A 60,298-nucleotide genomic window follows, 5' to 3' on the forward strand; every position below is an offset into this window, starting at 1 on the left:
ACTATCACCACCTCTCGTCACCTGTCGTCTGTGGCAACTGCTTAAACACACAGAGCGAAGCGGCCGACTGGCAGCACATGTGTTACACCATCAGATTGCGAGTACAATTCACGTGGTTGCCAGGCAGGCAGACTGACACAGATCCCTCAGGGGGAATATCAGCTGAAGCAGACACACGGAACAGAGACCAGTGGTTCGGCTCTCAAACTATGTTCTGATTGTGGGAACATTTATTTGAATTGATGGATATACTCTACATCTCCTTAACTCATCAGAAAGACAGGTCCAATTGTGACAAAACCCTCTAGAAAAAGGCTGCAGAGCATCCAGACTTAAATTGTTTTATCAACAACTTTGCAGTGTACAGTTTCAATGTGTCATTGAAGTGCATCAATGACTTCTTAACATTTAACAACTGAAGACTCAAAGGCTTATTATGACGTTAGAGACTCTTGACTCTTTCTTTAGCAGTCATTTTTCTTTTAAATGTTCTGGAATCTAAATATCATAATCTCATTAATATCATTATTGATAACTATGGAAGCCCAATGGGGACGTTTATCAAAATTATAATATCAACTTGAAAATGTAATTCAACAATAGAGTTATTATTTTCCACATATGAATGTGTTATTTCAGTAAACATTTTAATTTAATACTCCATTTTGCATTTTAATTTGCTCATACTCATATGGGCGTTCTATGACCATATTAAGATTAAACTGAAAAAGCTGTTTGACATTTAATTAAAAAGAATATTCAAATGTTAATTTGAATTTTACAATGAGAATGCAATTCAAACAGTGTAACCAGATTTTCCATTTATGCATGCAATAGTCAAATCAAAATTAAAATGCAATTTTTTAATAATTTGACAATGAAAACAACATTTGACATTTCATTTTTAAGACTTATGCTTGATTCATACTGCTGCAGTTGTGTGCACATGCACATGTGCTGGCCCCTCACGTGCACGGCAGGCATACATAGTACCACGGTGGATTGCACGTAATTTCTTTTTGATTTGTAGCCGTGGTTTTGAAATCCTTTGCCAGGCAGTCTTTGATTTATTTGATAGACGTGATTCAATAGTTTCATATAAGTTATGTCCAAAACAATTCCGTGGCTGGAATAGAAATGATGGAAGAGTTGGAGGATGAGGAGGAGCTCCTGTGCCTAGAATTAATAAAGGTGGTTTTTCGGAGGCGCGTCTCTGCAGCGGCATTAACCTGCTGTACAGTGGACAATATTCAACTATTAATTCAAATATGAAAATGGAAATGCAATATAAACAATGTAGCCTAATTTTCCATTTATGCAAACTTTATTGAAGTTACAAGTAACCAGTTGAACTTCACATCGACCCGCCAACACTGTTCTTCTTGATCGGTAAGTTGCTTTCTACCTCAGTTAACGTCCATATGTTTCACCTGGAGTTCAGACGTTAGCTGAGGATATTACAGTAGGGCCATTGTTGGCATTTTGTGTGTATCTGTAGACTCACGCTGAGGCATTACAAGCTAGCATGCTAACAACTTAACTTAGCTTGCAAATGAACTTACTTTAACGTTAGAGCTAAAGGTAGCCAAGTTTACTGCTGCTTGCTCACCAATTTACAACGCTAGCGAGAAACTTAATTTCTGTGCAAAAATGTCTGTCCCCTACCAAATAAAATGTCCTGCTCAACATAATATTCAGCCCTTTGCCCAAAGGGGCCCCGTTTCATGGCTATATGCCACTCAGGGGCCGCTAACTTACATTTTGACTATTGTAAAATAGCAAAAAAACGTATGTGATACAGATTTGCGATATTAATGCATATGTATTGCTCACCACATTAAAACATGAACAAGTTACATCAGGGAAACCCACATCCAGTAAAAAGAAAATATTGGTATTCTACTATTTATACATTAATTATGCGATACTATAATACCACAGCTTGGATGTTTGTTCATTGGATTGAGGCTAGGGCGTGGCACTGCCTCCTCACTTAGTCATGAATTGCTAATTTGCAGTGCTTACTTATACATTTAGTTTGTTAATCACTTCAGTATCATTCATAAAGGAAAAAGAGTGCGATGAAGCTTGGGATATGTCTCAATCAAGGCATTTAGCATCATATGTTGGTTGAAATCAGATGTAATGCAACAATGGTGATACGTATCATGCAAACAAAATTGTATGAGCTTATTGTAACGGCATCAGCACTTGTTTCAGTGTTGTAAATGACCAGGAGCATCAGTTTCTCACAGAAAATATAAATGTATTGTGAGGTTTTCTTCTATGCACTGAGAGAACATCCATGCATCAAGCCTGTCGTTGATGGAACAGTCCATGTCATCCCCAGGTGCCACAGAGCCACCAGCAGCAGTTGAGACTCCAAACATTGTACCGCTGAGCTTCCCAACACCACTCAGGGTGGAATGTGAAGAAATGTGCCTTCATCCTGTATGAAGAGTCTCTGCGGCTGCTGACGCTGCGAAGCAACTCCTCCCTCCTGAAGGTGTGCAGAGATCCCTTGTGTACCGATCTCACCACTCATGGGTAAGCACCTTATTATTTTATTCATAGTTTTAGCTGAGAAACCAGAGTGACTTTCCCTCCTCCACCGTGTAGTGAACAAGTATAACGGGTCGATCAGACGATGGGACGATGGCACCACAAGCTGCTCGAGCAGCTCCACCTGGAGGTTCAATGGGTCAGGAGGCTCTCGCTGACGTCCTCATCATCAGGCGGTGGTTGAAGACTGTAGCCGTGAGATGTACCATAAGTACCATACGAGATATCAACTGACTTACACCGACAAATAATAAATAACTTAACTGCACATTGAAAATAGCAGGAAAATATATTTTAGGATCCATCAATACACAGAGGTGGACCACGGTAAAGGTGAGCCTTATTATCTTAAGACAAATACTGAAATGAGGTAGGCTCTCAAATAGTAAGCATCAATTAATGAAAATGGTCAGTTCAAGTGCTGGAGGCTTGAGGCCTAATATTTTGAATATTTCCCCACAGGGAACTGAACTGAAAGTAAAACTGATCTAAACTGTTTATGTCAACAGAATGTTGAGGATTTGTAGAGGGCATAGATGTGTTTCACTTTTCTTCGCAGCACCTGTGGACCCTGCTGGAGTCTGTTCTAAAGGAGTTTTTTGGTGAAGCTGCACGATTTGGTCTGATTTTTTGCGTGGAATCCGACCCAGTGGCACCGATGACGAGCTTTAAGAATAACTATATAAAAATAACCAATCTGCTCGCTTGAGGCACATGAAATGATACGGCCAGACAGAAGCATTTCTACAATATATACGTATACGGTATATACATACATACATACACTTATTTATCGCATTACAGATAATATGAATATGAATTGTTTCTTTCGGTTCTTTGGTACCAGGAATTAGAAAAAGTTACCTTTAGCTTTTAAAAAATGATGTATAACTATCTCAAATTTAAAAAGGTTGAATAAAAGAAAACATTATGTGGATTTTTGATGTGGTGTGATAATAAATGGATTAATTGTGTTGTTTTGTTGGTGGTAGGATGTAACCTGCAGCCTTACATTATGAACCACAATGGAAATAAGACTCAGATTTGATGGCGTCATGCTTGACATTGTTGTAGTTGTGTGTGATTGACGGTAATGCTCTACTTCTCATAATCAAATAAACCCAGCAAACTAAATCAAAACTGTGGCGTTCATGTGAATGTGGGCGGTCTAAAAAATAAAAATGTTTGGGAATCCTGGTTTAAGGCGCCAACAGCTGACGGATATGAAGGCGTTAATTCCAGCCAGGAGCGGCTGCCACGTGGAATCCCTTCTGTCTTTTAATCTAACTTCAGCGATTGAGGAGGAAGAAGTGTAATCTATGTGGATTGGTTCTTTCATCTGTGTCAGATTTACTTAACTGGCTGGCTCTAGATTTTTCCAATCGCTTTAACAGCAGAGGGTGTCAGCCTCATTCTCACCTCAAGCTTCCACTGCAGGCCTCCTAGAGATCCTGCCAACATTTAACGGCTAGTCGGAGCTATGTGGGGCCCCAGGATGTTGAGCGGTAAGAAGCTGGAGCAGGAGCAGGTGAAGAGAGTCCTGAGGGAAAGCCCTGTGCTCCTGCTTCCCTCTCCGAGACGTAACCGAAGGATCAGCTTGGCATTCGGAGAAGTGCTACTTCCCGGCAGCAGGCCAGACACTTGGGCAGCTGGCACTGTGTGCGTGTCTCAATCCAACTCTTCTCTCACACGGCATTTAGCACACAATACGACAGTATGTTAGCAGTCTGTTGTCGTCTCCTAATTGGCGGTATCCGAATAGTGTGAACATACAACTTATGAGGAGTCTTCTTACCTGCGGCTGACCGAACAGCGGTGAAAGAAAATCTATAAGTACAAAAACACATTGCAGGATTTTTGTTGAGGGTCAAATACGTCCTTTTGAGGGAGTGTTACGAGTCCTTTAGTCACTGTATATCAGTATAATTTGAAGCACATTTGTCCTTTTGGTGAAACCGCTGACGAATGCTACCCTCTGCTGCCATCGAGCATTAATCACGGTCCCCAATTCCTCTCAATTGTGCATATTACTTTGTTGCCTCTATAATGACATTAGTTTTGACTTTTCTCAAATTACATCGCTACACAAAAATAGAAGAATCTGCATGAACTTTTCAGATTTTGTACGGAAAAGGGAGAAGAGGAGAAGTTGCTATTTGTTAAAATTGTTATCAGAACAAAAGTCAACACTAGAATAGTATGTTTTGGCCTTTTGATCCACAATCCCACAGTGGAGGTCTCCGTATGACACTGAGGCAGCACAAATGTTATAATGTCACGATTAAAGAAAAGGTAAATTGATCTTTTGATGACGTCAGTGTGAGACTAGATGATGAAGATTGTTTGGGCCCTTAATGTCCGATAAGTCTTGAAAGTTATGTCTAGTTTTCTCATGTTCAGGATTAATGACTGTGTTTGTTTTTTTAACCCAGCAAAGAACACAAATGTGTTGTTGAATAAATTAAACTGCTTGTCGTCCCGCATTTGTTCTTTTTCTAGTAGCCATGATGTTTGTTAGATTTCAATAATCTTGTTATTAACACCTGCGAGATGAAGATGCGGCTGAACCATTTATACGCCCGTTGAACCTGATGTTTGAACTTAATCTCACAGATGGTTTGAAATTCCTCCAGTGACCTTTGACCTAGGGGGCCTTTGGGGCCTTTGGGGCCTTTGGGGCTGATGCCAATTACTGTTGTTCATCTTTCCATGAGCTTTGATGAAGAACATTGTTCAACAGTAACTTCTGAAGTTTTACAAGCACATGTCAACTTGTTCTCACTTCATTAACAAGCCGCTCAAACTTGTTATGAATCTGGATGTAATAACTGGATTTGAAGTTGCATTAGTAAGATTTGTCTGCCTCGTTCACACTGTTTGTTGTTACTTATGAAAGAAAAGCATATTTTATCATAAATATTAAATTATATAACAACAAAATTCTTGTGCATTATGTCTTTGAAATTTGGACGAAGGGATGTTATCACAGTTGTCTTTGATGAAGCGACTTTGACATGTGATTATTTGAATATCTATTTTAAAATAAGTGAATGCTACCACACACACAACAACACACATGCACTCTACCTGATGACATTTCGGATCATTACACTAATCCTCTGTGTCTATTGGCGCAGTGCTACTTCTTCACCAGCAGAGAGAGCCATGTTCCTGTATGTGAGCGTTGGCCTCAGTGTTGAATCTGTTCACATGTGGTCAGTTCAGTCTGAGAGGAAGCACAAAAGGAACCTTGTGAGTGCACGGCACCTTGCAAGCAGCTGCTTTTATGGCTTTGGCAGAAACAAAAGAAAGAAATAAAACTTTCTGTGTATTAGCGTATTGTAAGACTGTGTTGGGCTCATGCGAGCCCTGATGCAGTTGCCTTGTATTTACTGATGCAATAAAGGTAATTCCACCTAACAGTCATTGACATGGTATTTCTCTGTGTTTCTCAATGACAGGAAGGGGCTATCTCATAGGAAGTGGAAGTAGGAGCGTCCCTCTCTCTCACACACACCCCCACGGTCGTCCACTCGCCTTCCCATCCTGTAGCTGTAAGCGGGTGTGAGCCAGGAACACCCCCTCTCTGCAGGGCTAGCTGCCTGCTAGTATTTTGGTAATCGTCATCCTCCCTGACCTGCTGGCCCGATCTTGGCGCCAGGAGTCTCCACGCCTCCCCTCCACCTCGCAGAGCCGACTACCCCCGACCCCACGGATAATTCAGACCAGCTGTTGCAAGGTGCCTTGCCTGCTCCCACCCACTATACTCACACTTGGCTCTCCTACAGTTTTGAGTTTGTCTCAGGGAAGGAAAGAAAAAAAAAAGCGCCTGGCTCTGGGCTTTTTTGGAGGCCTCTCAGTCTTTGCATGGGGTCTCACTGGTGCATGAAATAAATCCAAATCAATCACAGGCCTGCAACAAATCAGCACTGTATCTGGATTATTAGATGTTGCAATATGGAAACACACTTTCAGTGAGTAGTTGTGCTGTGGCAGGGAGTCAAACGCTGATATTTGCTTTCCCTGGTCCTCCACGAGTGTCACTGACCTGAATTTCCCTCATTCCTCTAACCGCTCCGTCTTAATGAAGTGGAATTTGTGTCACTGTGAAAGGAGAGTCACGGACAGAATTGAGTTGTGTTTCGATATGCCTCAACAGAGCCGTCTCCTCATTGGAGTCACATGAAGAGCATGTGCGTCCTCGATGATCAAGTGATACTGTGTGGGGATTGAGAGTTACTGCCAAGGAATGTTTTGACGAGAAAGAAAAAGGACTTGATTTGCCACAGATCATTTTCCTCCTGTGTTGAATTTGTGTAGCAGGAAAATCACATATGTGTGCTTCATCTTTTGTATACTTAAGTGTTTTTGGCATTTGAGGGCTCTGTGTAGAGTAAGGTGCCTCTCTGTCTATGGCCTAACCACAGCGGGACTTTGGACTGAGATGGAGGGGAACCCCAAGCTTTGATCCCCCTCACTCCACAACCTCAGCACTGCTGAGTAACGGCCCACGAGTGAACTGAATACATGTGTGTGTTTGTGTGTGTGTGTGACAGAGGTTTGGATTGTTTTTTTCACGGTGGTGGCGGTGGTGGTAGTGGTGCGGTTGCCTCGTAGAACAGCAGTGGATGGTCGTCAGAGACAGAGGCCTGGGAGAGGGGGGTGGGGGAGTGGTACAAAGAGCTGTGGAGGAAAATAGTTCATGCTGCACTGGGATTTCCTGCCTTTGCCCAGACCAGCCCCCCCCCCCCCCCCCCCCCTCTCTCTCCTTTCTGCCCGCTATGTTCTCGACGCCCCTTCAGCACTGTGGAAACTGCTCAGACAATATTTCAGCAGAAGATGGGTGAAGCAATTGATTTAATGAAAAGGACTGCTGTGATCATGGGGTTTGATGAGAGATTCAGGGTTGATCCAGACTTTTGCAATCAGATTTCCATAATTCCTTTCCCTCCGTTAATCTGCCACACTATACTGGCGTTGTGAATAGTTTTGACTGTGCACAATGTCTCATTCATGTCTCTCACATTGACCTGCAATTTGTCTGAACTGTGTTATCTGATCTCTTATCATACACAGCTGGAATACACATTGCTTCGCCCTGACGTCTGTCCCGTGAATGGAAGCATGAGACGGCCCCACCGCTGCTGTTTGTGTTAAATGTAGAAAGGACAGGTGCGTCACCATTTGGCTGCCTTCAGACATATCGCACGGGTGTCAAAGAGGAGGTGGATGGGGACGAAGTGTCCGGGTTTAATGTTTAAAGCAGTCCCCTTCTCTTCCAGGGCTTTGATCTTAGGTGTCAGTGGCGGGGCTAGGGGGCATGTGTCACTCATTAGCAGTGTGGTGAGAGTGTGCTGGCTCGCAGCTTTCTTCCACGTGTAGAGCAGAGTGGAGAGGATGCTGTGAAAATGGCTGCTCATGGGGTGTTCCCACTAATAAACCCTGAGGGTGGCGTCAGGGCTTTGGGGGTGGGGAGCTGAAAAAAAAAAACACCCTGGAAAGCAGTGCAGTTCACTTTAATAACCGCCTATGTGTTGAGCATTGCTTTACTCTGCACACACTTATGCTAAACTGATAGCACAGGAAGTCGAATAGACGATTTCATTGAATGGCCCCGCTGCCAGCGCTCACTGTCTTGGGAGAGGAGGGAAATGGAAACCAGATGTCTGAGATCCACCGTGAATATGTCAAAGCTCTCAGACTATGTCAGTTCCTCCATGTCCGATTGGTGGACTGAAACTTTTCTGCACCGTCATCAGTAATGTCTATAATTCTCCCTCCCCGTGGACATCTCATACGCTCTTGGCTGCAGCTACGACCTGGAGACTCCGGGAAAGAAGCTTCACTGTTCCACATTATATTTTTTTTTCTCTGTTCCTTAGGTTTCAGGCCTCACCGCATTCCTCAGATTTCAGGGTAACTTCCCATATCCCAAGGCTCAGTCGGGTGGCAAATCTCTCAGCACTCCTTTGTGGATAGATTGCTTTCTCTTGCTTGAGAAAATAACAAGCTATAGAGTAATGACTTAACAAGCAACAGGATAATGGCTTCAACATGTGCTGGACTGTGCGCATGTGTCTGTGTGCGTGCATAGATTTGGGATTGCGCGAGTGCTTCCTCGCTCGCCTGTGTGTGTGTGTGTGTGTGTGTGTGTGTCTATTGTTTGGGAACCAACTGTGCAGGATCAAGTGGTTCTCTGTGTGCTCGGAGTTGTTTGAAAGCTGGACCGCTGATGAATAGTCAGCTCTCCCCCAGGTCTGGAGCCGCGGAGGCTTTAGGGAATCGGCAGCCCCCAGTGCGTCACAATGACAGGGACGGTCTGTGGGGTGTCGGTGGGAGTGTCGGGTGTTTCCCATCATAACCAGCTGCTTAGGCCTCCCACACAGAAGAGCACTCCTCACTGTATATGCCTCTGTGTTCACCTACGTCTGTGTGTATGAATCTGGGGATGTTGGAGACAGTGTGACAGCTGCTGTACTGTATATGCTGTGTGAGTGTGTGTGTACACGAAGCAGATTGTTGGTGTTTACTATCTGTAGTAGTGTTTTGAGGACATGCATCTGTTCCTGGTGCACACTATCTCCAGTCTTAACCTTCTTTGATCTCCATTGGAACAAATGGGGAGCAGCCGACACCTCCATCTCTCATACTGGTGTGGCTTTAAGAATCTGTGAACTTGTGAGGCTGTTCATGGGAAATGACACCGTCATGACTCAATTAGCAATCCTCTTCCTGTCAGCGATATACACGTGTGTGACACATTTAGTCACGGCGTGATCCTGCTTGCCTGACTAGGTGCTTCTCCTCTTCACACAGAGCTTTTCAACAAATCAGAAACCTTGAAACCAAAGGAACAAGTGGGGAGAAAATATATTACCCAACCCTTTTCCTGATGCTGTTTACACACTGTTACACCATGACATGTCCCGGCAGGTGGCCACAAATCCACATTACATCTTTCATAATACTCTTGTCAGGGCCTCAGGCTACAGCTCAACGTCCTTTTGCACCTTGTCTGGGAAAATATGCTCAGGTGCGTTCCAATGTCGCAAACAGGTGATATTTCCTCCACTGTCAGGTGGAGAGGAGTCTTAAGTATGGGCTTAACAGGTGGGGGTGACTTTCTCTGTTTTGACACATGCTAGCAGCATGGATGCCAATGTAGGCCTGTTGTTCGGTCGGCCCACCACTCAAACATCTCAACAGCTATTTGAAAGATTGCCAAAAATGTTGTACAGACATTCAGTGTGTCCAGATGATGAATCCTACCGACTCTGGTGACCCCTTGGGTTTTTCTAAAGTAAGATGGTGAACATGGTAAACATTATATCTGCTGAACATCGGCATGTTAGCTTTGTCATTGTGAGCAAATTAGCATTCTTAGCATTTAGCTCAAAGCACCACCGTGTGCCTACTGCAAGGACAGCGTCACAGAGCCGCTAGCATGGCTGTGCACTGGTGAAGAAGAGTCACACGTTTGGTTGCTTTTGTTGTTTTATTTTACAGCAGACGGGCTGCTCCTCTGCTCACTGAGATGCCACACAAGAATTTGGGAGTAACAACAGTTAAGAAAGCTGGGTCAGGATAGTCTCTGAGAATATCTTGTTTCCTGTCCTAGGGTAGAAGTAGGATTTATTTTCTCCCTCCTTCCCCTCTCCAATCGCACCAGCCCTGCAGTGTGAGGCAATGCCCAGAAGGACACACAGAGGAAAAGCAGAGAGCTCAGGCGCCATCCATCCTTCTACCCCCCCCCCCCCCCCCCCCTCCTCTCGCTCGCTATGCTTCTCACTGGCATCGAGTCCGCAGCAACACATGTCTCTGATCAAGTCCAGCCTGCGTCATCAGTTAGTAAACTCCAGGCTCCAGGAAAACCAACAGAGAGCACATTCATAGCCGGCGACCCTGTGACTGAGTGTGTGATTCATTACTCTTTAATATGCACCCTCTACCCCATCCCCTAACCCACCCAGCCACTTCTCCACTCCAGCCTTGGGGCAACTCCACAGCCTGATCAAATCCATCATTAGGCCCACTTGTGGTGTTACCGCTGTTGGCCTTCTTATTTACCAGATGCAGCGGTTGTGTCTGGGGTCTGTTTGCAGCTCAACAGAGAGGAATTAGCTTTGCATTCTCACATTAACATCAGTACTCTGAACTTTACTGTGCTAAGAGTGCGACGACGCTGCAGAAAAAACTCCCACCAAACTAAACTTCTTGACACATCGAAACGCTGGAGAGTAATGAAGTGCTGTCGAGCAAGGTGACAGACATGGAGAGGTGCTAATCTTGGTGGAGGAGGCCAAGTAACACACGAGGTGAGAGGCGCTGTGGGAGTACAGCGTAGGATCGAATGATAGCTTCAATGCTATCAAAAAGGAACACTCTTTCTATTCTTATGCACGAAGCATGAGGATGGCTCTGCTTCCATGCCAACAGACGGCTGCCTTGTCCCGCCGATCCCACTGTTAAGGTTATAGTTTACACATAGCTATTCCCAAGTAGCATGGCGATGCGGTCACACTGCATTTGGATGTGCTGCTGCTGATAATCAGCTTATTATCAAGTGACTGAAACGTGTCAGTAGAATGACTCAGGTGATAGTCACAAGAGTGGAAAGCAGTCTACGCGTATTTGGTGTGTAGTCTGTGGTTCATCTGGACCAAGTCATTGACAAGCACAAGACTGAACCATAGTCTAGATTTAAAGTGGGTGTCTGAAGGATTTTTCCTGGGAGAATTCTTTCCAGGTCTCATGTGTCATGAGTGCAGGATGAGTCCTGTTTATGGGATGCTGACAGCTCCTTCCTGTCTCCCAGGCCATGAGCCCTAACTGCTGCTGCACCGAAGGCCACTCTATAGTTCCTGGCCACCCAACTCCACCCCGAAAACTTGGAGAAAAAGAGCAAGGCATGGGTGGGACAGCTGATGGGGGGAAGGGACATGGCGCTGGTCGTGGCAAAGTGCAGCAGTGGTGGCGGCAGCGGCAGCAGCAGCAGAAACAGCTCTGCAGCTCCTCCACCCTGGCTGCTTTTTTGGGTAAAGTAGGCCAATGTAAACTCCCACTTCCTGTTGGCCTTGTCTCAGAGGGGGAGAGATGATCCTTCTGTGAAGAGGGAAAGGGCTGCGGCTCTGTAGGGACAGTTTCCACTCACTACACACACACATACACAAATAGAAATACAGTCGAGGAGGCAGTCAAGAGAGTGAGTGGGAGCGAGCAAGCGAGCGAGAGAGAGAGCGAGGAATACACAAACACAGTGGGGTTCAGGAATGTTAAACACATGCTTTATGGCATAAATAGCAGCCACTTTTGGTAAATTACAGTGAGTGCTCTGGCACTGTAAAGCACACAGCAGGAAAACGCTCTCAGATTTCAGATCCAGGCCCTCCACTCTCCCCAAGGAACAAGAAGGGGAGCGTGTTGTGTTTTCCTTTCTCTATAAAAAGGCAGAAATAAGTACAGTAACTTGTGATGCAGCAAAGATTTGAATGTTTTTACTGGCCAAATGGTGACCATGTAAGACTAGAAAGAAGAAGAAGAAGAAGAAGAAGAAGAAGGCATGATGTGCTGAAATGATCTGTAGAATATAAAAAAATAAGGCAAATTAAAAAGCTGTTCACCTCATTATTCATCATTCAACTCATCCTTGTAGCCTAGAAACACGAGGTGACGAGAGACACTACACCGATGAAAATCATCCGAAAAAGTCCAAACAACAAGCAAACTTGAGAATAAAGTTTAAATAAGCGACTTGCTTAGATTGTCTTTGCTAGCAAAGCTAACACCCTCACCTCAGGACATACTAGCTGACATCATCGAAATAGTCCAAAGCTAACCTCCAACAGCTGAGATTTTAATAGCCCTTTTATCCAAGAGCATCCTGGGTAGAAGACGTGAGAGCATCATAGCCAAAGGAACCACAAACAAGGACCCTTGCATTATTTCCATATTGGACCCGGTTGGTGTTCGGCCGCAGATGTTTGGGAATCTGGATAAGCAGTTTAGTTTTAAAGTGAGTGCGTGAGGTGAGTCACTGCTACATGCTGCAATGGTCGTCCTGGCTAGTCAGTGTGAGCATATTTCCCTGACTCAGTAGGAAATAAGGAACTGTGCCGTGGAATAGCTTGCCTCACTCTGTGCTGGCCCACGCACACCAACTAACTGACTAACTAGTGGCCTGACTTATTGACTGAAAGCAGAGGAGCCATGGGAAACCTACAGCTCTCGCCTGTGCAGACTCTGACTCACTGTCTAGGCGGAGGACGAGGAGAACGGTATACTCTCCCTTAGGAGGAAAATAATATACACACACACTGGATATGGCTCACTAGAATTCCACCTTTAGGCCATTTCAAGAGCCGCAGTGAGCACGTATGAACTCATTTTACATCTTGGGATTGATTGAAAACAGAAGTTGACTTTCACTCAAGTTCTCTTTTCCACGCACACCGTCACATATCGAGCCGTGTTTGCACAGTGACAAGTAGATGGCAGGTGCAAACTGGAAGCAGGTGCAGTCAGTTGTTCCCTTCCATCACACAGTGTGCTCACCTGCACATCTGCAATTCAGCCTCACAACAATGGTCAGTTCACTCTCCACACCTAATGTCGCGACGTCGATCAGAAGTCTCCCAGTTAATGATCAAACAGACCTTTTATAACCAACGAATCGACTGCGCCCTTTTCCACATTGTATCAAAGAAGAGATTAAACTGTACAAGTGTGGATTTCCTATGCTAATGCATATGACAGAGCAGGTTTTAATAAACATAAATTACTTTATTGAATGAAAATGTATCAGTTACAACATACAAGAAATAGGAGTGAACAAGCATAGTACAAAATTGAAATAACACATCATCTGCACATTGCACTATAAACACTGCCATAAAATGTTTAGGAAAAGTAAAAATGTATCTTTGTACTGTCCATTGACAGGGTTCTGATCTCATATGAGTTGACCATGTCTCCATGGTGTAAACCTTAAAAATCTTTGGTCCCAGCCTTTTGCATTTCAAACGGTTTGGTGCTATTTTCTACTAATACTGCAATCAATGTTTATTTAAAATCCACAAATACTGAGGTAAAAAAGGCACATTTTTGGTTTAAAAAGTAATACAATTTCAAGGCACAAATTCATAAAGTTACAAAATATGGCTTTGGCTGGTATTATTAACACTGCATGTGGTAACCTTGAGTGCATGGCTCGCATTGAAATCCACGTTGCACGGTGCTGCAAAGTGAAGCTTCTTTGGAAAATAACAGACAGCATGGCTTTTCCTATCTCTGAAAATCATCAGATTAAAGAGATGGTTTGGATGTAGACAAAATAGAGGCTTAAAATGATCCTCACTGGCGAAAAAAGGGCTAGCTGATGCCATTCTTTCGCGATGACACGCTTCCTCTTTTCTCTTAAGCAAACCAAGGGCAGTGGAAGTCACCTGCTATCAGCCAGCAAGGTCATGGCTGTAGCACCTGTTAGCACCTCGTCTATCTACACCACAGTACCAGGGACAGCTGTGTGTGCATTTGCTTTTGTGTGTGTGTGTGTGTGTGTGTTTTGAGGCACGCTGAGAGATTTATTCCACCCACGCACCCCTACCTCTCAGCAGCTGTGTCTATGCTATGATCCTGAGCTGGCCGGCACCAGGACGGAGACAGGAAAGAACACCTCTTACCCCAATGAGTTCACTACATAGTTGGTCTTTGGAATGGGCACAATAGCAACAACGGGCAAAGATATCAAGAGAGTGTCGGCATTTCTCAGTTCAGATTTGGTCCGGCCTCGAGACCAATTGATTGGAAGAAAAAAAATTCTGCTCCTCGGATGGTTTTTTTTTCACAGAGCAAAGAAGCTATACGGCTTGTAAAGTCAGATCCATAATGTGGCTCGATTCCCTCCGGGTCTCTTAAAAAAGGCCACTTCATGGTCTTTGTGGCCCAACAGGTCGTCAACAGGCCAGCTGGGCTTGTGCAGACCCCCCCCTCCTCTCCGCGGCCACTAGCCCTCCACTGCCCTTAGCTCGGACTGGGTACCCTCTGTCTCTCTCTCTCTCTGCTGGGTTTCACACCGCGGAGGAGCAGCACCCGGAGGAGCTGTGTTTCTGCAGCAGCGACATGCGGCTGAAGGTGCGAGAGCAGACGCCACACTGGTACTTCTTCACCTCGGCGTGGGTCTGCAGATGAGCTCGCAGGTTGGAGCGGTCAGCGAAGGCCCGGTTGCAGTGGGGGCAGGAGAACGGGCGCTCACCTGGACAGAGAAAGAAGGGAGGAAAACACACGTCATATAACTTGACTGGCACGACAGTTAGCATCTCTGAGTTCACAAGAGCCTCCCATTAACACCTCACACACACACATTCTGAAGATAATGAAGAATCACATGGTGGGCTGGAGGGGTCAGAGCCTGACTGCATTAGCATGATTCAATCAGAGCCAAATGAGATTAGCACGCTAACAAGTTGCTGCAGGTACAAAGTGCTCTGTGATAGCAGGACCCTTTAGGCATTCTTTAAACCTTTTGTCACCCCCGTGTCCCCAATCTGCTTGTCTTCCCCAGCAGCCGTGATAAGATAATTAGCTGACGAGTCATTGTTGCTGGGGCATTAAACACAATGAGGGATCAATGAGTGCAGGGTCTACAGAGGGCTTCCCTATGGGATAGCCTGTCTGCTGATCAAGTGTTGAGCTCATCAAACTGATTGTCATGGATATCCTGCACCCTCATATCAACAGCCCAACTGATGAAGACAATGTCAGCTGCTCAAATGTAGATTTACAGCTTTACGCCAACACCTAGGCTGATTTCTTTGCTTGTTCAAATTGTTGTTAAATGTTTATGCTTAGTTTCTCTGTTCTACTTTGTTGTCTTTAATGTCCTTTTTAAAAAAATATTTCTCTTGTTTATTGTATATATTTCATGTGTGTGTATGCACGATGAGAGTAATGTGTAACCAGAGTCAAATTCCATGTATGCGCACGCATACATGGCCAGTAAAGCTGATTCTGATTCTGAATTAGCAATAAAGTGCAATCAAGCAGACGGGGGGGTGTCTTGTAATGTTGCAGACGTGGGTCTTACCTGTGTGTGTGCGGATGTGGCCGCGCAGCAGCCACGGCCTGGAGAAAGCCTTTCCGCATGTGGTGCACACGCAGGGCAGGGTGTGTGAGCGGATGTGCATCTTCAGAGCCCCGAGGCTGGTGTACTCTTTGGGGCAGTGTTTGCAGAGGAAGGCTGGCCTGGCTGCCGTGACGGGGGCCTTCCTCTTCTCCTCCTCCTCCTCAGGAGGACTGATGTGAGGGATGACGCCGGTGCATTTCATCCGCTGGCGAGGGGCATACGTGTGTACAGGTTCGGGGCTGGGGGGGTCTGAGGTGCGTCCTTCATCCTCCTCTCCACAGCTGCTGGCGCTGCTGCTGAGGCTGGAAGGGGAGCTGAGGTCCAGGGGGCCCGGGGTGGCGGAGGGCTCTGTTTTGGAGGTGGGCAGGTAGAGGGCGGGCAGGATGCTCAGGTCCCACACCAGACCTGTTGTGAAGCAGGTGTTGACCCCTGAGGAGAGCTCAGCAAGTGGATACCTCTCCAGTGACATGTCTGAGGGAGAAGGGTGAGGATGGTTCAAGCTTACAGACAGTACACAAGTAAACAAGTTCAATGCTATTTAATGGAAATATAGAACAATAGAACAGACAAATTCACCATTTGAAATGTGTCTTATCAACTTTCATCAACTACACCTATACTCTCTGTACAGGTTGAAGGAATTCATTCGTGTTTTTCTCAGCATTTACTGAGCATAAAGCTGGAGCCATAGGGAGGTTTCATGGGCCGTTTCCTCCCACGTATTCACAAGGGCTTGTAACATGAATGGAGCTCTGTCTGGTTGCAGAAAGGGGGGAAAGTGCATCTAACGGGCCCCGACTTGTAGCCGAACCAAGCACACAAAGCTAAACAGTGATTTTATCCAAACATGTCGGTACATTTAACTAAACTAAACTGGCAACCACACCAGAGACACAATGTGCTATAGTTACTGGTGTTAACACTTGAGCTTTCATAATTAACACAAAATAAAGAATAAAGAAAAAAAGATTCACAACTCACCATTCTGACATTCCAGTTCACTGTAGTTTGGCTTTTGTTTCGCGAAGTACTGTTTGACCAAGAAAGATCGAGGCATTGTCCTTGTGAGAGTTAAATAACTGTGCGTAAAAGTATCCTGTGGTCACGACGCACAGTTTCTACAAGAATAATAAAAGAATGAAAAAAGTAAATCAAATCTTGGTCCCCGGATCCACAGGAAACAGAAAAAAATATATATCTTCCTATAGTCCACAAGTTAGAGAGGACTTGAGCAGACAAGTGTGTGTGTGCAGCTTTCATGCAGAATGACTAAATACTTGCCTCTGTTCTGAAATACTCTGACACGGGCGGTAGGGGTGTGCTCGCCCCGAGGGCCCTCCCCAACCTCCCATATCACTGCTCAAGTGCGCAGGATGAAGCCTACATGCTCGCGCACTCTACAACAACAAAAACACGAGCCTCTTTGCGTCCACTCGCGGGAATCCATTGGTGTTGACCAGCAGACCAGAAACGGCGAAGGACCGGGAGCAAATTGTTGTAATTACGTTGTGTAAGTGACCGCTTGTGCAGACATTTAGAGACCCGATGAACAGCGATCGGACAGCTCTATTGCACTACAGCACCTAGTATGAAAACTGCTGCAAGGACTTCCTTCTGTTTGTAATGTGTGCTTACAAACATCAAACTGTCCACTGCAACCAAGACAGGTCGATAGTCCAGCACAGTGCATAGATAAACAGAGACACTTTAAAGCCTAAAATATATTATTAATTTAAAGGCCAGTTCACCTCGCATGCATGTCTTTGTATAACTTTGGTCCTCGCACTCGGTCACCACTGTTTCCTTCTTTAGGGGGTTTAGAGGCGCGGTCTAAACATTCAAACATAGTGAATGAGGAACACTATTTCTACTAAATTGTAGTTTTCATGACATTGTTGTGATGAAAATAAGAATCAATATTTCGTGGAGGGTAAGTCATCGGACCTGCCACATGTTATCTAATATAATACGTAAAAAAAAAAAGCTACACCTTAATGCCGGCTCAGCCTTTTAACAACAGTAGAGTAACTGCACCACCTTCTGGAAGAAAGTGCCATATCACAACCTGGCCAAGGCTGATGAACACCGGGTGGCGCTGTTACAGACGTTTTCCAATCAATCAGAGCATCGATCCAGGTGTAAGTGATGGGTATCCAAAGTTGTGTCACCTGTGTGAAATTAAAGTGTTTTTAACCAAACCGTGTCTCCACTGTGACTCTGTCTCATATGCCTTCTAATTGTTGACGTTTTGACACAGCTACAGTAAAGGTTTTTGGGATGTTTATGTCTCACTGACTAGACTTTGTCCTCATCTTCACTAAAGCATTGACAAGTGGGACTGAACTGCAATATACTGTGGAGATGAATTATTTATAATAGTCAAATAAGACATTTAAGAAGGATTATAAATATCACAGCAACAATAAAATCGTGTTGTATGGGATGCTATGGCAGATGAACAGGACTAATAAGACATTGAGCCTATGTACATAAACACTGCCACTGTGTTCTGCAAGTACCCCACAGGAATACCATATATTTTAGCAGCGTGGAAAAAAGCCTTGTTTGTGCAATTTTTAAAAGTAATTTGTCAGATCACTGGCCATTTGTACAGCGTACAACATCAAACCCATTTCCATTGTCACAATATAAATCCAATATTCAACTGAAACCCTTTCTATTTCAATAAAACAATACAAATCAGAAATAATCCAGCTAGTCTTCATACAAAGATCCCATCAGAAAGAGAAACCTATAGTTTGGTATTAGGTCAATACATGCTGCACAGTGGCTCTAATATTCACTATGGTCTTATCACTACAAACTGAAGGTGTATTTTTCTTAAGTTTCCCCACTAGCCTAAAGACGTGAAGGTTACTCTCACTACATTGTGCACAAATCTAAAAGTGAATATGCACAGGCAACTCAAAAAAGAGTTTCTTTGACGTGTCTTTTGTTGTGATATCGAATTTGAAGTGACATGCTGTGGGAACATTATAAGACACTTTCACAGAGCATCACGAACACGAACTGAAGTACTTTGAGTTAGAGCTCAAGTTAGGCCTGGCACCACGCTACGTCATTTGAGTCTGGTCAAACCACTAGAGGGAGACAAGGAGTCACCGCTGTCGCGTGTTTGTGCTGCCTTGTAGATACAGCACAATAATACACTCAGCTGATCTGAGACACACACACACGCCCCATGCATATGACCAGATCTTATCAAGACACCTTTTTCCCTTGAAGTTGTTTAATTGTAGTGACTTTAAAGTGGTCAAACCATTACAAACAGCCAAATAAGAATAAGAATAAGAAATAATTTATTGTTGGTATATTGCCGTGGATTATTTAGCAATGGTGAACTGTAGACAGCTTGGACAAAGGGGTGAAAAAGTGGAAATATAGAAAGCAAAGACGGGTTACAATAAATGTCAAATCAACGTGCATGCGCAGTACGTTGTGGTCTCTGATTGGTGGGTTGCTCGTGGTGGGCGGGGACACAGGGCGGGTCTCCTGTTGTCTGTGATCGGTTGAAGATTTGAAATACAGAACAACAGTCTTCTTGTTAGACTGTGACCCTTACAGGATTTAATTGGCAAAAATAAATAAATAAGGAAACCGGTGAACATTTGCAAATTGACACGATGCTTTGCGACTGAAACCGAGACACACTAACGGCAGGTAAGGACACTGCAACGCTGCAATTCACTTACAGAGATTCATGACTGCATACGTGGTTAGACAATACATCGGCTATCCAATAACATTTTGTTGACATCAGAGACATATTTTGTTCGATTATCCCAACGTAAGTTTTAACGTATACTGCAGACTGTCATTGGTTGTCTCGGGTTAGGTTGCCGTTTGAAGCATATAGCGTCATATTACTGCAAACCACTGAGGACTCTGTGACCCAAAGACCTGAAACAAAAGTCTAAAAATGGATTTCTACCTAATTCAGTGAGTGAGACGTGTGATTCATCGGGAGACTTGATCCCTGTGGCTGCAGTAGCGTTTGTAATCCTATTATTTCTCCCAGTATGTCTGTGATGTGTACCTCATTGCGTGACAGGAAGTGGGAAATACAACACAATAGCATCGTCACATCGTTGCAGAAATGTCAATTATTAATTAAGTGCAGTGGCTCAACATGGAGCCAGCTCAGTCCATTTAAAGGTGCAGGCCAGGCTTCGCACTGATAAGCTGTTTGATAGAAGGAGCCCCTCCCCCATATATGTAGAGACAGATGGACCCTAACAATGATATTCTGGGGGAGTGGGCATCATTATTCAAACCACTGTATCATAAAGAAATGTCATTGGACATCCTGGTCAGCTGACCCAGTTTGCTTGAATTTTGAAAAAAGAATAATGGAGGACGAGTCCCTTTGCATCACTCCCAAACAGTCAAAGAGGGATTAGCAGGACTGAAGGAAGCAATGATGCATGTGACTCTATGAGCAGTATTTGTCTTGTCTTTGGCAGATAAAGACTCTTTCTGCTGAACAAAGAAGGGAAGGAAGACGGTATCAACAGCAAGTTCAGACTAACACCTCGAGGGAAGACGGAGAGAAAATAGCAATGTTCAAAACGATCACCCGTCTGCTTTTTGGGGGAGAAGAGGAGACCCCCGAAGATGTCAAGTCCGGTGAAGCGGTGGAAGAAGGGTGGCTTGTTGTGAGTCGTCAAGGTCAGTCATGGAGGATGTCATTCTTACATTTTTAATGAAGGTATACAGTATATATAGCACTATACACAGTGTTAGTAGGGCACCTGCAGTATGGTTGAAATCATTATTACAATAATAGCAAGGATGTATTGATTTTCATGAATCATAAACTGGTGTATGCAGAATCATCCCACATTAACTTATTGCTGTGCACCAAAATGCATGGTAATGCATGTCATGATAGACTCATGATGAGGACATTTTAAGCTAATAATGCCAAACAATTAAATTCACATGTAATGTTGGACTCTTTTTTTTCCCCTATTTGTTGTGGTTGTGGTCTCCACAGAAGCAGGTTCAGCAGAGAACCAGGGTGCAGAGCTGACTGACACCCAGTCATCAAACTCTGCTCTCCAAGGAGAGACTGTTGCAAACGTGGAAAGTGACATCAGGTGAGGGAACACGAGGAATCCTTTCAAGAAATCATTACTATATTATATTTAAGCGGGGAAAAATGTACATAAAATGAACACACAACTTTATTCTAATTCCTTTTTAACTTCACATAAATGCATATTGGCTAGCACCAACTTGTTCAGGTTGTTAGACTCACACACTTGCTTGTGTTTCCCTCCAGTGTTTTAGATCCAAAGCCCACAGTTCAAAGCAGCAGCAGCAGCAGCAGCGAAGCCATCACAGGCTCTGCTTCTCAGCCGAAAGCTGTGTTAGAAGTGACACAGTTAACCTGCATCCAGAAGGCTAAGACCTGGACAGACCCACACCACATGTCTCGTAACGCCATTCAGCGCCAGAACCGCGTTCGCCAAGGAGTCCAGCATCACTCCTTCCACCTCCAGCAGCCAGGACATCGCAACCTCAGCCACTGAGGCTCTGGTTGTAAAACTGCAAATGTTAAGCGTGAAATAATTAAGACGCATTGTACTTCACACTCCAATACACACGTATACACACACACATTTTTGTCTTGTTTACAGATTTAAGCTATACATCTGATCTAGATGTAACCCATCACAACAACATGACAACAGGCAGCTACATTATATGTGTATATATAAATATATACTCGTACTGTATAAGAATGTTGAAATGAAGATGTTCACCTCATGAAATGAGATACACTGTGTTTTCATGTTTGTGTGCATGTGGATGAGTGCATCCTTTGCAAAATGTATCTTCTAGCATTTTGGACAAAGCGCTGTTCTTTGCGTATCGACGTGCATTTCTTTAGCTTTATGTAACTGGTGAAAACCTTTTTTATACGGCAATAAAAATGTTGATTTTGCAGCTTGTGCTTTTATTTATTTTTTGTCAAATTAAAATGTCCAAATGGCAGTGAACTGCTCACAATTTGATGGATGCAAATGTTGAGATCTCATTGGTTGGGGGGGTAATTGCACCTGCTGTGTTTGATTACATGGTTGGCTAAGGGAGGGGTGCAGTGTATGGACTTTTACAATCAGGAGGCCCGTGAAGAACTGTGTTCTTGAATTGACTTAGTCTGTATGTGAGTGCAATGAAAATGGAATGTTCTCCTGAAACAAAACTTAACAAGCAGTTAATATTCACTTACAATAGTTTTGCTGGTTCACCTCCATTGGCTGATGGCTCAAGTGACTTCACCTGTGACTTGACTAAAAATGGTGAGAGGGTACAAATGTAGCAGAAAGGGTTTACAATCCGAGCTATCGGCACACAACATGCTGCTGTATTACTCTCCCACTGACTTACACCTGGCATGATGCTAATTTGCAACACTGTGTGTAATTCACCTGATTAGACGTCAAGAGAGAAAACATGCAGGGATTGAGCACCTGGGCTGAAATTATGAAATGGCTTGCAAACCCAAAATATTTCTACTGTGGTAAAGGTTTGAATATTGTTTCGTTGCTGCTGCCACAGACCTCAGCCATCTCCCAAAGGATGTCCCTCTGAAACAGCTGGCCTCTGGTAGCCCATATTTGTTGGACTGTAGCCTGTCCGACCTCAAAGAGACAGACGAGGACCGCTCCAGTCAGGACTCAGCCATTTGGGTCTATGCTGTATCTATCACCTTTGCCATTGGAGTCACCTTTGCTTTGATCCTGCATATTTATCTGGGTGTAAGCTTGGTATGTAGAGTGCAACACAACAGGCAACTATTACCACAATTGCATTATTTATCCTCATGACAATTACTTCTCAGGTGTTTGTAAAAGGTGTGGTGGTTTCGGATCACGAGCGCTGCACTGCACTCGGCCAGACGGTCCTTCATGATCGTGGATCCAGCGTGGATGCAGCCATCACTGCCGCCCTGTGTTTGGGTGTTGTGCATCCACATGTGTCAGGTGTTGGTGGGTACGTGACTGACTTAATGCTGATACGCTTTGTGGGAAATACACAGACGCGTGTGGTCTCAAATTCATCCTTTGCTCATTCTCTTTCTGTAGAGGTGGGGTGATGCTGGTTCATGACATCCATAGGAATGAAACCAGGGTGATTAATTTTCAGGGAACTGCACCGAAAGCACTTAAAGAGGAGATGCTGCAAAATGTTTCTGAACTAAAGGTAATGTAGAGGGGGTGGGGTGGGGTGGGGAGAATCGATCACTTTATTTAACATATATAATTTATTTCATCCTTTTGTAGGCTGGTCTGCAAGTGGGCGTGCCAGGTCTGCTCAGAGGGTTACAACATGCTCACAGCTTGTATGGGAGGTAAAAGAGTTAAGACAGAGTGAAAATGAGTTTGTGTTTAGTTTCTATCCTTAAATCAGATATCTTACCACAAAATCACTGCAGTCTATCGTGGGAGGATGTGGTCACCAGAGCCGCAGCTGTTGCCAAAGAAGGTTTCAATGTGTCTCTCAGTCTTGGTGAGTCAAACCATCCCTCTTTACATTTTCTCACTTAACCACATTACTCGCAATATAACGTGGTGGTGTGTTCTGAGAAACGAAAATACCGGCATGTGACTCATTTGTGTAATTCTACAGCTGAGGCCATTTTAAAGGTAAAGGGTGAGCAGCTGTCGCAACGTTTCAGGGACACGTTCATGCCAGGTGGCCGAGCTCTGCTTCCTGGATCGTTTCTGAGGTCGTCCAGTCTGGCTGGAGTCCTCGAGGCTGGTCTGTCAAACTTCTATGATGGGAACTTGTCACGAGAGATGGAGGATGAGGTGAAAGACATCCAGACATCAAATAGGTTCCTGTTTCGTGGGCAAAGTTAGAGAGTGAAATTAGCTTTTAATCTTTTAGCGACTGCTATTATTCCAGTGTCAGTGATGCTGTGTTTTCATTCAAAGGTGCGAAGAAACGGAGGAGTCCTGAGCAGAGAAGACATCAGTAACTACAGTGTACAAGTAGAGCAGCCAGTGGAAGGCCTGTACAATGGTAAACACCAGACTTTCTTCAACAATAGACTGCACAAACGTGTATGCATTCTTGATACCTTCACCTATATTTTGTTAATCTTGTCTTAGAATTTATTATCCAAGTTCCTCCTCCCCCCTCTACTGGTGCAGCGTTGATATCGGCGCTCAACCTTTTGGAGGGCCTCCAGCTCAATGGGAACAATAACACAGAAAATCAAACGCAACACTGGATTGCCGAGGTACTGGAATGCAAAGCTTGCATATCAATATGTTTTTCACAAATACGGCCTGGCTGAAAAGGTAGATCTCCTACATAGTTTATTTCTCCCTATTAAGGCTCTGAAAGGAGCTTTGGCAAGAGCCAGTGGTTTGGGTGACCCTTCCTATAACTCTTCAGTGACTGAGCGGCTCTCTGACATGCTGAGGTAAACATATAGTCACACTTGCATTCTTTTGTCTATGAAATGTGAGAAAGTAGGAACATTCCCGTTGTACTCGGAGCCTAAGGGGACATCTCCAAATGTCTTTTTTTTTAATCCGATTTAAGAGTCAAAAACCCAGCGATACTCTGTTTACCCTTATGTCTGCCAAAAAAAGCATCACATTCTCACGCTTGTAAAAATGACTGAAATTGAAGATGAATTAACTTAAATTAGTTTTCTGTGGATGGACTGTCATAACAGCAGACCAATCCGTACGTCGGGTATCATTTTCTCTCTGCTCTTGCCAAAGTACGAGTCAAGCTGAAATGCTTCGCCAGAGGATCAATTCCTCCCATACCTCTCCACCTGAGTACCACTCCAACGTCCACTCCCTACGGACAGAGCCGATGGCTGGACAAGTAGTAGTCGTGGGGCCAGATGGACTGATTGTGTCAATTGCGAGGTGAAGGTGTGAGATCTACAGGATATGTGTGGAATGTGCTGCTGGGTGGACTGACATTCTTTTATCTTATCTTTTTTTTGTCTGTGTGATCTCAGTTCCTTGAGCACGCCATTCGGGAGCAGAATCATGACTGGGTCGGGCATCATTCTCAACAGCCTCATCCTCGACTTCTCCTGGCCAATCAAAACCTCAGGGCAACGCTTAACCAATCAGGTACCATTAGAAATCGCACCATTTTACAAAGTATTTTTTCTTTTAGGTAAGAGTCACTGTTTTCCGTTTGTGCTATAAAGAACAACAGAGTCCAGCCAGGAAAGAGGCCCCAAACATCTCTAATGCCCACAATAGTGGTGCCAGCGTGGCATAAATGTGGGATCTACATGGCACTAAGCAGTTCAGGTGGACAACAGGGTTTGAGTGTAATCACCCAGGTTTGACCACTTTACATTTGAAAGGTTTGGATTCTGATTCAATGGAAGAAGTTAGGATTTTAAAAACATTTACAATTTTGACTTTGTGTGCTTCAGGTGTTGATCAGTGCACTGTTCTTCCACAAAGAGAAAAATGAAAGCCTCTCTTTAACAGGACTCCTCCCTAATCGTCAGCCAAACAGACATCTTGTTGACCGTAAGTTGACCTTTTCCTTTACTGACATCATTTTTTCATATTCGGAAAGTAGGAATTTACTAAACTCTCCATCATCAGCGGAGTTTCCAGAAGAGAGTGTGCGGTTTGAAAAGGGCCGCGCAGTAACAAGAGGGAAGACAAACTCTGTTGTCCAGGGGATCCTGAGGAACAAAGACATAATTACTGCCATAACACCTCAATTATCTGATCGTTTGTTACAGTTCTCATGAACTTTTTATTGTGAAAAATCTCCCAAGAGCATGTTATGGTAGCATCTAGATGAGCTACTGTTGCACTGCATGATGTAAGTTTATGGTGGTTGTTCTCCAGTGTTTGATACTCATGTTATTGTGATCCCCATCCAGCAGAGGGCAGTCATCCAACATGTACTTTCTATTAAAGAGGGCAAATGTGTCTATCCATAAGAAATGTCTTAGAAACGGATTAAAGGAATATCACCATCATACTTGAGCTCCAAGCTGATATGTCGTGATGGATTTACGAATGATGGACTAACACACGAAGGTTTTATGCAGGTTGACGTCACATGGCCACGCATGCATGCTGAAAATTAGGGCTGTTATGCAAAGCTGATGTGCCTTCAAGATACTGTCTGTCCTGCATACCATTTGCGTTACAGTGTAGGACGTGCAGCTATGTCACATGTGTTAAGCCTGCATGCAGACAAACATGCCACTCAAAACGTTGCGTTCAATCAATCGTTTACTGTAGACATGTTTTCTTAATATCTGTTGACTCTGTTTCTTTGTAATATTCCAACGTATCTTATAGAATCTGTGACCTCCCATGTGTTGTTTTTTTTTTAAAGATGACAATGAAGCCTGAAGAAACAGAAAATCAAGTCTTGTCATACAAGTTTATTCTGATAAATTAAACTGATAAATCTAGGCTTATGTCAGATCATAAACTGTGCAGTTTATATCAGAAAGCACTCGAAGACAAGAGTCAAAGATCATGAGATGGATCTCAAAATGTGTCAACAGTAATATCTGCTCTGTCTCAGGAAATCAATGCTATAACTCAGAGCTATATGCATTTCCCTTTCAGGTTCCTCTGAACCACCTGCTGCACACAGTTTGAGTTTAGTGGAGGCTATCTGTGCGATAACTGTCCCCAGCGGTCATATGGATGGGCAGTTGTTGTATGTGAAATTAGCAGCCACTCTTATTTCAAACATATAGTCAACGATCTCATCCCTTTTTTCTTATCTAATTTAGTCATGCATCTCGTTGCGTGATTTTTTTTCAGGGCGGAGAAGTTGGGAGCTGCCAAGTGGGCGTTGTCGGTCAGATGTAGGTCACTATTTAAGCGCCCGCAGGTTATTTCATCTACAAACCAAGAGGAAGAGATGCTCTGACTTCGGAACCACCTGCTTTTTTGTTGGCAATTAATTCATGTGTCGCGGAGCAATTTCCCTCGACAAATAAAAAAGGTAAGTAAGCCAGCGGTTTGTAATTTCAACAGACTCTAATGTAATGTAATGATTAGAAATGTGCAACGTTGCAGGGCAGGTTGGTTTAACTTAACACTTGTCGTGTAGGCTATCTAAGTTCCCATATTCAAGCTCGCTCTCTTGGAGGGACGTGTTTGAATTGTATTAATCATATACATTATTACAATAGTAGGCGAACGGCTAAGTTAATGTACTAATATAGGTTTTATGCAATTATGTTTGATTCATGACATCGTGAGTACTGTTTAACAGTTTTCAATCGTAATTCGTGTGTAAAGTTCTCTCCACTTTGTAGCCTTTTTGAAGTGTCGCTATGAGCTGTTAGATAACGTATCGTTCCTAATGTGCCGCTGTTGTATTACAGCTTAACGGCTTCTGTAAAGCCCATTTACCTGCTTCAAAGCCGTTTAACAGACTACACTATAGTGGAAACCATGGAGCCCAAAGCCGTTGTCCTGAAGGAGAAGTTTTTCATCGTCCTACGCGGGAAGTCGAGGAAAGGCTTCTGTCGAGGATGCATCGGCCGCGTGGAGGCGGAGATGCAGCACGGAGAGCTGACGGGGCTGCTGTACGGCGGCGGCGGTGGCACCGGCACCGCGGGGAGCCCCAAGAGCGGAGGCGTCGTGAGGAGGGAGGACACGTACCCTCTGACGCGACACCAGGCGCAACTGCTGCTCTTCGTTTCCCCCGCGAACAAACGCCTGGAGCTGCTGTGCAGCCCGCAGCTGTTCTCGGCGATCTGCGAGCTGTCGCAGGACGACCTGGTGGTGGTGAAGCACAACAAGGGACACCTGCCGGGGCTGGTGAAGAACCTGATGCAAATTGGGAGGAAGGAGGACAAAGACGACCTGCACATGCTCGGCTTTGAAGTGGAGTTCGTGGTGAGTGAAGTTGTTCGTCTGATTTTGAGTGCACAAGAGTGTTTATCCGTGTTCAATTCACAAGAGTGTTGAGTGTCTTGTTTTTCTTTGTCTCTCCTCTATAGGACAGTGATCACAATCTGTCATCTAAGAAACCTGCACCCCTGCCCCTGTTCAGTGCAGCAGACATCGTCCAGGTGGTCCCATCTTATGCCGTTCCCAATGGTCTGCAATGGAAAGACCAATCTGAGGGTAAGTAAAGGGGTGAAAGTCATTTGCAGCTTCTTCACCGCAAGATCAAACTAAATCCCTTTTGGTTTAGGATAATGTATCGAAACCCTTTTTTTTTTTTTTTTTTTTTAAATGGCTCCATTCAGAGAATTAAATCCTTCTATTGAAAGATATCCAGGAAGCGTGTGACTCCAGAGGGGGCGCTAAAGAAGCGGTCCCAGTACACAACTGGAATAACTGGTCCTGTTGCTGCGTTATGTGAAACCGCAGATTCATCACATGGTCTGGAGCTTTGGCACATAGTGAACTCTCAGCTGTCTGCATACCTCATCTGTAGTAGACCTGCGCTGTGTTTAGCCTGAGGTCGATCTGATGAGGCAGCATGTGACGAGTCTAAAGAACGATGTCTTGTGACTTCTAACCGTTCCGCTTCTATACCTCTCCACAGGTTTTAACAGAAATGGGGTGACGCGCATCAATTCCATGCCGAATATAGGATCTCATGCACGGCAAGTCTGGGAGAACCGCACGGAGCAGGGTGTCATTCAGAGCCAACGTTCGAGCACGTCTCATGTGTCTCTGGAGGTGGGCTCCATGGTGGAGGTGATGTCCAACTTGGGGATCACCGTGTACGGGGTCATCCAGTGGTTGGGGGTGCCAGAAGGGAAGACCGATAAATGGGCTGGGGTTGAATTGGTGAGTGACTTAAAATGTTGCAGAGTTGCGTTCTTCTTTCAGCTTTAGGCATCTTCCTGATTTTGTTTTTTTTCATTGTTTCAGGAGTATGAGGTGAAAAACTGCTCTGATGGGAAGCACGGAGGCCAGAGGTATTTCACCTGCACAATGGGCAGAGCTTTGTTTGTACCCGTCACAAAGTGCAGCCCCGATGGCAGGTTCGTCTGCTCGTCTACAGGGACGGAGAACCTCAACCCCACCGACGCACCTCCAGGTTAGACACTTCTCCCAGTATGGTGGGACATGCATACACAAGCTATTCAAAATGTGATGCTATTGGTTTAAAAAGATATATATATATATATATATATATATATATATATATATATATATATATATAAAAAAAAAATGTGTTTTCCTTTTCCCTGCAGTGCTATTTATCAGTCCACATTGTTTTTGTGTGAGTTACCTAGTTTTGGAAATATCAAGCATAGAGATGTCTGTTCTTCTCTAATTGCACTAGACACTCTGCTTGTGGAGCTCCAAGTGCAAAAAAAATGCATCTGAAAACCTCAGCAGCAATTCCTCTATTCAGAAATCATGAACCGGTTACTCAAGATAATCCACAGAGCAGTTTCATGTAGGAACTATTGTTCTTTCAACCATATAAGATGTGTTTTTCTTATTTTGTGGTGAGCTGTCCCTTTTTTTTTAAACACCCTTCAGAATTTCCCACACTGACCTGTGGTGGACTCAGTTGTTCACTACACAAAACTGAAGTGTTGTACAAGACAATTTGCAAACTCCTTTTGATCAGGGAGCCAGTATTGTGTGTAAGGCATTAGGGAGAGGTGTTTGTCATTCCTCCCATTGCGTGTCATTTGATTCACACATGTTCAACCCGAGTGTGACATTACAACACGGATTCTGTGAGGATAAGTTTAGACGTCTGACTTCTTTTCACACCCTACTGAAGAGAAATGGAGTCCAATGCTCCTGAAACAATGCACAGTTTGTGGAAGTGTTTTTTTTATCAGTGAACTTCCTGCTTTAGAAAAGCAGGTTAATCAGTATTCACAGAGACCTGTGTGATTGTTTAAGCTCGTTGAGAAGCTGCTGTAGAATACTACGTTTCTGAAATGCTGAGGTCTGTGTTTAAATGCCATTTTGAGATCTGTTTTTGTATGTTTGCTCGTTGTTTTCAGTTCCTCCATTTGAGGACCCAGAGGAGGATGCACCTCCTATTCCTGAATCCGAGGCCTTGTCTTTGTTAGTGGGACGAATGAAAGGGATTCAGGGTCACATCAACTCCTGTTACCTCGATGCCACGCTCTTCAGGTAAAACCAGTTCAACGCCTCTCAGGGCAAACGATTCTCAAGGAGCACACTGGTTGCAAACGCAGCTCGGATTTAATTCAGTCTCTCGTTATCTCAAGCAGTTTTATTATGAGAACATGTACAACTCAATGAGCACGGTGAACTGTATTCAGATGAGTGCCGAGTTGATAAAACACTGTGGTTTTCTGTCTTTAGTTTGTTCGGCTCATCCGTGACCCTGGACAATATCTGCAAAAAACCTGCTGACACGGAGAAACCCATAACCTGCACTCTAAGAAAAATAGTCAACCGTTTGCGCAGGTATATAAACGCCGTCTTCAAGACTTTGTTTCTCTAAAAGCCTTGCATTTATCATCTAGTAGTCTGCAATACAAGGAACATAATGACATCTCAGATGGTAAACAAGTACACTCTGTCTTAATGATACGGGTAGTCTTAATCCACTGGTAAACACAGAAAAGTGCATGTGCTTAAAGCTTTCTCAAACACAAAACAAGTCTCCGTGTGCTCCTGATTATGTCTGTGTGTTTAAGTGTGCTTGTGTTTGCTTACTGATAGCTGATGTATTTATTGCAGACACGGGTTCGTGCCTGCAGTGAGTGTGATGAATTTCCGTAAAGAGCTGGGCTGCGACACCTTCCGAACAGAGGAGAAAGGTACACGCTCGTGTCTTTCAACGTGCATTGTTCGAAATGATATTCCAATAATGTGTGTTTAGTCATTGCAACATTACATAATGAAACCCGCTGTTAAAGTTCTGCACGATTTTTTGATTGCTCTGCTTTACTGCAGACCCAGAGGAGTTCATCACAGTCCTCTTTCAGAAGGTGCTTTGCATGGAGCCGCTGCTCAAGCTCAGGTAGGATCTTAAGCCTCCCAGTGTTAAATATCCTGTCCTGTGTGACTGTGTAACGTTACTGAAATTCAGTTTTTTTCTTTTTTTTTTAGATCGGGACCAGAAACATGTCAGGGTGCCTACACCTTCCAGATCTTTCTGGAGAAAGAACAGATGGGACAGATGCCCACTGTCCAACAGCTGCTGGACACGTCCTGCCTGTCAGGGGACCTCAAGTTTGAAGAGGTGAGCGTTTGCTCCTGTTATAAGGAAAAGAAGCCTTTAGTGGTTTATCAAGTTTTCTTCTGTACAGTAATTTACCTTTTTTACTAATTTGTGTCTCAGATGCCGTCCTGTCTAATGGTTCAGATGCCGAGGTTTGGAAACAAGTATAAGATGTTCTCTCACATAATTCCCTCCACCGAGCTTGACATCACAGATCTCCTATACAACTGTAAGAAACGGACCTAGTCTGCATTGATATAAATCCTGTAGCGTATTAATTTTATTCTTATTAATCAATTACTTTTCCCAACAGCTCCAAGGGAATGCTTCGTCTGTGGTCATTTGGCAGAGTACGAGTGTCTTCAGTGTCTACCAGATCGCAAACTGCAGCCGGGGAGAATAAAACAGTACTGCTCTACCTGCAACACACAGGTACGCCCAGATAAGCCATTTTCGATGTCCAGTATCTCGCTGCCCAAACCTGGAAACGTGTTAAACTCTCTACTTATTGTTCTTTCAGGTGCACACCCATCCCTCACGGCAGGGTCACTCCGCCAAAGCTCTGGCAGTACCAGCAGATGCGGCCTCTGGTTCTCCTGTGTCCAGGCACATGATGCAGCTGTTTGCTGTGCTCTGCATTCAAACCAGCCACTATGTGTCCTTCGTCAAATTCGGCCCTGATCCTCACTCCTGGCTCTTCTTCGACAGCATGGCAGACCGATGCGGTAAGATAGATTTCAGCTTGTTTTATTTATTTAAATGAATAGGTTGTTTCTTGGCTTAAGCAAGAAATCTTTTTCTTCCATTAGTGGCATTATAGAATTAACAAATAATTGTATTCAGATGTTCGTGCAAACTCTGCCTTTTTTAGTTTTTCTTACGAAGTCGTGTACCGTGACTTGCCTTATTTGCTGATAAGGCAGCTTCGACAGTGTTGGATAAAGCCACACTCTGACGTCTATGACTGGTCTTTATCGCTTCTTAAACTGATCTAATCTTAAGGCTACTCGTTCTGACAGGTGACGATCAACGCGGCTACAACATTCCTGTGATCCGAGCTTGTCCGGAGTTGGGTGACTTCCTGTCCCAGCCGGAGGAGGAGCTGGCTTGTTCCAACCCCTCCCAGGCATCTGAGCTAGTGCGCAGGCTGATGTGTGACTCTTACATGTTTTTATACCAGAACCCAGCCGCGCCACTTTCAAAGCCAAACCAGCAGGAGTCTTGTGAGGTCGAGGACATGCCGTTCCAATAACAGTGCCTTAATAACCTTGCGTCTGTGCGCAATCAACTGGATTTTGTTGTTTGTTATTGCATACAGGAAGTGAAACGGATGCTTCTAACATCATGGAGGAAAATAATACTGTTGAAGAGAAACTGACTATGAATGATCGTAGTTAAAGTTGATGCAGATGTGTAAGAAGAAAAAAGAATGTCAGTCGGTGTTGAGGCGGTGCTGAGGCTAAGTGCCCCCTCTCAGACACACTATGATCACTTAAACCCTGCTCTCCAAACACCAATCAGAGTCAAAATAACTACAACACAATGTAAAGATGACTCTTTTGTAAGTTAGAATGTTGTCTGGCCCTAAAAGGAGACCTTGGATTGGCAGAAAATCTCTCTACTGTCAGAGATCCAGTACAGGCTCAGACCACAAACTGGAAATCCAAATAGGAAGACACACACGATCATGGCAACCAAAGTAAAACGGTGTGGTCACTGTCGTACAGGTGAGGCTGAGACAGAGATGCACTTCCTCCTAAATTGTAAAACATTAAATGAAATGAGGAATGATTATTTTGATAAATTCAACTCTGTAATCCCAGACTTTCAAAGAGCTTAATGACTTCTCAAAATGTAAAATACTCCTAGGAGGAGAAGAGGCATATCTTGCTGCCCAATATGTATCAACATGCCACAATCTGAGGGACAGTGAATGACCTAGACACACATACGTGTGTTGAAATGTAATTGTAATACTGTACATATATCTTTATTATACAACAATCTTATTGTGTTATTAATATTATTGTGTACTTTTGTATTTTGATGCTTTGGCAACATTGTTTTTTTTTATAAACTTCCATGCCACATTAAATTGAATGAGCAGTAAAATATTACTCTGAACTCATCAATGCCTTCTTTACCTCTTGAATGTCTTGCTGCTGTTACACTGAGGAATATTTAGAAGGTCTCCACTTTGAGGTTGAAGGTGAAGAAGGTATGGCTGAGAATGAGCATGGTGAATGACATCGGCATAGTTTCTGTCTAACTTGTTAAAAAGACACTGACACCAGCACCAATCATGGTGATTTTTAGCAGTCATTTACAGTGTGGAATCATTTTTAAGTACATCTAAAACCTCCCTTTTATGCTAAATCTTAAGAGTCTAGACATAAGGTAGTGCTTATTAGGTTGTGCGAGGACAGGTGAGCTCTATGAGGTAATATTATGGGCAGCAATGCCCTCTTGTGGACAAATATGAGTTTGCCGTGAACATCCTAACTAATCATTTATTTATTTTTAATATAATTTTCTTATTACCAGTAAGTATGCAGGCCCACCAAACCACACAAGTATGTGCATTATTCTCATAACCTCTGAGGGGGAAAAAAAATGAGGAAATAGTATTGGCTTTAAAACAATTGCCCATAAAAGTTGTTTAACAAATGTTAAAGTGCAAGCTGCCGTGTCATGATAAATGTACAAAATACTTTAAAAAGCTGGTGTTTTACAATGTAATGTGCTGTAATGTGTATTCAGATTCAATCATAGTTATTCAGTAGTCTGTCAACCGTAAAAACACTACACATCTTCATTAAGATGATGCAACACTACTGCTTTCGGACATGTCAGTTGTTTATTATTCTGAACCATACTTTTTGAAGTTCAATTCCCTCAACTACAGTCTTTGAGTTATGTGATAGGCCTGTTGACTCTAAAGGTTGTGGAGGGCAAGATAGCTCCTGTCTGTTACATGCCAGACATTCTGGCCTACACCTTGTTTGAAATCACTAAAATACGTATTGTCTGATATGCATAATCACTTAGTGACATCAGGGTGGGCATATACAGTATCTGAAAGCACAGACCTCTTCAGGCATGATGATATGAACGTTGTAACATGCACAAAGAGCTGCTGCTTCCTTTTGCTCTGTCAGTTATCAGATCAAGTAACTGCAAACAAGAAGAGCACTGAGTCTGGAGCAGCTTGTGCTCCTGACACATGTGCACCTCACTCAGGAGGACTGTGTGTGACCATCGTGGGCCTGAAGGAGCAACACGTTTTTATCAAGAGGAGGAGCTACACTGCTCTCCACCATTTAAACAGACGCATGCGCAGTAGCGTACAATCGGGACTTAAATCTCTTACACAACTGTGTCTTTTCTTCATTCTGCCTGCATCTCCTCGCCGGTGTGTGGTAACCCTACACGTTACTCATTTTTTGATTGTTCCAATCAAACAACACTTTAGGAAATGAGTGGGGACCAGGTAATGCCATCTCTCGCGATGAACGGTTACAACGTGTAGCTACTGTTTTATTAGCTGTGGTTTGACAAAGATAACTTGGCTAACTGGGTACAGTGCCTGCTAGCGCGCGTTAGCCGAGTCATTATGTTGTAAACAGCTTTTTGACACGTTTCATCACGTGTTTGTTTGTGGTGTCACGGAGAGGTGCTTTCTAGTTAGCATTCAGGTTTGAGTAGCTGCTCATTAACTCCAGGTTAAAGTGTGGTAACGCCACATTTACTGTGGCGTTAGCTGTTAGCTAACGTTAGCTTCGGTGTCAGCCGCTAAAGCAATACTACCAGCCAGCGTACCAATGCTAGCCTAAGCTAGCAATGGTAGCTACCAAACTCCCTTTGCTATCCAGCAAGTTCAAAGTTAGTTAGCCGGCTAGTTAGCCACTACGATATTTAACATCCGTCTGTTTTGTGATTTCTTTTCAGATCGACTGTGGCTCTCGTTTCAATGGTAAGTTTGTGACATAAAAGCCGGCAGATTACAACGGGTGTTTGACATGTCTTCATTGCTCTAAATGTAACGTTACGGTAGTTTCTCAGCAGAGGACAGAAATGGCGTCCAGAGACTAAGTCCTCTGTCTCACTCTCAAGCGCCTTTTGTTCAAAAGGGAGGTCTAATAACAGCTTTTCCGATACGTCTTTTCTCCATCCGAATCGGTATTTGTACACACCTCGACGTGTTTTATCAGTTTATCGTATTAGAATATCTTTATGATTGGCTTTTAGTGTCGTATTTCTCTCCTGAAAGTGAGGGTTTGGGGGTTGAGGACTTAGTCTCTGCGCCATTTTCTTTTTTCTGTGTAGCGGCCTGACTGTAGCTGAACCCTGGCTATGAAGTGCAGACGGCTGTGTGGAGGAGGCACAGTGCTTCATTAAGATCTCACGTAGTGACGAAGACGTCTGTTGTGTTATTAAGACACGATCGTTAACGCTTTATTACTTATTTTCATTATAGCTACAGAGACTGAACACATTTCCCTCATGCTTAGAAGAAGAAAGTGAACCGTTTTAAGTTGGATCCACATTTCAAATGTCAACACATGTCATCATCACACAAGTTAGGACGACATATTTGTTTAATTGAGCATCCTGACCATCTTAAAAGTATAATATTTATTATAATAATATTTCATGCTATTAGGATTTATCTGTTAAAGGTCAAGACAACCAATATCAAGCATACAAGGTGGGCACCACCCACATCTATACCAAGAAAACTAAGTTTTAATTTTAAAAAGTCCAGTTAAGCAGGAGTAACTCTTCTGTCCTGTGTTATGTACACTTTCTAAACACTTTACTGCCTAATATGCACTGTCTGGTTCAGTGGAAGTGATTCAGCTCTCTGTATACATTACTCTAGCAGCCCCGCATGGGTTATTGATCTGAGATTTACTCATCTGTACATCTGTAATGCTTTAAACGAATCATCTACACAACTAGCAGCAGTCCACTTATTTGATTTTCATTCATCAGCAGTGAGGCGACACTCGACTGAGACATGAAGCGCCTCGGCTTCACTTGTATTTTCCATAGGGATATTCATTCCCGCCTCACTAGACTTAACTTCACAAGATTAAGTACCAACGTTGGCACGATGACATCATTTCATACCCTTTTCATTTACCGGTACATATTGTACTTTATGCATACGTGACGGTTTAGCACAACTTGTCTGCTAGTCAGTCACATCGGTCGCCTGTTCTGAATGTTTGTATTTCTTCTGTGGAGCGTTCATCAACATTATTAAGCGTGTAACAGAGTGCAAAAGCTACCGTTCATTGAAGTTGTATCACAGTGATTTGGATTAATTCTGAGAGGACGGCACACAGCAACTCTGTCATCGTCAAACCGTGGATAAACAAAGTCGACTAGTTTTACGACGATGCATAAAGCTCCATGTCTGTTTTGTGCTTAGCGGTTCTTTTGAGAACAAATCACCCGGTGATCAAAGAATTTCAGCGTGAACGTGTACGCAGGTGGTTTGTTCTGGCGTACAAGGGGAACATTATGAACAATTTATTTTTATGACATGTTGGTAGACAAAGCTGTTAGCTGACAGGTCCATACCCTGAAGTGCGTAGGCTTGATTGGGGGTTTGCGCTTTTGATGATTGCCATTATTCCTTCCCTAAGATGATTCATTTTATTTTTTCCTAGCTGTGCTTTACAAATTAAAAGAGGGTGAAGGCCGACTGTCTTCTCTGACATGTTTCAACCTGTCTGTTGTTTCACATGGTCTCATAAACAATGAGGCTCGTATGGGAGCAGTAGGTGGCGCTGTGCTACTGTGTAATAGATTACACAGTCATTCAGATTGTGGTGCATGTTCAGACCTTGTGTCTAGCCATTTAATTCATGTAAAAACACTGCAGGGGGGTACTTGGTGCTTCACAAGTTGTCAGTTAATAAGATTGTTTTTCTCAGTATAGAATCATAATGGTCATACTATGGTCATTAGATAGATATTAGGTGCCTAAATGTAGGTACACAATAATAATAATAATAATAATAATAATAATAATAATAATAATAATAATAATAATAATAATAATAATAATAATACCATTTCTTCAGTCCATTGTTGGGTTGTTTCAATCACTTGAAGAAGGTGACACTTGTTTTCTTCTCAGACTCTCACAAGCATAAAGAAAAGTACAAAGAGAAGGAACACAAACATAAGGACCACAAGAAGGAGAAGGAACGGGAGAAATCAAAGCATGGCAACAGGTATGGTGTGTGTGCTTCCACATTCTTCTTAAATGCGTGTTTCTGGTGGTGTAGTTGCTCAAAGTGGATAAGATGTACCACTTTATTATTTTTTTGCATTGAATGTAAAAACAACCGTAATACATTTTTGTATTTATATTTTAACTCAAGCGATCACAAGGAGTCCTCTGACAAAAAACACAGAGACAAGGAGAAGGAGAAGATGAAGCACAAAGATGGCAGCGCAGACAAATACAAGGACAAGCACAAGGAGAAGAAGGTGAATTACCATGCACATAATTCATGGAAGAATGAACATGTGGTTGTGCATGTAATGCTGTGATTTCTTTTTTTTTGGGATTCATCATGAATCATTCTGCGATATTACGCTCCGTCACATCATACACGTGTTCCTGGCTTACAGCTATTTAACCGGCAATGTACACACGTGTACATTTATTTCCCACCATCTGTTTTGGTTATGAAATATTTGACAAATATGTCATTTCAGCCAGGACACAGACATGATCACTACATGTGTGACACTTTTTCCTCTCCAGCACCGGAGTTTGGTTGGTGAATGCCTTTGCTAAATGTGAAATACAGTCTACCCAATTGGTCAGCAAATAGGGTGGATGTTGAGGGCGACTAGTGTATAATAGACAGATTCTTGGTCACTCCTGTATAACTCTATGCAATGTATTCTGAGTCCGATGGAGCTACATGGTTTAGATGCTGAGACAGAATTGTCAACTCAAATTTAGCAGACGCTTTTATCCAAAGCGACTTAAAATTCAGGTTCTATCACATTCATACACCGTTGGCACACGGTGTCTTGCTCAAGGACATGCGACTAGCGGAGTCGGGGATCAAACCGCCGATCCTCTGATTGATGGACGGCCCTGTTCTCCACCCTGTTAGTTCAGAATAAAGAAATGATTACTCGTCAAAATGACAGTATTTGACAACGACTGCACCGTGATTTAAGATTTCACTCTGCAGACGTGATATTTCTCTGCTTTACAACTTTGTAAATCTTTCAGATGAAGTCCCTTGATGGTAAAGTCAAAAAGGAGAATGGCTTTGCCAGGTATGTAGGTACATTTTTATTTAAGTCTTGCATTTACGTTACCATCAGATGTATTTTTTTTTTATACAAAGCCGTTTCTGATTTTAAATGTGTTTTTTTTGTTTTCTGCAGCCCTCCACCACAAGTGAAGTCTGAGCCTGAGGATAATTTTTACCACTCTCCTAAACTAGAGAAGTCTCTAAAACGAGAACGGGACGACGATAACGAGTGAGTGGCTCCTTGCATGTCCTCCGTGTCTGGTTCAGAGTGTTCCGGTATTTTGTAAAGTTGTTTGGGACCAAATTTGTAACGCATGTTTTTGTTTTTCAGCTCTGAATTCAAGGCCAAAAAAGTTAAGCTTGAAAATGACAAAAAGGTCAAGAAAAGGAAACCAGAGGAGGTAAGCAACGGCTAACTTCGGTTTAGGCTGTTTCGTTAGACGATGAAAAGCACAAAATGAGGCATAACCTGAATAATTGGACAAGCTTAAGTCTTTGTGGCTTTTTGCTGATACTGCCATTTTTGTGCAAACATGTGAGCAAAATAACTCTGTTTCTCTTCCCCTTTTTTTTAAGGATATTAAGCCCAAAAAGACAAAAAACAAAAGGGCAGTCACTGATGGAAAAAAGAAAGCAAAGAAAGAGCCAGAGGAGAAGTGGAAATGGTGAGTTATTCATGCCAGCTGAGCGATACGATGCCTATCAGTGCTGAGTGGATGCATTTCTTGTTGTTGGATCGCGTAATGTTTTGTTTCTCTGGTATATTCAAACTCCTCATTAGATTGAATTATGTGCTTGATTCCAGGTGGGAGGAGGAGAGATACACAGACGGCGTCAAATGGAAGTTTCTGGAACACAAAGGACCCGTTTTTGCACCGCCGTACGATCCTCTTCCTAGTCAAGTTAAATTTTTCTATGACGGTAAGATTTTATTTCTCAATGGATCCAGTCAAATACTACACTGCTGAACCATGCAATAACATGTCTGGTTTTATTTCATTTTAGGTAAGCACATGAAGCTAAGCCCAGAGGCCGAGGAGGTGGCCACGTTTTTTGCCAAAATGCTGGACCACGAGTACACCACAAAGGATATCTTCCGCAAAAACTTCTTTAAAGATTGGAGGAAGGTAGGAAGAAAGGGGCACTTGTAAATAAAATGGCACAGATTTCGTGACATTCGTAGTCTTGCGAAGTGACCGTTCAGAGATTTCTGTTTTTGAGTGTACCGTGTTTTGCGGACGCAGGAAATGAATGCAGAGGAAAAGACTAAGTTGACAGACCTGAAGAAGTGCGACTTCAATGAGATGAGCGAATACTTCAAGGCTCAGTCTGAAGCCAGGAAGAACAAGTCAAAGGATGAGAAACTGGTAAAGTTATTACATTGTATCAAACTATGGAAAACACCCAAAATATCAACCAGCTATACAGGACAATGGTCCGATGTCACGTGTTACCTTTTTGTTTTATTCCATAGTTGTATAATTGATATACTGCTAGCCAGCCACATTAGTCGAAGTCAACCCTGATGCCAAACATTTGTGTGATGAGGATCTGAAGAAGTAAAACATAATCAGTTACTTTATGGCAGTGTGTTTTTAAATGCACTACCTGGAATGAGTATCTGCCTCATTTGCACTTTCATATTTTGAATCGGAGTGGGTTCCGTCACATTGACACCGTCAGAGATCTTATGCGTTTTTTTGTTTCCTTCCCTTTGCAGAAATTAAAGGAGGAGAATGAGCGGCTCTTGCAGCTGTACGGCTTCTGCATCATGGACAACCACAGGGAACGTATTGCAAACTTTCGCATCGAGCCCCCGGGCCTGTTCCGCGGCCGCGGAGACCATCCCAAGATGGGAATGCTCAAACGTCGCATCAGGCCCAAAGACATCATCGTCAACTGCAGCAAGTCAGTTTCTTTAGTTTTGTTTTTCCTCGCTGTTCCGATGCCGGTGAACGGATGTTTTAAGTTGGTACAACGATGACACGTTTTTTTTATTATTGTCTCCTCACAGGGACTCCAAGCACCCGGAGCCGCCTCCAGGCACTAAGTGGAAAGAGGTTCGACACGACAACAAGGTCACTTGGCTGGTGTCGTGGACGGAGAACATTCAAGGCTCGATCAAATACATCATGCTGAACCCCAGCTCAAGGATCAAGGTGGGGCTGAGGGGCCGAGTACTGCACCGCAAGGAGTTTTAGACCTCTTTAGACGTCCTGTGTGGGCTTAATGAGTACATATCATGGCAACTTCATCGAGAAGCTGAATCATTCTGTAATGAGTTAATGTTTCATTGTTTTTATGCTGTACTCTGCTAAAACCTGCTAATTTAAGTTCATAAGCCTGCATGCAGACACTGCAACACATGTAATTAATGTGTTACTCATTTGTTTGGCTGCAGGGAGAGAAGGATTGGCAGAAGTATGAAACTGCTCGTAGACTGAAGAAATGTGTGGACCGCATCAGAACCCAGTACCGCGAAGACTGGAAGTCTAAAGAGATGAGGATCAGACAAAGGGCCGTGGCCCTCTACTTCATCGACAAGGTGAGGCGACCGGCTTGCTGGACGTTATCCCTCACACATTGTGCAGAGTGTATAAAGCTTTAGGAAGTTTTTTTTTTTAGTTTTTGTTTAAACAATGACTGTTAATTGCGGGGGTTTAGCGGGTGCGTAAGCGCGAGCCGCAGTGAGGGTAATGTCTTTGTAAGCTGGCTTTAACCCAGCTGTCCTGATGCACTCTAGCTGGCACTGAGGGCGGGTAACGAGAAGGAGGAAGGAGAGACTGCGGACACCGTGGGCTGCTGCTCGCTGAGAGTCGAGCACACCAAACTCTATCCAGAGAACGATGGTCAAGAGTTTGTGGTGGAGTTTGACTTCCTCGGTAAAGACTCCATTCGCTACTACAACAAAGTCCCCGTGGAGAAAAGGGTAAGAACTGTAAATCAGCAATTTTATTGTTTTGAGGACGCAAACTTTGCTTGTGTATTCATGTGTGTTCTGCCTTTTTCTAGGTATTTAAGAATCTTCAGTTGTTCATGGAGAACAAGGAGCCTGATGATGACCTGTTTGATCGCCTGAATGTAAGCAAAACATAACCCGGGATAGAAGACTATAAATACTTTTTAGGCCGGAGTGAAAACTCCCGTTTGCTTAGACGTTTTATTTGGGAAGACTGTTTCTAGAATACCAGAGGCCTGAACTACAAAGCAGGATTCAGGGTTGGCGCAGTAACTTCAGGTTTGAAAGTGCTCGTCTGAGATTGGGAGCTTTTCGATTCGCCTCTCAATGACTCGGCACGTCTATGGCGAGCTGGTGGCTCATGGCGTTTCATGACGGTGCAAACTACGGCGAAAGTGCTGACGGAGACGAGTCATATCTTATGAATGAACCGTTTGGTACAGTCCTACTTGTAATGTTGCCGTACAAATTTGATAAATATCTAATAATAAATATCTAGGCTAAACTAATATTAGTAGCCTATTATACGATCTGTAGAATACAGTGGTGGCTCCAGAGCGTTGTAAAGTCAACATTTATGAAAAGACGGATGGAATCATTTCCAGATTTCACAACATGTTCTTGTCTGAAATATTCTGGTTTTAAAACATTTTCACTGAGGTATAAAAAAAAGAGAGGTTTGGTCTCCTGCCAACGGCAGCAGCAGCAGCAAGCGTGTTTCAGGCTTCACAAAGCCGAGCAAAGTCACTTCAGATGGTTTGTGTCGTACGGAGTGGGATCACACACTCGTTTAATCGTGGTGATGTTTGCAGTCTTTCAATAATTACATACTACAAAGTCCTGCCAATCACGTCTCTTGGCATCTGGGGATATGTTTAAACAGCTTTATTTAAAAATAACCGGCAAGTTTGATGATGTTTGGACAAGCTGTACATTTGGAAATAGTGGCGCCCCATGTTGAGCAATCTAAAAATAGTTTTTCACGCATGGTTCAACATTAACATAAAACATATCCCATCATTTAGTATTGATTTATAGTCCTGTGTATTGACACGCTTGTTTTTTGCGTTTGTAGCACTCAATTTGAATGACCAGGTGTGTTCCAGGTGCTCTTAATATCCTGCAAGTTTCTTGATTGGCCCAGCAGCTGATGAGTTAGCTCTATTGATGTGCTGAGCCCCGCCCCCTTGAAGTTTCACAGTCAGAATGAGAAACCCTCGGTTGATGACTGTCGTAGGACCGCTTAGAGGGATTACGGTTGTTGGGAATAATCAAGCCAGATAACGAAAAGATACCCAGGGTATTTTGAACTCTCTACGTAGTACAGGACTCTGGTGTCTTATCTTTTTAGTGCTCAGAAACTTGTATGATTGTACGATTTGTTTCTCCCCCAGACTTCTGTTCTGAACAAACACCTTCAGGAGCTGATGGACGGACTGACGGCCAAAGTCTTCCGTACCTACAACGCCTCGATCACCCTGCAACAACAGCTGAAGCAGCTCACAAGTGGTACGTCTCCACCTGCAGTCAAAGCATCTAAAACCACATTTTCACTCGATTCAGCTTCATTTAGTCCTGTGGAGAGATGAATAAAAGGTGTAAACATCATGCGTCTGTATTGCTTGCTTTAGATTTAACAGGCTTTTCGTGTGTGTGTGAGACTACTATAATGAATCGATCTGCATACAGAAAGCTCATACTCTCCGTCTCTCTCTTGTCTCTCTAGCGGAAGAGAACGTTCCAGCCAAGGTCTTGTCCTACAACAGGGCCAACAGGGCGGTGGCCATCCTGTGTAACCATCAGCGGGCTCCACCAAAGACATTTGAGAAGTCTATGCAGAACCTGCAGGCTAAGGTTAACTTAAACAAGTGTTTTTGAATACTTCTGACGGACTCACTTTTTTTTTGTTTTGGCAAACCTGAGATGGAGGTTCGTTTAGTTAATCTCCCGTTTCACCAAAATTCTGTCAATTGTTTTAACAAGTTGAAGTAAGGATTTTATTTCGCCAAATGCTTAAATTTTGCTACTGACGAAAATGGGTAAAACACATTGTACAGTATATCACAGGAGCCAGGGGGGGGGGGGTCAGTGTTGTTTTGATAGTGAGAGACAGACGGGTGATGTAGGTGAGACAGAGGGAAGACGTGCAGCAAAGAGCTCCTGGCTGGACTCAAACTCTGGCCCGTTATTGGGGAGGACTGAGCCTTAATGGTACACGCTGTACCCAGTGAGCCACAGAGAGGCACCTTTTTTTGATCAAACTATAATCATCCATGAAGCATTTTTCATGAGGAAATGCGGTTTCGGCATCTAAAATATGGAGTTTTCCTGCTTTTCTATCATATTAAACTGAATATGTTTGGACCAAGATGATGGGCTTTGAGGAACTAGGATGGACATTTTTCACTATTTTCCAATATTTTATTAAACCATTGATTTAATCTAGAAAACAAATTGGCAGATTAATAGATTAGAATTATCAAAATAATTGTAAATCGCAGCTCATGTCCAGCTTTGTCAGTTTTTAATTTCTACAAAATTGTTCTTGGCATATTTACAAGTTCATGGGCCCGTTCAGTTTTAAGGAATCTGTAGTTTGTTTTTTTAGGTTGCTGTCAATTTAGCAAGAACAAGAATCGGCATTTCATTTTTGAATCTAACAAGTTTTTCCTTTATTAGATTGATACTAAACGGGGCCAGCTTTCTGATGCCAAGAGAGAACTGAAGAGCTCAAAGGCTGATGCCAAAGTACGGAGAGATGAAAAATCCAAAAAGTAAGTCTCAAAGTTTGCTTTAGACAAATGTCCGTCACCAAAGTCAACCCTTTTTTCTTTTTTTTTAAACTAACCGTATGCTGCTTGTCTCTGAAGGACCGTGGAGACGAGGAAGAAGGCGGTTGAGAGGATAGAAGAGCAGCTGATGAAGCTGGAGGTGCAGGCAACTGATCGGGAGGAGAACAAGCAGATTGCTCTCGGCACTTCCAAGCTCAACTATCTGGACCCTCGTATCTCCGTGGCTTGGTAAGATGATATACAGAAACTGTTTTTAAAGAATTTAACTCGTGTTGCTTTCACATCGCTGTTGCCTTTCCCTCTGTGGATTCTGTTGTTCGACATAAATCTTACAAGTACCACAATGAGGAGCGTTTAAAGTGAACTCTGCCCGTCCTGGTCTGTGTCTAGGTGTAAGAAGTGGAGCATTCCCGTGGAGAAGATCTACAACAAAACCCAGCGTGAGAAGTTTGCCTGGGCCATCGACATGGCCGACGACGACTTTGAATTTTAAATCCCAGTTTGTGGTTTTAACTATGATACACGTTTCTTTTTTTTTTTTATCGGATACTTTGTTTTTTAGCTTAACTGAATTTTGCTCGATGGCCAGACCTGATCAGGAAGTTTGAGCAGGAAAACGGCGGCGACGCAGTAATGCGAGATAGTGGGGCCAGGGTGTTGTGGGTAGTCTAAACATCTGATCTGAGATCAGGCATCGAGGCTGAACTATACCCACAACTGAGCATCAAGGCATGGTCCCAGTAAGTGGAACCTTTTTACCGTTTGTCTCTCCTCGGGGACAAAACTTGACATTGCCTGAACCTTGAACTCTGTGGTCCTATCGCTACTGTATTCAGCAAAAAAAACACACAAAAAAAAGAAGCTTTGTAACATTTTATTTTCTCTGTTCACTTGCTCTGTATTTTAGCCCTCCCATGTATTATTAATGAATTCTATATTTTGATAGACAAAGTTAAATCAAATGAATTCCTTAACTACACCCACGCGCCTTTCAAGGAACCGGAGATCTTAGCTTGAGTTGTGTGTGTGTGTGCGTGCATGTGTGTGTGTGTGTGTGTGTGTATGTGTGTGTGAGAGTGTGAGGGGCTCGGCCATGGAACCGATTGATTGGGTGAATATTTTAAACTGGACTATGTTGAATTGTTAAGCATGAAAGAGGATGTTTTGGCAGGCAAAGGGGGATAATACTGCAAACCATGTCAATATTTACTTAAGCAAGCAGAATGTGAATATTTAGTTTTACAGCCTCCATCAGGGACTTCTTTTACGGTGTAAATGTGAACCAATCATTTGTGTCCTTTTTTTTTTTTCTTTTTTTAAGTCGCAAGCATCCTCTGAATCTCTCTGCATAGCTCTGTCTACATCTGATTTTAACTTAATTTAACAAATGCTCCCAGAAAAAAAAGAAAAGCCCTCCCGTATCTGTTACTTGAAGATAATGCTATGATAATGTATTTAAAGTCATTAAATGGAAAGTGTTTTTCTTCCCAGAAAAAGGGTATGTGAGGGATATCGACTTTGCCAAAAAAAAAAAAATCACCAATCTGTTACAATTTAGGCAGTTTTTTTGTTTTTTTTAATAATGTAAAGATTCAGGATAAAATAATGTAACATTTAATGTGAATTTTATCAGTTCATTTTATTCCACTTTTATGATAGGAACATTGATGTAAGTAGCTGTAAAGTCAACATCTTATTCCTGTTTTATCTTTTGTCATAGCCTTTGATCATGTTTTCTTTGAGTTTTATGCTCATTGTAGGTTGGAAAATGAATAAAACCCTACAAGTACCTTTTACTATGTATTTATTTTTATTTTTTTGTTACCTTGAACATTTTAGGACATTTTAAAGGGAGTCTTTTCCTCACACGGCTGTAAAAACAAGGACCCCAAGTAGCAAAGCTGCTTTAGGACCTGCAGCCTTTGCGGAGGTCTTGCTTGAGTTACAGCGTCCTCGTATTCGCTTAACAAATACATTTTGATCCTCAAATTATAAGAAGAGCTCAGACTGTATATTCTCAGCATTATGTGCAAGGTTTAACAATTATCAGTTTTAATTGATCTAATCTTTTAAATTCAGCCACTCTTAAAGAATACATTACTTTCATAGTGTGACTGGGCTCATTACTATCCGGTACATTCCTGTGTTTTCTTTGCCCACAAGCACACGCCTTTCAATTGTTAGATGTTCTGGTCACCACCTGCATACAAACGTAGAGCTAACAAGATAAACAGGTCATTCTGCATCCATTGCCTGTCAAGGTATTTCATATTTCCTCCCCGTAATGCAGCTCTCGGCACACACTGTATTGTCAGCGGCTCACCAGCAGGTGGGGCTGTACGCATTCCTCCAACACCAGTGCATTGTATGTTTCGCATTCATCACACTGAATAATTGGAAAGGTGTCCGTGGCCTAATTCCTATTCACTCCCTGGTGCAAGGTGCCCAGCAGTGATGAGACGTCGCTGCTTGGTGAGTATTCAGTTTATTCTGTAAAGATTCAGAAGTGTAGAAAGGATGATACAACAGTGCTTCATGATCAGACCATTTCATAAAAGTTTTAAGTGATCATAACACCGTAAGTCCAGATTCCATTTATCTCAAACCAAAATAAATTTGTAACATTCGACACAAGTGCATACACTGCTGGTAGGAGATCGACCTCCAATTTCACTTTGGATGGTATAGCACCGTTCTTAGCTATTAGCAGCTTGACAAAGATGCAGCTTAATAGGATTCATGTAGTGACTGTATGTTTATATAAACACAAGAAAATTCAGAGGAGAGCAAAGATCTCCTCATTTGGCTCTCTAGCTAGCACAATATCTCACTCTGTCAGTGTCGAGGGATCAAATTGATAATTTTGCTTTAAACAACAATTTGCCAGTAACAATTTGATACAATTACAGCTTAAAGTTAAACATCTCCAAGTGTACAGAAAGCAGCACAAGATTTTTTTTTTTCTTTTTTTTTTTTCACAGATATAGACGAACAGTGACCATTGATGCACTGACTTGTTCTTTTTTTTTTTTTTTTTTTTTTTTTCTCAGGACAGCACAGTAGCTGGAAAGCAAGGTGATGGACAGACAGGTCATATAAACACATGGACAGAGCTGAGTAAGGCAACGTTAGCGTGGCAGGCTTCTCTCTGTTCAGTTTGCAGGGCAGTGCAGTGTATTGATCTTGACGGAGCTGTCAATACCTTTGCTGTGGGGCAGTGTGATTTTTAGCATTGCTGTCTTCATTAGTGCATTGTGTGTGTGTGTGTATATAGTCTCTTGCGTGTAGCTGAACTGCAAAGTGATCACCAACATTTATACAGATCTGAATAAACCATGTTTGATTGCATCTGGACTTACAGTGACTATAGAAGAGTAAATAGAATTGAAAAACCAAATAACGGAAAAAGTAAAATTCAAGGCAGTGCTGAAGTACTGGTTGCTAAAAAAGTAAAAAATATCACAAAGCCAACAATAACATTTCCTTGACACATCGTTTGTTTGTCCAGTTGGTACAAACCCTCTTTAGTGCAGTTTCAATCATATATATATATTTCTCCCTCTGACCCAACAACAATATCTCTCGGTTCTATCCTATCTTCCCTCATTCAAGTCAGTTTTCCAGTCAGTGTGCGTCTTTTCTCGTTCTTTTCTTTGATCCCTCGTACTGACCTCATTGTGCACCCTCCCCACACAACCACAAAGAAGCATGAAAGGCTTTAAACATCACAGGACTCAAAGGTGAGAAGTTCTTTCTTTTGACGATGGCAGGAAGTGATGGAAGAGGAGGAGGAGGGGTGGGGGGGTATTCACAGTTACAGTCAGAGTCCAACGGTCCAGCTACAATCACATCTGCTGTCATTATGAACACTCTTTTTTTAGACCACGGCCAGGGGAGCAAACCAGCCTTTAAACGTCATGTTCCTCTGGTGAGACTGGGCCTGCTTCTTCATCACACCTCCAGCAGCTCCATCCTCAGGCGGTCCCTATCGGCAACACACACACACACACACACACAAAAACACACGCAAACGCAACATGCACAAATCGTGAGGACGTGATACGAAAGTTCCTATTGTATTACTGTTGTACAAGTGAGGCACTTCTTGGGAGGGAGCCTTGTAAAAAAAAAGACGCCTGTGTACGGGTTAACTCTTGGAAATCCATCTCACCAAAGACAATCGTCATGATTTATTCACGTATATTAGCATGCGCTCTCAATCTATAATTCAGCGGCCCAGACTTCAACTTATCTAAAAATAGCTCCTTAAACACAGACCTTTGATTGCCTGAAAAAGCTCCTCAGCATGAGCACCTGTACACACTTCTCCTGCCTCCTTTTTACTGTACATCACGCAACCACGACTACAAACAACAAGCTGTCATGCTTTTATCACTTCCCCTGACTTTGTTGTCTTGATTGTTAAATAGCACTAAGCTGGTAAATTATCGCAAGGCACTGCGAGTGAGAAGTGTATCTTACTTTAGGGAGCTTTTATCACACTTTGTAATTCGAGCATTTGGACTGAAGTACCTGGCCTGATTGGCGTCAGTCTGTTCAATGAGTGACTGACTGGCCACTGGCTGCTGGTGGTCCTCTGCGCTCTCTGACCAGGAATCCTGCAGGACTCCCGGCTGCGCTGACTCCTCAGCTCGGCCTCGCTCGACAATCCCCTCGGACCCCATCAGACCCAGCAGCGGTGAGTATGAATCCTGCCACACAACCCGCTGCCCCGAGTTCAGTCCTGCTTCTCCTTCAAGGTGCTTGTTCACGTCTGGCTCCAGGAGTTTCTTTTTGGCCGCTGGAGAGTTCTTCGGTGACTCGGCTCCAGCGTCTCCGTGGCTCTTCATTTCCTCCGTTACTGCGGGCGGTCGTTGATAGGTGTCCAGCCACTTCAGGTGTCCATTCTTGTGACTGTACCGGCTGTCGCTGAACCAGCGCACCACCTCTGACTTCGGAAGGCCCGTCTGGACGCTCAAGTCCTCGTACTGCTGACTGCTGGGCCAGCGGGTGTTGAAGAAAACCTGCCGGAGGATGTGCAGCTGCTGGGGGGTCTTGTTGGCCCAGGGGGGTGAGAAAGACTGCTGAGAAGGAGACACCTCAGTTATGTCAGACTTGTGATCTTGATGTACAATCTCAGATGTAGTATCCGGTTCATTCATCTTCACCCTCTTGAAGCTGATCTTGATGGGGTCAATTTTCAGCTCTGGGCAGCTTCTGTCCCCAGCAAACGGGTCCTCGTCGTTGATGAGTTGCTGTAAGATTGACATACCTTTAATAGGAAAGTCCTTGTTGCATTTACCCTCATCTAAAATAGATGAGCTGCTTTTTGTAATGATCGTAGTGCTGGTGTTTTCAGTTGGGGATTTGCTGGTATGGTTCAGGTTCGGGACATTGTCATTACAGGTAGTACTGGGGTATTCATCGCTAATACTGCTGTTGTTGGTCTTGTGGGTATTGTTGTTGCGTTCGTCGTCAGGCTTCGCGGCGTGGGCCTGCTCTTGTGGACTGATGGTGCCACTGTTACGATTGTTAAAGGTGAAGTTGGATTTGCTGGTGTTATCGATGTTCACTTGGCTCTTGGTACCGTTTGAACCTTCCAATCCGATCGGTAAACTGTTGCTTTGGGCATTTGCTTTCCCGTTGGTGTTAGCAACACAGTGCTCATCGTTATTGCTTATGTTGGTAGAGCAAGTGGCGATGCTGTTGATGCTGTTGATGCTGTTGGTTGGGCTGCTGTTATGCAGCAGTTTCCTGGTGACCGTCTCACCACCATTACTACTGCTGGAATAGCTGCTAATGCTGCTGCTACTACTGCAACTACTGCTGCTACTGCTGCTTCGACTGCTGCTGGTGCTACTGACACAACCACTGCTTCCAGCCATGTCCAGGCCGAGGCCATTCCTCTTGTCTGGCTCCACGGTGGGCTGAGTATTCTTGGTCAGTACCTGTGCTGTTCTGACTATGGATGGAAACTTTGGGGGAACAATTGGAGTAGAATACGAAACCCGAGTGACATGTGGGTTTGTTGACATGCTCGTTTGTGTGGTTGTGACTCCGCCAGGCCCGGTTTTCATAGTGCTGTAGGGAACTTTGGCCATCTGAAAGTTTGGTCCTTTTGAGCTTCCATGGACAGTGTGGTGGGACACAATGTGATTCACGTGCCGGTGTGCAGCAGGTTGCTTTTGGGGTGCTCCGCCCTGGAACACTGTGTTGAACATCTTCCTCCTGGCCTCTTCGATCTCTTCAGGAGACCAGCTTATGCCCTGCTTGAGCCTTTGGGCAGTGAACCACAGTTTGATCTGCTCCTCTGGGAACTCGGAGACTACCGTCAGGTAGCAGAGTTCGGCTTTGGTCGGGTAGGGGAACTTGCCAAAGGATGTCTTGAGAAAGCTGCTGGTGTCCATGGCGGCATCATAGGTGGGGATGCTGCTGAGAGGGATCATCACCTTTGGAAGGTCTTTATTGGAACCAGAGGAGGGGGGGGAGTAAAGGGAGGGAGTGTGCTGGTGAAAGACTTGGTTGGACACTGTCGTTTTAATCACATGAGCGACAGTGGTCCTCGGCATAGCCGGGGCGCCAGAAAGACTGAGAGCCCCGTTTTGGAGTTCAGGCACATTTGTCAGCATGCTGGGGTCTACATCCTTTCCAGTGTCTATCTTCCGTACCTCTACGGTGTGAGAAACCACAATCTTTTTGTGTTCCCCCTTGGCTTTCATCATCTTTGCAATCGGTGTTTTGGTGAAGGAGATCCCAGATTCTTTGAAGACTTCTCCGCTGTCTGTGAAGAGGCTTTGCTCCACTGTGGTTACTCCATCCCTCTTGTTGACAGTTAGGGAGGCAGTGACCAAGCCCTCCATTATCTTAGGGTGGGCATTAGCGTTATGCAGAGCCAGAGCCTCAAAGCGGACAACTGACACCCCACAGTTCAGGCAGTAGAAAGTGGGCTGAGCCCTGAAGTCTAAGTGGCAATTGTGCATGTGATCCAAAAAGTAGTTCAGATCTCTGGACTCGAAACGGCACTTTGAACAGCTGTATGTGCCTCCTTTCTGCACCTCACTGCCACAATCGGATTTGGAGGAGCTGTGAGAGAAATGGCCAGACTCTTCTCCGGAGATGCTGAGTATGCTGTCTTCTGGGATTGTTGGTAGGAGATCTGGTAGCGAGCCCAGTATGATTTCCTCACGCACATGTTTGGATTTGGATGGTATCATGCAGGGTACAGTGGATTTCCTCTTGCTGGCCATTGTGCAGCTTTGTGTAGATGGCAGAGTGAGTGATTGCTTGTTCGGTATGATGAGAACAGAGGGCGGGTGGAGAGTGGAGAGGGCTGAATGGAGTTTAGTGTCATGGACCAGCCACTATGATATCACAGTGTTGCTTCATGCCCTCTGCCACGTCCGGACTCCTGTCACATGGACAAGTTTAACAGCTCCCAGGGAACCTGTGAGGACAGAGTACAAAAAAAGAGCGACATGTAACTCTCTCAGCCCATTTTTAGTTCAGTCGTTACGGAATAAAATGGCATCGTCAAAATTACTAAAATGAAAAACATGTCGTGTATGGATAGTTTTATAGTCTCTGCTTTCAGAAAATTAAAAACATGAAATATTCATAAATACATACTATAGTAAGCTGGGTGTAGAGGAAGCTAAAAGGCCCACACAGGGTTGTAAGTGTAGGTGGAGATTCAGTGTGATAAGTGTAGGTGGTATTTATCAGCAATCACAGCTCTAAAGTAAAAGAGCCTCTGGCTTTTCTTTCTTTCTTTTTTAAATCCTTTTGCACCTTTTGCATTATGCTAATAATCGAAAATGAAGGTTACATTAAATTACCATAGTGGAAGAAGTAAAGTGGATCTAGCTCACTAGACACATTATTTTTTAATTTGGCTTCAGACTTGGTGAACAACATTACGGCTGATTTCCTAAACGTTGAAAACTATTTAACACTAAATACATGAAGGACATTTGCAAAGTAACATAATAGAAACCTTTTAGTTCACAACATCTACACACTCCTTCTATCAATGCAGCCTGTCAGTGTTCTGGTTATTTACTTGGATTTACAGACTTCTGTCTAGCTGTCGCTTTTAATGAATTCAGAAAAAAAAGAGCATGAAAATCAGAAATGACAGTCTAATCCACTGTTGCCATATGTTTGGACTCCTCTTGTTAGTGATGGCACGTGTCCACATAATTATTTTTAGTAAAGCTAAAACATAATAATGCCGTTTGGCACCAAGACTAAAACTAAAGTTAATATCACATGAATGTGATGTGTTATGTTTGAATCTGTGTTATTTGTTGCCAGATGCCACCTGCTTCCCTCCAGGAAAGAAACAATATCAGTAAATAAATATCATCCGCAGACTACTTTGGAGATTTTGCACCTATTGAGTGGGATGCACTTCACCACTCACAATTGCTAGTGCCGGGTGTATCTAACCTTACCAGCTGTTCCTCATTGTCTGCAGCAACCACAAATATGCAGAAATATGCAAACAAGTATCTGTTTGTCTACAAAAATATTTGCTTAACTTGTCTTACCGGTATAATTGTTTTGAATAATGTGTTTTTTTTCTATCTTATATGATTAGGAATTGTCACATGGGGTCGTGATGTCTTGTTTGTCTTTGGTTTGATATTGTAAAGCAGACATATGAAGGTTAAATGACTTTACTGGAGAGATCGAGCATTTTACTGCCACACTTGGATGGGAGCCATATGTTTTACATTGGACATTACAGTGTACCTTCCCGGCATAACGTAGTGTCAAGAAGAGAAATCAGGTGACGTTGTGTGTGTGTGTGCGTGCGTGTGTGTGTGCGTGTCCCAGCAGTCAGCCAACAACAGTACAATTAAGGGCCTGGAACATTCTCATAAGGTCTGAGAAGGTTATTGCAAACCTATTGAAGCTTTTTACAAGCAGCAGGCTTAAACGATTTTATCCTTCACATGTTCAACAAGCAGCATGGCGTCGCATGCATGCATACGAACACAATCCCCAGATCACTGGGTGCACAAATCCATTAGCAAACCACATCCCCAGGCTTTCTCTTCCCATAAAACTCCAGTCATGAGGATGGATACGGTGTCTGCAGTCTTGCAAGATTTCTCCTCTTTCTTCTCTGCATTATGTAGTGAAAAACATGCCTCTACCAAAGCCACAAATATTTAACAAAGCTTATAGGACAAGACAATGGATACGCTCCAGCCAGTGTTTCATTAGCGATTCAGCTGTTTTTTAATATTCATTTTAACACGGGGAAAGTACAAAACATGAAAACAAATGAGAAAAAATATCAAATTGAAGATGTAGCGCTGCACTCACTGCCCTCGGCATGAACCTTTGACACACACAGATTTTATATATCATTTTCATCTTCCTTTCTGAGAGTGAAGAAGCACTGATGTGTGACACGCAGCTGAAAACTAGTCTCGTCCTATCACCATCTATCCATAACACTCAAGCTTTACCTTCTCCAGCAAACGTATCATTCTGAGGAAAACATCAGCTGCACCAATTCAACCCTCATACCACCCAAAAACCTGGTTTCTGTTGAAATCCAGCATACCTCAACATCTTGTATCGCGTTTTGTTGCAGGCAAAGTTGTTACAAAGAATACCATTGCTCATACTTTCAACACATTCTCTTCTGTCAGGCTGCATTTGTACACAGTGTCCTGCACTTTTACAGACCTTCGTTTTTACTGCATCCGCGTGCATGTTCGCCATGGCCCGCTGTACGGTAAATAAAAGATGAACCTGTTCCAGAATTAAAACCCTCACATGACTGGCCAACAGTACACGCTGATCCCAGACAGTATCCTTGTATTTACCTCTTTTTTTTTTCTTTCATTCCTACTGACGGCTGTTGCTTTCTGACAGAAAAAACTAAAACAAAACAAAAAACTAAAACTAGGTCACCAGCATCTTATGCAGTAATCCCAGTTCACTGCATCCAGACGCGGGCATGTGCTGTATGTTTTGCCGCCAGAGAGGTCATGATACCCTCTGACGGCACACTCGATTAACCCCTGTTGAGGACACGGGCGTTCATTGAGTTTGTACCACTGAACGAGGGATTTAGGAGACGGCTTTGACGCGGCAGAGCGACGTAGTCAGGCACATCTGAAACATCTGTGTGAGAGATGCCATTATGCTATAGAACAAATCAGTGTTGGCTTAGTTTAGCTGCGCTGAAGAGATTCATTCTGTTGGTATCACGGACAGCGCGCCGTATGTCGGGATGTTTCAGAAAATATAGTGACTGGTGAAGCAGCCCGTCGGAGGGGAGGGGGACGCCGGTCTGAGACGAGACAGACGCCGTACAGAAAGCTCCCCTACCCGGAAAAACATCCCACTTCCTGCATGAGAAAACCCAAGACAAGCCAAAAGTTGAGACAGGTTACATAAAGAATCAGGTCACCTATCAAAAGAATGGGCTGCTTTATCTGGCGAGCGAGACGCGCAATCAGACACAAGACAAGGGCTTCCCAGACAGGGAGCCACTGAATGGTTGCCTCTGAAAAGCCCGGCCTTGTGTTTCAGCGACGAGGTAGCCAACGCTCAGACGATCACTGTCCCAAGTGTGTCGTATGTCCTCGCACTGGCACTGGATCTGTGGCACAGGGGGAGGAAACTCTTTTCATCTCAGCGGACCAGGGGAGTCGTATCTGAAGTGAGGGAAAGTGGCAGAGCTCTCAGCTGTGCTTTCTGGACACCCACGCTTAGCGCAAGCAGAGGGGCCTTGTTCGCCGGACTAAAACCACGTCTGCACCATTCAACTTTTCAAAAACAAGCGTTTCAAAACAAATGGGATTAGGCTAGTTTAAATTCTGATGGGATTTATACGCTCCGCCTCATTTAATAGCGGCTTTAAGATTTACAGGAGGGCCTCCCTTATGTGCTCTTACACTGTCATTTCCATGACAATATTATATTTACATCTCATTAATATTTAATTATATTCTTTATACTTTTACATGGCAAACAGCTGAGTGCGCTGCTCCCATTTCAGCAAACCAATTGAAAGAAAGCAGCATGTATTCCCTTTCATCACCCCATAAACTGCTGCAGTAATTACAATATTACAACCTGAAAAACATGCCCAATCTACAACGAGCTGCTACCAGCGGAAAGGGAGGCGAGGCTGCAAAGTGGTTACTAAACATTTAAATTTAATTCAAAAGAGTCCACTGATTCAGACAGTCCCAGACTGTTGGGTCACCTACAGTTGGCATTAAACAGAGATTGGTGTTTTTGTTGTGCCACCTGTCACATGAATGAGAATGTGGAGGCTGGAGGAGGAAGAAGGACAAAGGAAGACAAAACTCAGACGTTTGGGAGGGAAGTGAGAGGATGACTGATGATGATGACAGGCTCAACTGTTTCAATATTCCTCCCCGCTGACACCTCGTAGGCACACACACTCCTCACACACTCCCTCCTCACCTCCGCAACATTTAGCACCTGCACCGTTCTGAAAATCTTTCTCTTTGAAATGAATAACTGGCAAGGAGTCTCTTGATGCGACAATCGGAGAGAGAAAAAAAAAAAATAATAAAAAAAAAAAAAAAACGGGCATAAATTCTCTCACTTTGTGACAATATTTGTTTTGCGTATAATTTGCTTTGACAGTGATCCACGGCTGTATTGAGAGTCTGCGTCAAAAATCAGCACAAAAAAAAAAGGCCCTGCCATCCGCTGGGGATTGGGGCAGAGAGGGGGAACTCCTGACAGATGCATTTGAATGATCAAAAAATCAGTTTAACTGGAACATTTTCTACCAAATGTCCATTAAATAGATTAACGTCATGTGAGTGGATCAGCTGGACACCCAAATATAAGCCAGAGACAGAGAGCAATTACTGTCTTGCACAGAGAAGAGGTTTGGGAACAATGGCGCCTCATTTATAAAAGGAAACGTGATCTAGCGCTGGGAGCTTTTAGACGGCTGACTGTCGAATCGTGATTATTCCGTTTCTAGCATGTCTGGGTGTCTCCTGTGTCCATCATGCCGCCACGGTGGACTAATGTGGGTTTTTATTGACATTAAGGGTGGACAGGTTTCAGTTTGGGGACATCTTTGCGCGTGAATGGCACTGTACGCCTGCCAGCATCAATAAGTGTCAGGCTCTAGTGTTACGTGTGCTGAAAAACAATTCAGACTCATCAGGGTCCTTAGCACAGTGCTAAGACAGCACAGTGCGGGTCCGCGCCATCTTCACCGCTTGTCCAGCTGAAGACGTGGCGTGCCTTCAGTTTGTAGTCTGCCGTCTCCACTGCGGGCTCTTCTTAATTCTACATGGGTGTGTTTGTGTGCTTATTAGTGTCTGAGATGAAGGTGTTGTCAGCCATCTCGTCCTCCTCCTCCTCATCACACACACACACACACACACACACACACACACTCTCTCCCCCCACCCTCACCTCCATGACTGCAGCCTCGTCCACTGGGAGACCGGTCGGTGGTGCCACTCATGTGTTAACATCGCCATGGCAACCCCTCTCTTCCCCTTGCCCACCATGCCACACACACACACACACACACACACACACACACACACACACACACACACACGGCGGAGTCACTTGCCCACACCCACCAACCTCATGACACACACATACACACGGAATTCCCTGGACAGCATCCGGTGCAGGACAAACTTAATCCACATGCTCTGCCTGTCATCTTTGAAAAGTCCATTCATGGGTCAAGTCTCTCTCAGATAACTTTGGGTGAGGTCCGAAACAATAACTGGACTTCTTTTTGTTTTTCTCAATCAGGTCGTAGTGACACGAAAATCCCAGCAAAAGAAAAACCCTGTTCTTACGTTTATGACCGCGGCTGATGAAAGCAATCATGCAGCTGTACCAGTCAGTGTTATTGTCTCGCTAAATCAGCGCAGTGGGCAGGAGACTGAGGCGCTACAGTACGTACCGACTGCATTCTGCCTGTCGGAGCATCGCTGGTGCGTGGTCCTGTTTTGTGTTAGGGGGGGGAACGCTCAATGTTGTGATCTTACATTGTTTTCCCAAACCCTTCTATATGTGGCCCAGATGAATGACAGACAAATAAACCATGGTGCGCAGAGGGAGAAAGAAAAAAATCTGAGTCATGCACCCTTTTTAAATCACTTTTGATGAATAACTTCTTCAGTTCTGTAGCCAAGACTACAGGCATTCATTTGGCAACTTATGAAGAAAAGGAAGAAAGATGGCGGCGTACCGCACATTGTACTGTCCATCCTAAAATGGCTGACATCACAGCCTACTATAACTGGCAAAGCCTGGCAAATGCCAGCTCCCGCTGACCAAACCTTTCTTGCATGGGACAGAGAAAGTGGCAGGGGCTCTTTCCCCACTAGCCACTAGGCCCCCCCACCCCCAACCCCCCACCCTCTCAGTGCTGGGGCATTTCTTTTGGTTGGAACTGTGCAAACATGCTGTTTTAGTGAGGCTTTTGAGTGGTCTGGGCTTCGATGCGGCATTGGTCCAATGACAAAAGCAATACCCAAAAGGATGAAAGACCCAAATGAAAGTGAACCTGTATAAAACGTCGTCCTTTCTGGTTGGAAAAATAGGAGAATAGGATTTGTGGTTTCGGAGAATTTTTTACGAGGATTATGAGGTATGCCGCTATCGTGAACGCTTGTTTGCATTAAAAAAAACGGCTAGAAAATATATCCGGCTGGCCCGAAGATTAGATTGATTTTCGTCTCTGAACTCAAGGAATGTTGCATTCTCCATGTAAACTAAATCTGCAAATCATGACCATATGACCTTCCTCGGTATTCTCTGGCAGGGGATTCATTTTGAGCTGTGGGAGGCACACAAAAACATCTACAGTGTTGTTAGAAATGAGAACACCTAAATCCTGAAAAGTACAGTAGGTATACGAGGGGTGGCATGAGCAGAGAAGGGAGAGGGGAGAGGGCAGTCTTGGCCCACTACATTGTGTCTGTGTATACAAACACTCCGCTGTGGCCATAATGAAAACTGTGAGCTGTGCCTAATTGCAGGGAGTGAGGGATGAAAGGCAATATGCCTGGCCTCATTAGAGCAGTTCCGAGAAGGGAGATGGAAGACCGTTCCCAGGGATCCACAAAGGGAATTGACATTCCCCCAGTGTAAGCGTCCTGCTGGAGTGAAATCCTCCACACACACTGAACTCACCGGGCCGAGCTGAACCCGATCCGCACAGCGAGAGCTCATTTACCTTTTGTTTGTCCGGTCATCACACACGCCTGAAAATGAACTATCATCTGCTGGACTCTACTCCACACTGGGAGTCACTCTCCACAGTCCAAACACCTACACTCTCGGGAAAAACCTCAGCAGCAGAAGCGTTGCACGGTCATTTCCATGACCTACATTATATGTGACAAGCTTACGTGGTTAAATGACTGAAATAAATTCCAAAGATGACCAATGCCTGTCTAGCTGGCTGCTTGAATATTATGGGGTTGACTCTTGTGTTATGGACACTGGACTCACACATGATCGTCAGAGGCAACATTAGTCAGCACAGAGGTCCCTCCCCTAAAGGCAGAGGGGAGACACATGGCATTCAAAACTGGCTCAATATTTATGTACAGATAGAAAACGTGACATACAAGAATTGATCTTTTTTTATTCTACGCTTCACTGATAAACTGATAATCCACAGTTTGCTAAATATCTGCCTGCTCCTGAAATGAGCAGTTTTTCTTACTGTACTGTATATATGTTTCAGTGTGTGTGTGTGTCTGTGTGTGCGTGCGTGCGTGCGTGCGTGTCGGGCGGCAGCAGCACATGTTGACAGGAGGAAGAGGAGGAAATGAAAGAAAAAGAGTCCTATGCATAGAAATACAGGCCTACCTTTCAGCTCGGGCAAGTGGGAGAAATGTGTAGCGAGTGAGCGATCAATAGAGGAAAATTGATACTTGGCGTGCAGTTTGAACATCTATGGACTCGGAGGCTTCTTTAATCAGTCGTTAAGTCTGCTATAGCACTGTGTTCAGAAGTCTTTCACAACTGTACAACACTCACACTCACGGCACAGTGGGGGAAATACAGCGCGTTGTGCAATAAAATAAGCAGATACGCCACATTGTATAGCGCGAGAAGGAGCGCAAATCCAGCCAGACGGAGGATCGGTTGTTGTAACTGTAACAAACTGACGAATTAACCCGTTTCACTCCATTCACAAGGCTGTGGGGCAACACACTGCCTCGGAGCCTACTTGCCAATGCCGATCTGGCGCTCTATAACCTTAATGAATATTCCCAAAAATCCTCCACCCCCCTCCTCCACCTCCTGTCGCCATTTTATACATTGGCGACTTCATATAAACTGCCTTGACTACAGCACCAGATGAAAATTCAATATTCAGTGGCGAGGCTTAATTTCAGTAAACAACTTTGGAGATCGCACCTCGCCAATAAAGAGAGGTATTCGCGTTCTGGAAGAGTAGATGTGTCCTTACCTCAACAGTCGGTGGGAAAAAATGGAATCCGACATTAATATATCAATGAATAATATTGGATTAGCTCCGATCGTTGCGTTTGGAGAAGAAGAGGAGGCGTGCAGGGGGTGGGAGCTCTCCTCAAGTGAACCCCGGTGAACTGGCGTGAACCCTTCAGTGACCACGGCAAGGTACATTACCTTACATTACCTTTCCACCCCTCAGCCACACTGTATGGAGACGGCAAAACAACTATGGTCGGCAGTGCAGGACGAGGCAGCTCCAAAAAAATTATAGCGAGTGTAGCCTATTTCCTATGAACACGTGATTCGGAGCGTCATCCAAAATCCAAAAGCCCTTTCATCTAAAATTTTGGAGAGGGGCGGGGATGAGATGGGGATGTGTGTGCGAGTGTGTGTAGAAGGGAGGTGTGTGTAGAAGGGAGGAGGGGGGAGAGGGACGTATACTGAGCCCAGTGCACATTTGGGTAAGTCGTTATAGGGGTAAGGGAGTGCTCTAACAGATTGGGTTATACATAGCTACAATGGCGCCGCGGAGCAGGCGGAACAGATGGATTGTATTGTGTAAATTCGGGATATGACTTTAGGGATCTGCCGTTTCAGTGAGATTCAGCAACCAAAAGGTCCTCTTAATCTTAAATAGGTCACATGTTGTTGTTCTTTTGCAATAGAATGCTGCCGTTTTTAGGAAAAAGAATCTCATGATCGTTGTGGGAATTGCCATTTAAAGCACACGCCTATTAGCCCACCGGCTTAAAATAGACTTTTACGCACACGCGTAAAAGTGGTAGACCATTGACGCAGATGAACAGTAAATGTAGCCTAGTTGTACATGTCCACTTTCATAGTTAAACATAAGATGCCACTTTTTCATTTGATAGAATCACCAATATTACTTATGTATTTTTGTGCA

At 43.7% G+C, this 60,298-nt stretch overlaps 6 protein-coding genes across 7 annotated transcripts; 4 read left to right on the forward strand and 2 right to left on the reverse strand.

Moving 5' to 3' along the window:
• Nucleotides 1–13,326: 13,326 nt before the first annotated feature.
• snai1a (snail family zinc finger 1a) lies at nt 13,327–16,921 on the reverse strand. The gene is made up of 3 exons (XM_079186476.1): nt 16,664–16,921; nt 15,644–16,153; nt 13,327–14,812 (listed from the first exon to the last, which is right to left on the reverse strand). Exons 1-3 carry the CDS (start codon nt 16,737–16,739, stop codon nt 14,628–14,630), a joined length of 771 nt encoding a protein of 256 aa, XP_079042602.1. The 5' UTR covers nt 16,740–16,921; the 3' UTR covers nt 13,327–14,627.
• Nucleotides 16,922–19,217: 2,296 nt separating this feature from the next.
• Nucleotides 19,218–21,629, forward strand: tp53inp2a (tumor protein p53 inducible nuclear protein 2a). Of its 2 annotated transcripts, none has more exons than XM_079186477.1 (4): nt 19,218–19,363; nt 20,167–20,371; nt 20,700–20,802; nt 20,988–21,629. In XM_079186477.1, exons 2-4 carry the CDS (start codon nt 20,263–20,265, stop codon nt 21,235–21,237), a joined length of 462 nt encoding a protein of 153 aa, XP_079042603.1. In that variant the 5' UTR covers nt 19,218–19,363; nt 20,167–20,262; the 3' UTR covers nt 21,238–21,629. The 2 variants fall into 2 exon arrangements, with proteins under 2 accessions (XP_079042603.1, XP_079042604.1); XM_079186478.1 differs by having other exon boundaries at nt 20,706–20,802.
• Nucleotides 21,630–22,008: 379 nt separating this feature from the next.
• LOC306715878 (glutathione hydrolase 7-like) lies at nt 22,009–25,040 on the forward strand (the record flags this gene model as incomplete). The annotated part of the gene is made up of 13 exons (XM_079186357.1): nt 22,009–22,019; nt 22,344–22,479; nt 22,554–22,705; nt 22,798–22,915; nt 22,996–23,063; nt 23,148–23,221; nt 23,342–23,523; nt 23,650–23,737; nt 23,827–23,957; nt 24,055–24,143; nt 24,451–24,603; nt 24,699–24,816; nt 24,897–25,040. The coding sequence occupies 13 exons, from the start codon at nt 22,009–22,011 to the stop codon at nt 25,038–25,040; spliced, it is 1,464 nt and encodes a 487-aa protein (XP_079042483.1).
• A 1,550-nt stretch (nt 25,041–26,590) lies between these two features.
• cyld2 (cylindromatosis (turban tumor syndrome) 2) lies at nt 26,591–32,974 on the forward strand. The gene is made up of 14 exons (XM_079186469.1): nt 26,591–26,683; nt 27,069–27,585; nt 27,690–27,816; nt 28,244–28,491; nt 28,576–28,744; nt 29,676–29,808; nt 30,004–30,108; nt 30,385–30,464; nt 30,601–30,667; nt 30,757–30,889; nt 30,989–31,097; nt 31,182–31,300; nt 31,389–31,593; nt 31,888–32,974. The coding sequence occupies exons 2-14, from the start codon at nt 27,139–27,141 to the stop codon at nt 32,118–32,120; spliced, it is 2,175 nt and encodes a 724-aa protein (XP_079042595.1). The 5' UTR covers nt 26,591–26,683; nt 27,069–27,138; the 3' UTR covers nt 32,121–32,974.
• A 1,295-nt stretch (nt 32,975–34,269) lies between these two features.
• On the forward strand, nt 34,270–45,716 carry top1a (DNA topoisomerase Ia). The gene is made up of 21 exons (XM_079186467.1): nt 34,270–34,358; nt 34,817–34,841; nt 37,020–37,116; nt 37,267–37,375; nt 38,139–38,185; nt 38,297–38,392; nt 38,495–38,564; nt 38,740–38,828; nt 38,969–39,084; nt 39,169–39,290; nt 39,408–39,530; nt 39,884–40,071; nt 40,178–40,322; nt 40,565–40,708; nt 40,907–41,092; nt 41,176–41,244; nt 42,517–42,631; nt 42,849–42,976; nt 43,802–43,896; nt 43,993–44,142; nt 44,305–45,716. Exons 1-21 carry the CDS (start codon nt 34,344–34,346, stop codon nt 44,405–44,407), a joined length of 2,232 nt encoding a protein of 743 aa, XP_079042593.1. The 5' UTR covers nt 34,270–34,343; the 3' UTR covers nt 44,408–45,716.
• Nucleotides 45,717–47,758: 2,042 nt separating this feature from the next.
• On the reverse strand, nt 47,759–59,667 carry zhx3a (zinc fingers and homeoboxes 3a). The gene is made up of 3 exons (XM_079186464.1): nt 59,387–59,667; nt 48,448–51,358; nt 47,759–47,899 (listed from the first exon to the last, which is right to left on the reverse strand). The coding sequence occupies exons 2-3, from the start codon at nt 51,159–51,161 to the stop codon at nt 47,866–47,868; spliced, it is 2,748 nt and encodes a 915-aa protein (XP_079042590.1). The 5' UTR covers nt 51,162–51,358; nt 59,387–59,667; the 3' UTR covers nt 47,759–47,865.
• Nucleotides 59,668–60,298: the final 631 nt, after the last annotated feature.

This window comes from Pholis gunnellus (assembly GCF_910591455.1).
Source record: "Pholis gunnellus genome assembly, chromosome: 3".
Taxonomy (NCBI): Eukaryota; Metazoa; Chordata; class Actinopteri; order Perciformes; family Pholidae; genus Pholis; species Pholis gunnellus.

What these genes read in the sequence shown, in the direction of transcription:
- snai1a (XM_079186476.1), bottom strand. Translation starts at nt 16,739, where the DNA reads ATGCCTCGATCTTTCTTGGTCAAACAGTACTTCGCGAAACAAAAGCCA. An exon ending in TGAACTGGAATGTCAGAATG is followed by an intron (nt 16,154 to 16,663) that starts GTGAGTTGTGAA and finishes CTTCTCCCTCAG; the next exon opens with ACATGTCACTGGAGAGGTAT. An exon ending in CCACATCCGCACACACACAG is followed by an intron (nt 14,813 to 15,643) that starts GTAAGACCCACG and finishes TTCTCTGTCCAG; the next exon opens with GTGAGCGCCCGTTCTCCTGC.
- tp53inp2a (XM_079186477.1), top strand. Translation starts at nt 20,263, where the DNA reads ATGTTCAAAACGATCACCCGTCTGCTTTTTGGGGGAGAAGAGGAGACC. An exon ending in GCTTGTTGTGAGTCGTCAAG is followed by an intron (nt 20,372 to 20,699) that starts GTCAGTCATGGA and finishes TGGTCTCCACAG; the next exon opens with AAGCAGGTTCAGCAGAGAAC. An exon ending in AACGTGGAAAGTGACATCAG is followed by an intron (nt 20,803 to 20,987) that starts GTGAGGGAACAC and finishes GTTTCCCTCCAG; the next exon opens with TGTTTTAGATCCAAAGCCCA.
- cyld2 (XM_079186469.1), top strand. Translation starts at nt 27,139, where the DNA reads ATGGAGCCCAAAGCCGTTGTCCTGAAGGAGAAGTTTTTCATCGTCCTA. An exon ending in GCTTTGAAGTGGAGTTCGTG is followed by an intron (nt 27,586 to 27,689) that starts GTGAGTGAAGTT and finishes TCTCCTCTATAG; the next exon opens with GACAGTGATCACAATCTGTC. An exon ending in AATGGGCTGGGGTTGAATTG is followed by an intron (nt 28,492 to 28,575) that starts GTGAGTGACTTA and finishes TCATTGTTTCAG; the next exon opens with GAGTATGAGGTGAAAAACTG.
- top1a (XM_079186467.1), top strand. An exon ending in ACAAGCACAAGGAGAAGAAG is followed by an intron (nt 37,376 to 38,138) that starts GTGAATTACCAT and finishes TAAATCTTTCAG; the next exon opens with ATGAAGTCCCTTGATGGTAA. An exon ending in AAGTCCCCGTGGAGAAAAGG is followed by an intron (nt 41,093 to 41,175) that starts GTAAGAACTGTA and finishes GCCTTTTTCTAG; the next exon opens with GTATTTAAGAATCTTCAGTT.
- zhx3a (XM_079186464.1), bottom strand. Translation starts at nt 51,161, where the DNA reads ATGGCCAGCAAGAGGAAATCCACTGTACCCTGCATGATACCATCCAAA. An exon ending in ACTGACGCCAATCAGGCCAG is followed by an intron (nt 47,900 to 48,447) that starts GTACTTCAGTCC and finishes TGTTGCCGATAG; the next exon opens with GGACCGCCTGAGGATGGAGC.